A 72,089-nucleotide genomic window follows, 5' to 3' on the forward strand; every position below is an offset into this window, starting at 1 on the left:
AACCCCACCAAAAATCCAAACAGCAGTCACTGTAAAAGAGCTACTGCCTCTTCCTGACCCAAAGCAAAAGCCAGACTTTTCATCTTCACAATCTCTTTGGCCTGGCAGGTCATGATATTAACTGATGCTGAAACCAGTGTATCAGGGAAAGAACTGAAGGACATATTTTAAAGCCTGTCATTTCATAAACCAATCCATGTATTTCATATATTAATTTAAAGCTATAAAGCATTTGTTTTACAGTGCATTTTATTCTATTTATTAGACTATAATTCACTTCTGCGTATATCATGCCTACATTAATAACACCATTAGAGTTGCAGTGATTTTATAAATACCTTATTAAACTTGCTGAAGTCAGAAAAATCTAACCTCATAGCTGATCAGTCAAAACATCCATATCATCTAGTACAAACACATTCCAAACTGATGTGCCAAGGTATCATAGTGACCAGAACAAACAGAAATAGGAAGCAAAGACAAACCACTGCAATGCCATCATTCTACCCTACTGTGCTGCTACACCAGCTCCTAACCTGGATGCTGTGGCCACCCCACAGCCCTGTGTCAGGGCTCACAGCCTCCACTGCCATCTCTCTTGATGGTGGAAGGGAAGCCCATGTGCAAGCCAGAAGTCCTAGGTGCAATGCAGGCATAGCCTCTGGGATTCAATTCTTTTCTGCATGCACAGCTAAAAATCTTAATATAGTCAGCACAGTTTCCACTAGCTGATTGATCTAGTGCTTTCCAATACTCTACCTTTATTTTTAAGCTGTACCACTTGCAGATACAAGTTGGGGATTTTTTTCCAGCAAATTCTACTGTTTGACGTTGAAATGATGTTTGCTTCCTCCACTGTTATTTCATTAAACAGCAAATCACTCCAAGTTGTTCTCCCACCCTTGTCCTGAAGAAAACTCCTTTCCTTTTTTATTGCATTCTGTCCCCTATGGCCTTGTCGATCAAAGTTTCCCTGTAGAGAATTCTCTACACTAGTACACACAGGTTGCACCTAGGGAGATGCAGTCAGTTCAGGGAGTGAAGGAAGGTGAATGAGTCCATGAGAATTTTAAATTCAACTCAGCAGGGCTAACCAGTATCAGAGAAAGTGCAATTTAATATTGAAATCACTCAGAAAATACATTTCACACTGTTTCCTTATTGAATACTTTTCCCTGAGTTCTTGTTAACAAAATTGTGTGAAATTTCAGTATTTCAAGTTGGATCAGATTTGGGAAAAAAACTTATGTTGGAATACTGGAGTTTCCCACTGGAGGGAAATTCTAATTTTTGTCTCAATTATTTTGTTAAAAAAACAAAACAAAAAAGCCTCACCCCAAACCGCGATCAGTCTCAGGTTTCTCAAAACAACTAATTCTTGCTAAAGAAAAACATTTGGGAGCAATTAGTCAATACAACACAAACATTCAACCATATTGAATAAAGTTGCTATGTTTTCATATTTATCTGTGTGTTTGTTTTGTTTTTTTAGTAAATGAGTTCTAAGTTCAGTCCTAATTTGTATACATATAAGTTCCATTGGCTGAACATATGTTTCTTTTTGTGATAACTCAAAATTTTCAGAAACAAAGAATGCATTACTTTTTCGTTACTATGCAAAAAATCGCAGAAATTGAAAACCAGTAAATCAGATAAATGGTGAAGCACTGTTTTAATGAGAAGCTACCTGTAGTTAGGCATAAACTAACAGCTACAATTATTTTTTAATTACAACCTGTGTCTGCCACTGTAGATGTAAAGATCTTTGAATGCTGCTAATTCCCCTAGAGTATTTTAAATACAGGAAAACCTTTGCTGAATAACCTCAAGATTCAAAAAAACCCAACAAATCAGCAGCCCTGAGTCCTATCTTAGAAAGTGTTTTCAGAAATCTAAGATTCTAGAAATGATTTTGGTTTCTTGCCGCATAGTTTTTTCTTCCAAATTAAAAGTCTCAAGCTTGTTACAGTATCCTGGTCAGTGTTCTGGAGTAGATGTGCACAGTGAATTGTATTGAATTTATGGTCAGATTTACCATTCTAACGTTGGCAGAGAACTGACTTGAGGTGTTTATGAAAGAGAGAGACATCCTACCATCACCCAAATTTACTACCTGTAGGCACCTATAGTTATGCAACTTAAGCATCCTCCTACCTGCCCATGGGTAATAGAGTTTGTTAGTAAGAGAGAATTCACACAGGTTTCTGTTCAGATTTAAAAAAACAACCAAGCAACCAACCAACCAACCAAACAAACAAAAAAATGAAACCCCAAAACCCCCACAAACAAAAAAACACCAAACAAAAAACCACAACGCCACCACCACAACAGAAAGAAAAGATATTTCAGCACAGAAGGGCCCAACATTACAAGGGGTAAGTCAGGCTCTGCTGGGTCTGGTGGCAGGGGTGGCTGTTACATTCTGTGGCACTTTCTGAAAGAGAGACAGGTTTGAAGCAGGAAAAGAGGAGAATTTTAAGTCCTTTACTGGGAAACTTTGAGAGGCTGTTTTGGTCTGGTACCAGCCTCAGGGTCAGAGCAGATACCTGTAATGGGTCAAGCCCTGCAGCAGCACCTGAGACCACAGCAGCCACCAGGATCACATCCTGTATTGTAGTGGTTCGGGTGGGTACTGTGGCCAAGATCTACCAAAAAAGGTGCCCAATAATGTTGGAATACATGCTGGCCTTTAAAAGGAACTAAAGCCTAAAGCTCATTGTTTATATTAATTGCTCATAAAACATGCAGTTACTGGTGCTGCCTTATGATGCTTTCTAACATGCTGGCAGGTAGGGTCACACGTGTTGGGACTGCTCTGGCTAAGGGTGATGGGGCTGGTGAGGTAACAGCATCACTAAACTCTTTCCCTGACTTGAGGGGTACGTAGGATGTCCATGGTTCTAGCTGAGGGCATGAGGATTGCTCAAGAGAGACTGTAGTGTAAAGGGGAGGGAGGCAGGATGAGGGGGGAGGAGGAAGTGGAATGGAGAAATCACTTTCTTGAAAAACAGGACTGCAGCTGGACACAATAGATGTAAAACAAGAAGCTCATTAAAGATGGGACAATTGCTGCCAGCTTTACCCATTTGCTAGCAGGAGATATTGGTGCACTGCCTAGGCACACCGAATTGCACATAAAAGGCTTACTTGCAAATTCGAGGGCTACCCAAATATACCTGGGTGTTTAATTCCTTCAGGATAAATTTAAGCCTTAAATAGTCATTGTACAGGTGTACCTGAGGACTGCATTTTATGATTCAAATTATTCTGTCCTGTTCTTAACACGTGATAAGATGGTGTAAGGCTGACATCGCGCAGAAGTACAAAGCCTATACCATACAATGCATAGTTCCATGAACATTTCTCCCTAAGATGGAATTTGTTATGAAAATTAGCATTCTTTTTTCATCATTGTATACTTAAAAGCTTATTCACACTGAGTTATATATGAATGTGTACTAAGTATCTACAGTACACAAATAGCAACAGATAATGTGAGATATTCTGCAATTAAGAGATGCCCAGACAATGCTCGTTAAGTTACACTCTGCAAACAGCCCGCTTGTCCTCTGGCTGCGCATTACTGCCCATCTTCTTCCCTACGCTGCCCAAAGAGCTATCAAGGACAAATACCTGGAAATCAGCACTTCAATTTGCTATGCAGAGGAAGACCATGAGGATTTCATTTTGTAGTTGCCAGTATATACAGATTACAGCTGTATGTTTTACAGGTCTAATCTGACTGTCTCCACTGGATTCATTATAGCCATTGCACACTTCTATACACAGACAGCAATAAACAAATGCTTTTTTTTGTTGGTTTTTTTCAACTTATTTTCAGAATTTTGCTTTGTTTCTTTTCTATTTTGGTGGCATAAGATTGCACAGCATCTACTACTTCATACCTAACATTAGCTTTGGTAGTTTTCCTAATAAAAAACTCCCATAACCCTTCGCTGACCATATGGCATTACATATGTTTAGTGTGAACTACAAATGTAACACTCAGAGAATGCTGTCCTTTAGCTGATCTAGATGTTAATCCACAAATTGAACAAGTGGAGAACCTCTCAACCCATTATGCCTGTGAGCCACAGAATAAATGCTCTGTCATGTACGTCCTTATGAATGCTTGCCAGGATCCCAAAAAACAGTGTCTGAGTCAGACCCTTCTTTTAAAATCCAGATATTTATCTTGACATTAAAAAACCCGTAAGTTTTAGGCATGCACTAGAATTACTCTGGTCTCAAAAAATGGTTGAAAATCCTGGTACGAAAAATAAATTTAACACAAAGCAGTCCTCAATGCTTTTGAGCCACTACTTTTCTCAGCTGCAGGACAGTGTTTTTGGTCAGTGAGACAGTCACTGCACAATGAAAGCCAATCCAGCCTGGGCAATAGCCTTCCCAGCAAAGCATTTACCAAGAATCAGGAGACACCTGTTCATACCCTTACACTCATTCTGCAATTCTTCCCACTTACAGGAAGTTATGACTAGTTTTAGTTTTTCTACATGACATAACAGTATGTTAATTTGAAAAAAGGTCGAGATGGTTTTATCTGAATCTTAAGCATTCTGACCATTACCCCACCCACCCACCCCCAACCAGTTTTCTACTGTAGCTCAGAGGGGGAAGGGGGGAATTAAGGTGCATTTTTTTTTTCGTTACTACAAAAGTTAGATGATAAATATTTCAGCCATTACTCTACTTGTAGCTATTAATTCTGGGTCAGGTGTTTACCTAGTACAAATAAATATTCTAGAGAAATCAATATAACTAAACCAGTTTAAATAAGTTAAACTGGCTTTGTTAATAATCCCTGGCAAAGATGCTATTGTAACTTGCTTTTCTTTAATCGCTCGATTGGTCATCTAAACTACAGAGTTTTGTCTTTTTTCTCCACCTCAACTGGTGACTTCAAAATGGTTTTGAAACAGCAGAGTAACTATTTTTAATTAAACTATTTTCCTTACATTAACACTTAAAGCACTGATACCCTGAATATATTTTTTGAGAATAAGAAGTTCTTATTCATGAATAAAAGGTAAATTTAACAAAGACTGTAAGTGCTAAAAATACACTATTTTGTGAGTGTTTGGGTGTGGGTTTTGTAATTATTCATAAATCTCCATGTTATTTCATACTTACACAAATGATCATACAAGTGTAAAAATTAAGAGAGATGGTGCAAGTGTATTGCATTGTATATCACTCAAAAAAAACCCCAACAAAAACACAGACTCGAGATTAAATTAATTATTATCACTGCATCCAGGTGTGCAGATTGAAGCTTCAGCAACCACAGACAAATACAGCCAGTCCAGCAAAGGGCGTACAACTGCAGTTCAGGCACCACAGAACTGCCATGCTATGCTCCTGCACACAGCTTCCCCTGTCACAATATCCTGTAATATCAACTACAGTGATACAGTGTGCCACTGCAATTATTCTTCCCATAAAATTCACACAAAAGTCTCCTTTTATTTTAAATCGTTGTTGGAATACTTGGTCCAATTATGTGTTTGAATTACAGGGCCAAAGAAAACCAAGAAAATTCAAATTATTTGAAAAAGTACAACCACATCTCTAGTTTTAAGGCAAATTCACATAACATACAGTGTACTAAATTTTAAAACCTAACCAGAGATGGTTCAAGTCACAGTGGATGCCAGGAAGGCTCTGCAGAGCGATCTAGACAGGCTGGACCCATGGGGTGATGCCAACCATATGAGGTTCAACAAGGAGAAGCAACGGGCCCTGCACTTGGGTCACAGCAACCCCAGGCAACACTACAGGCTTGGGGAAGAGCAGCTGGAAAGCTGCCTGGTGGGAAAGGACATGGGGTGCTGGCTGACGGCCAGCTGAACATGAGCCAGCAGTGGGCCCAGGTGGCCAAGGAGGCCAACAGCATCCTGACCTGTATCTGAAACAGCACGGCCAGCAGGAGAAGGGCAGTGATCATCCCCCTGTACTCGGCACTGGTGAGGTTGCACCTCAAATACCGTGTTCAGTTTTGGGCCCCTCACTTCAGGAGGTACGTTGAGGTGCTGGAGAGTGTCCAGGGACAGGCAACGAGGCTGGCGAAGGGTCTGGAGAACAAGTCTTGTGAGGAGCGGCTGAGGGAACTGGGGGTGTTTAGTCTGGAGAGGAGGTGGCTTGGGTGGGACCTTATTGCTCTCTACAACTGCCTGAAAGGGTGTTGTAGACAGGTGGGGGTAGGTCTCTCCTCCCAGGCAACAAGCAACAGGACAAGAGAAAAGAGCATCATGTTGTGCCCGGGGAGGTTTAGATTGGATATTAGGGCAAATTTCTGCCACAAAAGGGTGGCGAAGCATTGGAACAGGCTCCCAGGGAGGTGGTGAAGTCGCCATCCCTAGAAGTGTTCTAAAACCGTGTAGATGTGGTGTTTAGGGACATCGTTCAATGGTGGACTTGGCAGTCCTGGGTTAACAGTTGGACTTGATCTCAAAGGTCTTTTCCAACCTAAATCATCCTATTATTCTAAGTGTCTACACCGATAACTATTTCATTGTAGCAGAGACATAGTGCAAATGCATTAATACCACAGCTGCATAACCACATCTAGAAGTGCCAATTCCTCTCATGTTTGAATCCTAAATATTTACCTTTTTTTCCTGCAATGCTAGAACAATAAAACAGAAACCTTCACAAAGGCTGTCCCCTGCTGTAGGCAAGGTCTGAGGTTAAAACACGTAATAGAGGTATACCTGCCTCCCAAGCAACCCTCCTGTGTTTATCAAATGGAATGGACAATGACTGCTGTCCCCACTCTCCCATGTATGGCTATAGCTATGGCTCTCACAATAATTTTAGCAGGAATTTAGTAATGGAACACATTTATTAAATTAAGTGTTTAAAACAACTACAACAGCCACACTGCAGGGATTAATTCCACACAATCTCATCATTATCTTCCTTTCCACCAAAAACTGCATCTTGGCAATGTTAGAAAAACCTTTATTCATCACCAGAAATATCTTCCATTGTTGTGTCTTTACCCATTTTTCACAGGTTTTTTTCCATATACCTTTAAAGTAGACCTTTGAGAATTCATATTGTGGTTTTGATATATTTGGCTTAGTGTTCTAAGTTATATTGAATTTAATCATGGGGTCACTTGAACCAAGTAGCTCTGCTGTTTCTAATCTACTAACTGCACATTTTTGCTGAGATTGTAGGGGACAAGTCCTATTAGGATTCTGACACCCCAGGTCAATAACTCTTTATTTCTTCTATAATTTTATTTTTCATTGTGCCATGTTTTTCAGTTTCCCCAGTTCATACTGGGAAATTGAAATCACCCATCACTAGAGCCTGATTATTTTCCTCATGTTGTGCTGAGGGCTGTTACTCTCTTCCCTCTACTGCCTGCTTGTTCCAGGAGCAACCACCATCTTTACCTTACCGACTCTACTGCTAGGATGCATGTACACCTAACGCAAAGAGTTGCTTCAGATGAAAATACAGCTTTGCAGGTAGAAAAGTAATTCAGAAGATTTCTCACACATTTCCATTCTAATTTACATTTAATTAAGTTTAACCTCCCCTGCAAACTCTTCAAGGACATAAACCAGGAACAGTTTAAGGACAGCATCTGCATGCTGTGACTGAATTTTTTCCGTCACAAACATCTACTTAAACTTTAGAAACCAGATTCTTAATACCATCACTCAATATTATAATAAGCCATTAGGGCTGAGCTGATGCGATCCAAACCTCTCACCAAAGAAAGAATGAAAGGCCTCTCCTGTGCTTTGAAAGCTGCAGTCCCAAGATGGTTTTAAGCAAGCACATTGCACCGCCACTAGAAGAGTAAGTTTTGTCATTTGGTTGAACCCTCACGGCCACCCCGTCACCATTTGTGCAGCCCCATGGGGAGCCAGACCATGAAACACAGCACGGGGAAAAGAGGAGAGGTGATCACAGGCTGCAGGGAGAGACATGCAGACTATACCCTATGTATGCACTGCATCACAGAGAGGCGATGGCTATGGTCTCTGTCCTTGTTTTACGCGGTCATACAGACTTGCAAGTCCACACTCATATTTATGTGCACACACACCTACTTCAGGTACATACAAACAAAAAAAAAAAAAACCTCTTGATTTTGTAAAGAGATGATTATGTTAACTGTTACAACTTAAATGTACACAATGTAAGCAAAACAGTCAAAAAGCCCCACTGCATTTGACTTCCTTCAACAACAGAAAGAGAAATCAAGAGCAGAGGGAGAAGCTGAACTTGATCAGACCTTCTTTTGTCCTTCACTTGTTTTGCTGTGTCTGTGGATATTGCAAGTTCACTTACAGCCTCACATACAGTTTTGCTGCTACTCTGATTAAATGTTGTATAGCAGCCGGTCTTCGTAGCTAGATGTCCATAAGGCTCTATACTCGCTTTCTGAGAATTACAACTCTTGATAACACAGAGAGAGAGAAAAAGCTTTTTTCTATATAAACCAATATTAAGTAAATAAGAGGATATCACTATTAGCAGTAAAGCTGCAATACCATCTTTTTCTTATCAGTGCACCCATCAGTCTAACGAAACATTTACCTTCTTACAGTAGCAATGGTTTCTCACAGAGATGACTAAATAATAAAACCTTTGTCTATAGGTTCATTGGAAAAAAAAAAAAAAAAAACCAAACCAAACCATAAAAATGCACAATCTATACTCCGCAATGAGATTTCTTGTTGTTAGTTTCTTCCTTTGTACGGCCTGTTTCTGTACGGCATACTCATATCCCGCCGCTTATGTTCAGAGTCACTTACCCCCCTATTTCACAAGAAATTAATGATCATTTAAGCCCTACCTCCTTAGATTTTTGTCTTTATGGTTCCTGTACTGTTATACTCTAACAACAATACCAGAAGTGATGAGTCTTATTTTGGAGGGGTGAGAGAACTCTAATAAGTCTTCCAGGGAAGCGAGCAAATGAGAAGTTGGCTACTGTTAGCTGAAAGAATGATAAGAAAAATAATTTTTAAGAAAATCTATCCTTTACATCTTTTCGCCTTTTCAGACCACACCTCTAATAATTGCCAGGGTCTGAAAACTGAGAATGTCTGCCAAAAAAACATTACTGTTCCTTTCTTTCCTAGTCACAGGGAGCAGACTATCCTCACTTCTCCCATATCACAGAGGCAAAGTTTACAGTAACATGGCCTTGAAATTTAAAACAAAACACGCTTTACCTTCTGGCATAACACACAAGTAATAACACATGAGTTACCCAAATGGAGAAAGTATCAATGCATATCGTATGATGATCCGAGTCAGAACATCTAGCTGATCTCGTTTGGTTTACTCTTTAAGTTTGCTAGAACAGATTGGTACATATTAGTAGAAAGTTTGAAGTGTTACCAAATACACAACAGCCAAAAGAAAGAAATCCACAGTTCACATTGACATTTGTTTTTCTTTGCTCCCCCTAGTCAATATGCATATTTTAGATATCTTACTGGATTTTAGCATTATAGTTGATGTTTATATAAATATTTCTAAATATACACATATACAATTTATATACCACTTTTCCTATATATATATTTATAAAGGGGGAAAGTAAGTTATCTTGGGTTTATATAAGTGCCTTGATTTAAAAAGGGAAAAGAGAGAATAAAATTAGCTTGCCATGACAGTATGAGATTAGACACTAAAATTATCCACCCACAGTCATATTTAGTACTCTAAACAGCTTTAACTAATTTGCTTAGGCACACTACTTTCTGGTGAAACTAATGAAAAAAACATGCAACCTCTGTATTCATTTGTGGTGAATATTCAAACCTCTAAATGTAACAACGCCTTTTTAAAAAAAAAAAAATCAGTTATCTCTATAACACTCTCTTTGCCTGCTCAAGCTACCATTTTAGGCAACAGCTTATACTAGAAGTGTACACATTCCCTAAATGTAGTCATTTAAGTAACTTAAATGATAGTGTGTGAGTGGTATTGTCACGAAAAACACACCAAAACAAACAGAAAAAAACAAACCAGAAATTTCAAACCTAAACATGACTATTTATAGCCACCCATAGAATTAAAAAAAATTGCCAATATCGATTAACATTCCCCTCCAAGAAAAAACAGGTAGGATTTCTTCATGTGAATTTGACCACAGAAAGAAAAAGCAATAGCCAGACACACCATTTATCACAGGAGAGCTTTTTTCAGCTTTGTTTTTACTCTGTTCCAGGCATTAAACAAGTTAGAGAGGCTATTAGTATTGATTTGAACATGAACCTTACCTTATGCTACATGCTTCCAAAAATTCAGTTAGGGACTAGCTCTAGGCAAACTGAAAACATCCTACCTCGCATTGCTACTAACAAAAAGCATGCCTTCTGTTTGGTTGGTTTTGTTTTCCCTCTATCGAGTATTTTACCACATGCGAATCGGTGCAAACCTGCTATTATTCAGTCAAAGAAAAACTTACGATTTCTGATAGCTTTTACTTGTGTTTCCTTTTTTTTGTGTCTCTTCCTATCAGCTTCCATGTCTCATGCAGATCAGCCAGTAGTCCAGCAGAAAGGGCCTGTAAGAATTAGGTGGGCTTGGCTTTCAGGTAGCCCAGGTGTTTTATCCTCTTTTTATCCGGTTTTTCATCCTCTATTTCCTAAAGACTCCTCCACAGGGTTTGCAACTATTGACTTTTCCCTATGGTTATTGCTTGGTAGAGGTCCAACCCAAACCCATCATGAACAGCTGAAGAAATTTTAGCTAAGCAGAAGACTGCTAGATGCCTTAGGTTTTTAGGTTTAAATAGACAGGCAAGTACAGCAATCAACTCCTCAAAACAGTTAGTGTATTGGAAGTTTGTGTATAACACACTCACTCAGTAAGAATACAATTTTCTCTTTTCTGATGGAACTAGTCTTCCAATGTGGTTACTACACAGTAAATCCTAGGTACTTGTTATCTGTCACCGGACAGATTGATTCCTGCTGCTTTTGTTTACCACAATTTTGTTAACAGTGATTTGCTTCTTCTTAATGTCAAATGGAAAACTACAGTGTACCTTGTGAAATGGGCTAGATGAGCAGCCTAGAGATGCCTAGCAGGTAAACCATTCAGGCAAATCAAGACTCTTTTGTCATTAACAATACAACTTTTTTGGTATTTCAGGGCCTCTTTTTTTAAGGTAATAACGTTTCTTCCATCCCTACTTATTCTATAATTGTTAGTCTGTGATGTACAAATGATAGGCCTAAATCGTAAGTAACGTAATCTTTGTTTCAATTAAATCAATGTTAGAAAAAAATTATTCCAAACATCTAACTGAAGGAAGTCGTTTTCCTTTTTTACTCTCTTATTGTAACTGTGTGTAAACTGAGTACAGAATGCTTACAGAGAATGATTAGCAACAGTGCTGCAATTATCTTTGTCAATCTTCTGGCAAGTTTAAATGTTTTATCTAAAAATTATGTGTGGAAAAAGCAAGTGCAGCCTGCGGAACATTTGTAGCACTCTGATGTATATTTTTGGTTTAGTTTCCAGTAGTCCAAAAGATTGTTCAAGGATTTCAAAAGTATAGTGTAATTTAGCATTGTAAAAGCTCTACACTATCCTCTACTGTCATTAGTAAAATCAATCCCAATTTAGGCAGCAAAATGTGTTTAAACAGGTGTAATTCCATTCTGAATGCAAAAATCTAGGCCAGATATTTCATGCTGTCGCTAAACATGGCTAGCACCTGAACACTAATAAGGTGCTAATTAAGAACTGCCATTTTAAGTCTATCATGCTTTTGCATGTGAACTCACCATATGCTCTAGATCAGATGTCCTACTGTGGAAAAATTGAGATGGCTCAAGCTGATGATGTGCAATAAAGCATTGCCTTTCAGTATCCTCTCCTCTAAAAATGCCTTTCCCCCTGTAACTGTAAGCACAGGCATTTGACAAGATCAACATATGCTTCTGCATCTTTTTTTGGTTTATATCTGCTCAAGAAACCTGCTTTGGAAAATTATGGTATAGTGCTAGAGAACCATCCATGATTAATACCATGAGCCGGGGACCTGTCAGCTTGCTGGAGCACAATTATTTATGTTCTTCCTAGTAATCCCTAGTAATGACACAGATCAAGCCAGACAGTATTGTAGAAAAAAAAAATGTTGATCCCAGGCAAAACCTGAAGTAAATAACAGAAGTCGCCCTCCTCCATAGGCACTGCCCCTTATCTAGATGCTGCTGTTTGATACACCAGTGCAGTCAGTGACTGTGAAAAAGATACATTTATTTCTAATGTTTAAGATGCACATGGGTGTTAAATGCTCAGCTAAAACACCAGTCAAAAATCATGCCTGTTTCTGATGCTTGTTTTTTAAATATCCTCCTGAAGCAAAGGACATGAAAGTCATATCTTATTTGATATACTGTTATAGACTGAAAATTATAAGGGTGTTCTTTCTTATATTCCTTATTGATAAGGAGCTATCAATCAAGCTGGACACATATCTGAATGAAACATAACTGTAGAAATAATATGTAATGCAAACCAAATTAAATCTCATTTCAGGAAGAAGGAATGAAATTTTATTCAGTGGTTGTTCCTCAAAACAAGCGAAACTTTGATTTGTATCAGTGGCCTTTCATATACATATAAGTACTTTCATCATTAGCTTTCTAATTCTTTCTATAAATAAAAGTTCAACTACATGACACATCAGCTTTGCATTTACTTTTTGAGACTCATATATTACATTGTGACAGATGTTCCAGCAGTTGCAAGGGAAAAACAGCACTTCTACCTTGTTTCCAAGAGCTGCCCGTGTGACTACATTCTTGAAACATTTAAAAGGGTCAAAATTAAAGGCTTAAAATTAAACAAATTTAATCACATAAACAATGTTGTTGTCTGTTGCAACATATTTAGATCATTTAAAAATTATACTTCAGTGCCACTTTCTTTTTATGTCCAGACATGAAGAGTAGAAGCAACACCTTATATTGCAGGTAATCTGTCCCGACCTGTGTGGCTTGTGCTTGTGGCTTTTTAGTCCTACATTTAATCACGGTATATAGGAGCAGTCTTTTTCATGTTGCAGTACACAGTTTTCAAACTATGTATTTCTCAGAGCACAGGTATTGTATGCAGAGCTGAAAATGAGAAGACAGTTTTAGTCTGTAAACAAAACAAAACCCACAAAGTTCAATTTCACAGTCAATTCCATGACAGTCAATGTTTCAGCTTGCTGCTACAAAACTAAGCCATTATACCATACCAAAGCCCAAAGTTGTTGAAAACTGTATTCCTTTTAGATGTTTGCAAGGCAATAAAATGCATGTTCTGAATAACATCAACACGAGTGCATCTTGTGCGGGTAATTGAGATCTGACTTTACTTAGATTTGTTGATTTACTGTGAAAATTCAATGCTCAATATCCATCAGGATTTTCCATTTCTTATATGTGTTGATGTGGCCTACTGGCAACATTACATTGTGTCACAAAAAATACAGTCTTGGTCCTGCAACTCTCAGTCATGTGCATTGGCCCCAGGCATAGTTCCACATGGGTCCGTTACAAGGAAAAAAACCCAAAAATATTTACACGGGTAAAGAACACAAGGTCAGACCCCTAGGGAGCATTTAAGATCTTCTAAGACTATCTGAAATTCAGCCTGCCTTTCGTACTTGTCAACAGCTTCATGTTTAGTATCTAGACAAGATTTTCGTCTGCCGCGTTTGGAACGAACAGACTAGATCTGCATATTTGTGATACAGAGGGGGAAATCCAGATTTACACCTTGTAGGAGGTACTAGGTATTTGACATCTGCATCACAGCCATTTGAGACAGGTAGCGTTAGCCACAGGGGCTCACAGGCTCCACTTCGGCAGAGGTGAAGCTGATACAGCACTACAGGACAGACAAGATACAGGACAAACTTAACTGTTTATGCAACACTGTCATCCTTAGCTGATCACTCCTCTAGCTGAGGGCGGGAGTGTCAGTTTTCTATCAAGCCCGTAGGTGGAAAAGCATGTAATTGCATTGCCCCCAAAGCAACCTGGCTGAGAGATAGTGACTTAAAAACCCATAATATCCCTCGCGGACTCTCCATTGTGCTGGACAGAAATGAAGTGACAAGCACCTGGGGTGATATATGAGCCAAGAAACATCAATGTCATTATGCCATCAGGTATGCTGGTGAATTATGCTTCTGCTCATTCTTCATCTTCATCCATCCTTACCACTTCCCTGCACAAAATGGGTTCCTATTCGTCCCCCAGAGCTCACTCATCCCTGTGTACAGAAAGCTATAATAACTTCTAAGCTTAAAAGAAGAAAGGAGTGACTGACTCCTCCCCACACTTTTAAAGTGGAATGCAGAAAAGGTCTTTATTTTGCACATAGCAAGGCACAGTCATTTGTTAATGAAGAGCAATGCACATTTCTCTCCTACCCCTTCCTCAAAAGTAGCTTATGTATTTTTCCATGTACGGAACCAAGAAATAATTGCCACACAATAAAATGTTGAGAAATAATAGTCTCAGAAGAGAAGCTTTCACAAAAATTGATCTACAAGATGTAGAAAGTTTAAGTAGATATCATTATACACTCTGTCTTAAAATCTTATAATTTCTATACAACATGGTGAAAGTTGTGAAAATTAATATTAAGTTCCTTCTATATAAACTAACAGAAGAAAATATAGTATGGAACTTAAAGATTAACGGGGTGCTAATTTCTGAATCAATATGACAAATCATGATAGCAGAGCCAGCTCCTTTCTCAAAAAAAAAAAAAAATAAAAAATCAGCAAACTAATATCACCATTAGATGCAATAAAGGATGCCCTAGATTTGTCTGGCTGGTTTACTGAGATCTCTTCTTGTTTGCCAGGAGACACGCAAGTTCACCACAGGGTGAAACACCATCAACTTTAAGAGAAAAAACTGAAATATGAAACAGATATTACTAATGGAGACCTAAGAAGATGTTCAAACCAATAGTACTTTAAATAATGTTTGAAAGTTAAAGAGCACAATAACAGCACATGGCATAGAAGAAAAGTGGAAGACAATCCTAAGAACATTCATTAAGTGTCTATAGGCCCCTGAAAAGGCATAGACACTCTGCCTGGAGAAGTGAGCGTAGTATAAAAACTCAAAAATTCAGGGTAGTTCCACTGATCTTTTAATCTCTTCACCCCTCTATAAAAACAAAACTAAACCAGAAAATAAAATACTGATCTTTGACCTGCTGTGCTTCCCTCCGGGCTGCGCTGCCAGCATCTGCTGACCAGCAGCCCAAAATCCAGACCTGGGAGAGGAGCCCAGGTGAGGGGGGAGGTCACCCATCTCTAGGAGCCCCCCAAGCGGGAAGCCCACTGGTCTGCGCCGGTGTCGCTTCAGCCCAGAAAAGCATCCTCCCCTCAGCTCACAGAAATATCTCTCAGCAGCTGACAAATTTGTGCTAGCAGACCAAAATAACTCTGCAGAGGAAGTTTACAAGCACTTGCTGGTCTGTATAAATAAAAGTTGCTCTTTCCAAATTTACCCAGGGTATGCACCTTTCACATACCCTTGGGCCCACCCATAACTGCAGTTCTCCAAAACACCGCAGTGTAAAGATTAAATTTAACTGTGTTAGAAAAATGCCTGGAGTTGGCATAAGAAGAGAGTGGTGATTTCATGCACAAGGCATGGGAAAAGGTCTGGGAAGGGCAAGATCTGGTGCAGCAGCAGACAGTTTTTGTGACCTTGTGCAAAGCGTTTGCATCTCAAGTCCTCGCCTTTGTAAGACAGTTCTGTCAGGTTTGCCTGTCTCTCTGTCTTGCTGTTCAGATTGCAGCTTCCTCAGACCAATTTCTTGCACGCTGTATGCAAAAAGACTCAATCTGCAGTTAATATACATTATCTGATGGAACTAGACATTTATTGTAGTGAGTCAAAATGAGACTGTGATTTTCTTCTGTGTAAGCAGGATTGCAAGAGTAGCTCCTGATTTGGGCCTACTTATTTAATTCCTGTGAACCAGACTCATTTTAAACCATCTGTGTCATGAACATTCCTGTTTGTATGAACTTTATTTGAAGGATCCTAAATCATCATTTCACTTCTTCAAGAATATAACCTAATTTGAGGTCTTACACAGTGTACTGGCCACGGAAACAAAACATCAGGAAATTAGTATTTTGGATGATGGAAAAACTCTCAGAGAGAATTTAATATGATAGGGGAATGAGAAAAGCAGAAAAACTATCAAACATATCACACTGGAGATGCAATTCAGGTATCATATTGAGGGAAGTGAGAGCAAAAAGAGAGATATTAGAAATGTTACACTTTGAAAGCCTCATAGGCTGAAACAAAAAGCACTTGGCTTTCATTTGGAGTTAAAATTCACACAGCGTCTAAAGCAAACACAGGCAGAAGTTGCCTTCGTTCCCACCCACCTAAGTATTTTGTACCACAGAACAATTCCTGAGCAACTCTGCAGGGGCGAAGCAGGGAGGCAGGGCTGGAAAGGGGAACGCACAGGAGCAGCCAGGTCTGACCTTTCATTCATTCTGCCTGAGAACCCCAGTAGTTCTTTCCTCTCTTATTACCACCACACATTTCTGATGCTGCCACGAGGAGCAGCATTGTTGTTCTCTGCAGTTAGTCAGTTATTTATGGACCACAACTTTTTTCCTGATTTACAGCAGTTTCTCACAGAGTACCTGGCTGGCAAACTGCTCATTCTCGCTCATATTTTATTTTTTACAGTCTCTTTCACTAAACATAAACAGAAAAACTCTATAACTTTTTATACCAATTTACAGATTGAATTCCAAGAAAAGTAAAAGACAAGGAGTGACAACTTGGTGTTACTGAACTCAGGAGCAAACGTTCTTTTTCTTGAAGTTCATACAACTTAGGTCAGAAGAGATCAGCTACTATACAGGCACACGTGGCTCACAGGACATTTAGTGTAGCTCACGAAAGCAGAGTGAAAATGACTCTACATAAGTATCTCCAAGTGTTAACCCAGCCCCGCCTTGTATCCTCCAGGCCCTTTCCATCCTCCCGAAGCAAGCACAGTAAATGTGGGTTTAGTAGTAATAGCATCTCTGCAAGACACAAAAGGTCTGAGTGTGAGAAGAGGTTTTACCCTTTGCACCAAGGTTTTTTTGTTAGACGGGGTGGTATTTCAGCACAGGCCTGGCTGTAGAGCTCTCGCAGCCATCGGTAAACACTTTCCAGAGTAGTTCCATTCATTTCTGTAGGGCAATTTATAAAAGAAATTACTATGCATACAAGGTAATAAGGTAGCATTAATGACAACTGCTCCCTGCAGATAAATAGTGCCTGAAGGCTAAGAAAACTGGCGGAAGCATTGCTCACTTGAATAAAGAACGAAGTTTGTATTTAAAGTGTGAACATTTTATTTCTTCATTCAAGTAGTATTTAATCCAACCATGACAACAAAACATTTTTATTCTATTTTTCCGCCACTCCAGAGCCATGGTTTGCAAAACGAAAAATGACTTATTGCTTTAGCAGTCATCTCCACTTCCCTTGTGATGTCTGGTTAGCATCCATGGATCACTGGTGAGTGAAACTTATAAGAGGTGTAAGTGAATTATCCTTCATTAGTTATCAGTTTCTAGGAAAACAGTGTCTTTACCTGTTGCTTTTTTTTAAACAGTCAACAAAATTTTCATGGAGTCTTGGAGAATAATGAGTAAGCACTAGCTAAGCATGTTCTATGTTACAATACAATAAGCCATTCATATCACTGCTTCAAATCCAGATTTTAAAAAGAATCGTAACTTTGCATGCCACAGAATCAATGAGAAAATGGTGTTTAGTCATTAAAAAATCATTTGGTATTCATTGTAACAGCGTTAATCATAATGTGTTCATTTGGCATTCATGTGGCTGTCACATGTAAGAGTTCAATTATAATGCACACTAGCTAATGAGCATATAAAGTGTTACTGAATCAACATTACTCTGCAACATTTTCTTATTTGCATTATTCGTATGCTTCAGGTTTAAAAATCTATCACCAACAAGCTGTTAAAAAGCAGCAATGCATTATAAAAGACACATTTTGGAGGCCTTGCTTTAGAAATCTGTTCAACTCCCTGTCTAAGCAGGCGCGTTATGTAGCCTCTGTCACTGTAGTATCTGAGCACCTGGAGAGCTGCCCATGGTTTTCACACATGCCTAAAACCATACTGTTAAAATGCGGTCCTATTATTTTCAACATGGACAGCACGGCACAACATATGAGTCCAGATGGATTAAGGCAATTAACTTCCCATCATTTCAGTGGGAACATCTAAACACTTTTGAGGAGCTGAGCGCTGGTCTTCAGAGGACAGAGTGCCTCCTTGTGATCAACACACTGGGCATCACAGAGTCTTAATGAGACTGTTGCAAAGGTAAAGCAGCCACAACGGGTAAGGACCCTGTCAAGATGTGAAGTATACTGCTAACTTCCACTTTTAGAAAAAAGTTTAGCAAATTCTTGGACCCCAAGGAATAAATGAGAGGAAAAGGCCAAGAAAGGAATAAGAAATCCCTCTGCAAAACTGTTGTCTTGGGGAACTCATGTCTTCCCACCCAGCTCAAGCTGGGGTTGTATCGCACCCCCTCCCATCACTACAGGCAAGAAACAGACCTCCCCCCAAAAAAAGAAAAAAATAATTGTTCTTCTGAAATCACAGAGTAAACAGGGAATCAAGATCATTTAAAAAGACTGAAGAAACTTGGCAGGGAAAGATCGTCAATTTACCCGAGGCTGATTTTCACATGATGGAACATGGACCTGCATATGCTCATGCTCGGAAACAGCATTTGTGTCCATGCAGTGATGGGAGCTCAAGTACCTGACTCAAACTTTAAGTGAGGTAGAGACTTTAATTTATAAATACAAATTATTTCAAGATCTTTTTCTAGTTTGGGAGAAGCCTAGGCTGCACAGAAATCACTGTACTTTTGGAGATCTGCAAATACAAACCAGATAATGAATAGAAAAGCATCTTTGAAAGGAAAACAAAAATAAAGTGTACTATCATTAAAAATAACACCGTTTTCTAGGCACCTGCTACTTTCCACCCACTTTCTGTGTACTGCTTTATAGAAAATCTCCAACTCATAATTTTTTACTTTTTTTTTGGATACATTGAATTACCCTCATTCTTTTTACTTGTATCCTATATAACTTTTTCCTCCAGTGTTCTTGTGTCGCTTTTAATTCTTGTATTTTGAAAAGAAGAAAACTGGATTCAATTCACACTCATCTTTGCTTGGGTGAGAAGGGGAGCACCCTTAATTTACAGAATAAATTATGTTTCAGGTAACTTTCCAACTCTGTTGTTCACAGTGAGCTTTAAATTTGGACCCACTGAAAGTCCCATTTCAGAATCAATGTAGAAATTCTGAAAAGTCAGCAAATTCTCAACAATATCAGGTATTTCAAAGCATGCTGTGCATTTTATTAAATACTTTCAATACATCCACACTTTCCACTAAACTCCGCAGCAAGTTCTGCTAACTTCAGAACAAGATTTTGCTCCAGGTGTTTAGACAGCCTAAAACAATAATCTGGAATTAAGTCTACATAAGCAACTACTATAAGTAATTTCATGGTTTTCTTGTTGTCTGAGCTGAAAACTGTTAAAACAATGTAAAATTAATAAAAGCTTTTTATGACCACATATGCCATTTTGTAACTGGCTTAAATGTGGTAACAAGATGGATGCAAGAAATGTGACTTAATTTACATCAGAGTTGTTTTTTCTCCATCACAATTACCATGCTCCCAACTGTGTTTGCTTAAGCACTGAAACTTATTTGGGCCTAGTAGCTAACTAAATGACAGTAATTCTTGTTTGTTAGACTTTAGAAGAAGCCTAATGTGAAGGGGAAATCTTTATCAGACAGAATTATCGAAGCGTTGCCTTCTTCGAGGTAACACAAATATTTGCATGTGATTGAAGAGAATGAAAACAGAGAAGAGAATGCAAACACAGATTAAAAAAATGAGACTGTAAATAAGATACAGTAGTAAGAGAGATAAAGAAAGTTGAGGGCTAAGACATCTTGTTATCAAAATGAGAGTCCCACATCAAGGGCGAGTCAAAACTGCATCTATGATATCTCTTTTCAATCTCTAGTATATAAAGCACATGTATTGCAATTTTAAAATAAGGATTGAATATAAAAAATGCCAATATAAGAGACTGCTTTGGGTGTATTTTAAAGTAATTTGAGGCTAGCTTTTTTATCACTCAACCTGCCCTGCAAAATTATCAGTATACAAAACCTAGGAGATCTCTGAATTCCTGCTGTCTGGCAGGGTGATAAGACTAGAGAGAGCTGGAACTGTCGAAGCAGAAGTACTGTTGTTTGGGTTTTTTTTCTCGAGGACCCCAAAGCTGTTTCCATACAGCAGCTGAAATATTGATCACAAATTAGATATACTAGATGAATATCACCCGTAACGTGCAAATATGTGGTGGGCTTTAAATGAAAGAATCCTTACTGTGTCTACTAAATCTCTTCCCTTTTTCTAAATACATTGCTTTCTTGGAAAACATTTCCCTTTTCACATCAGTGATTCTGTTGCCAGGTTCTATCTGCTAATCATCCATAATTCAATTTGGGGGAAAATGCTCAGCTTCTTAAATCCTCTGCTCAGCTGACATGCATTTGATTTTGTTTTTTTCTGAAAATTAGAAGTGTGTCTTAAGGTACTGAACAAGAATGCAAATACAGCTGTTAGCATTTTACAATGTTTCCCTCTGATCACATAACTGCAAGAGCATCCATATAACCAAAAGCTGCTCCCAAGTCAGCAGTCACACCTGTGATCTGTGTGACTATTCTATTACTTTCAGATTGCTATTTGCTCTAAATGCGGCTCTGTTTTATTATGATGTTATCAATTACCGCTTTTTGTTCTTTGTAGTATAGGATAAATGATTCATTAGGTAAGTGTTAAATACAGGAAGGTAAAGCTGGGTCATAATATCGTATTCTGCTGTTTCATTATAGAAAAGCATATGCAGCACGTGACATTAGCTTCAGCACAGCAGGGGCTTAAGCTTTATTGACAAGCCTGAAAACATTAGCTCATAAATTCTTTGCACAGAATTCCCTAGTAATCAAGGAGTTTGAGCATCTTATGTATTTTTTTAAAATGAAATATGCATATTACCAATTGAAAATAATGAATGTTATGATTGGGAGAAATGTATCACTTATATGTACTTCAAGCCTTCAGCCAAACCCTTTCATTAAAGAAGATTCATTTCAAGGCTATATAAAAGAAGTCGGAGTCTCTTTTAGGTAGAATTCTCCATTTCATGCTTTCTGATAGCAATAAAAACTGCATTGCCATTTGCTTGAATATAAAACATGCTTAAACAGAACATAAATGCACAGCAAAGTCCACTTGAGATGACAGCAATTCTATTTAAGGAGATACAACAGAAGCAGAGCTTTAAAGTATTATGTCCACCATTTGCTTATACGATTTTACAGAGTCCAAGTTTGCAAAAAGTCAAAGGCATAGCATCTGGCTCAGCTCTCATCTGACTCCCCAGTGGATCCAAGGCAAGGTGACACACCAATGCTCTTAGAATAGCCCTGGCTAACCTCCCTTGGGTCTCCTGAAATCCCATAGTACGTGCAATAGCAGACCTTTTTAAGAACAAATGCCTTTTCTGTGTCTGCCCATTGCTGACGTCACTACAAGATCCTCCAGCATAAAGCCAGTCAGAGCCTGAGCATGGACAGCTACACCCAGGACCTGTCCACCCACCTTGCAGACGACTGTAGTCTGAGACCTTCGCTAAGTGGCAGCAGAAACTCAACTTTTCTTCTTTTCCATATTTCTGAGCTCTACCAAAACTGGTGATTGATCTTGGGTCTGTGTTCAATTAGGTTGGATTATAGGAGATAATTTCATCTGCCAAGTATCGACCTGTGCAATATAGGCATGTACATTGAAACTGGTTGGCTGGATGCCCTTTACAGTCAATGGAAATAAGTAAGCTTAATTCATCTTACAATACATTAGGACACCTGAATCACTGCTGCCAAATCACCAACAGCTCAGAGGACAGTGAGGCAAAGGACATATTTCATTTTCTAATAAGCTTTGCTATTTACCTGTTCTTTACATAAATTGCTATGACTTTTTCTTTGTAACATTATTCTTTGTTCACTAATACATAATCCCCCTATGGCTTTATTCTCTGCCCATTATATGAATCTTTCAATAACAATGAGATTCTTTGGATGATATTAGTAAAGAATGAACACTGCCAATGTCCACTCTCATTTTCATGAAATGATATATACCTTTTTATAGAACCTATTCTTCATACATCCTTTGTGTAATGGTGAGCAACAGGTTTCTTAATTTCTCAGGCAATACAGCTTTCATTTATATTTTATTCATTTAAATTTTCCTCGTCTATAGGGAACATGCTACATCCATATAATACATTTCAAGGGTCTATTGTTTCTGCATAGAAAATCAGGATAAAGGACTGGAAGCGATAGTTATAATCAGGGTAAATGGTGAGAAAAGATAGTTATACTTTAAGGACTTACTGTAGGCATTTAGACAGTTCTTTGAGAGTCTGTTTGCCTCCATATACTGGGCTCACTCATATGAGAGAGCTGGGTTCATCTGTCAGCTAAGTACGTTTGATTCCCTGTAAAACTGGGATAATTGTACTGCCTTCCTTCTTTAGGTGAGGACAATACCGTTTTACTCAAAATGTGCTCTAGCATCCTGAAGTCTAAAACTCCAACCCTCTGGTTCCAAGGAGAGGGTGAAATTGCACTTCAAAAGGCAATTATATTGCAAATCCCGAAACATTTGAAAGGTCTGTGAAGAAGGTAAAAACGCAAGTCAAATTCTGCTGTGCTGTCTTTGTCCTGAGGAAAACAGATCTAATTCGCCAAGATTAAATGATGTAGAATAATTCTCTAATGATGAAATCATCCAAGATTGCCAGGAAGAACCTCCAAGCAGGTGCTGCTGAGCATGAACTCACTACAAAAACAGGTGAGACAAAAACTCTGTCAGGCTGCAACTCTAAGGGACATAATGCCTGAAGCCATTTTATTCAACCCATTATTCACGGCTCTCTAGTATGAAATGAACTAATCAGGACTGGGTACGGCCAGTACCGTGCAGTGGCAGAAATCTTGCATTCAGCTAAAACAGCCTTTCGGATCTTTTCTGCATGTCTGTGTTTTGTGGCACAGTCTTCAAGTTCTTCTGTACTGAAAACACCTGCTTCTGCTTGCTTTGTCTACTGGAGTAACACGTGATGACTCATATAATTCTGAATAATATCATAGATGTCAGTGGTTAAAATCTGAGCAAATATTAATATTTAAAATGCAATCTAAGAAATATCAATTTTAATTAGTAAATTTGACATATTAAAAATCAATACTTAAGTAGTGAAAGATTCTGCTGTTTAGGCTGCACTCCACATGGATGATCTTTTCTAAATTAAGAGATGCAAATTTAATCAATAGATTTAAAACTTTACATCACTTGAGGCACTTGAATTGCTTCTAATCAGCCTAGTAAAGTGAAAGCATCATTTAATTGTTGTTTCTTCCCCCTCCCTGAAAGACAAAACCACCTTCAGGCTAGATCTTGCTCAGAATAAGCTATATTATCTGCAACTTTTGCTCTTTGTTATTCTTAGCAATTAAAGGTGTATTTAAAATGTCAAGGAAACAAACAGTTTAAAATCCCAGAGATCATTTCATTATTTAAGAAACTTTAGCAGAATCAACTTCTTAACTTGGATTTTAAAAAATAAATATGGTGAAATGTAAATTTCACCTTGTAATACTTTTAACGAAACAGAAGTATTTTGTTGCTGATGTGAAATCAGCCTTTATGTAGTTTACTGCACTTACTTTACAGAATTATTTAAAAAATTGTTCATTTTGTGAAACAGGCTGTATGAAATTCTCATGGTTTTGTAACCGATACTGTGAACCACAAACTATTGAAAATTTAAATTTCCTCTTTTTTTCTCCATTTTTAATTTTACAATCTACATATTGACAACGCTGTAACAGCCATCTGTCAAAATAACTCCAAAATGCCTCAAAATACAGTTCATAATAAATTTTAGCCTTGAAATACATTTTAGTTTTTCAGAATGTTCATCAACAACTCATTTAATTTTCTTCCGCAAAAAAAGGCCAAGAAAGGCTGAAAATCTAGTTTTACCTTTTTACATGAAAAGTCACGCTGACATTGACACATCTGGAATTAGTAGGAATTTTTCGATTGTATTTTCTAGGATTATATCTGTATGGTAATTATAACATACAGAATCGAAAGTATCTTGAAAGCATTTCAGATTAATATATCCTGAAGATTTTAAGGTTAAATCTTTTCTTAGCATGCATGAAGCCTATGTTTTCTTTAAAATGGACAGGTGCAAATTATAATGGAGAGGAATACGACTTTTTTTTTTTAAGCTATCTGTGGAAAAACTACATGTGAAAGCACCACACTTTCAAATGGAGCAGAGTAGCTTCTTTATAAAATCTGGTCTGTTACTACCCAGTGATTTGACATTGCAACTACATAAAGAAATTGATCGACAACATGCTTAAATTGTTAATCATCCAGTTTTTCCCATAAGTCACAAGAATCACATAAATTATTATAAGCTGCAGTTACTAGTAGTGTGACTTCAGTAAAAAGTGTGCTTCTGAATCATAGGCAACAGGATATTTAGACATTTGCATGATCTGAACTGGGTCAGCAATCTTTTCTTTCCACAAATTTCAAGGACAAAATCGTATGACTTAAAAAAAACCACCTGGGCACAACAGCCCAACCACTCTTGTATTCTATGATACACATGTGTCACCCCAGCAGGAGTTTCTGGGGCAAAATATTTTTGGACACAGGAGGGAAGCAGAGATGATATTTCATCTCTGAACTGTATGCAGACTGTGCACTGCAGCTGCATGGCTTCAGCATTGTGAGCACTGTGGCTTCCTACAAGATCTGAGCTAAAAACAGCCACAGATTTCTGACACTGAAGTCTTCAAGAATCAAACCCTATTAGTTACTTTGCGGTGTTGTCAGCATATTCAGTAACATATTCAGTATTACCAGTGTCTCAGTGTAAAATAAGCTGTGAGCATAAACTCACAGGTCAGTGTGAAGGCAGTGTCCTTTCTGTTAGGACACTGGATGTTACGACATTCCTAACTGGAAACCCAGTTAGGATTTGGACTGAAAAAATTGGGTTCTGTCCTATTTGCCTATTCAATACAACATGATAAGGACAGTTAGCATTTAAGGAATCAGAAACTATATTTTTCATTAAATGTTCTATCCAGTTGAGTGCCTACAAGTCCCACTAGGCTACAGAAATCTTGGCTGAACAACTCATAGGTGTACTGGAATCTGGCAAATTTATTCTCTCAAACCCAGAACTCTTGGCTGTCAGATATGGGGGTGAGGGGTGGGGGGGGATAGGAAGGAAATCCACATGTTTCAGCTTTACCATGCAAGAATCTGCATCCCCAAACCCTCATTTGATGAATGTTGCTAGCATTACCAGAGATCTAGCAAGCAGATTTTGAAGGAAAGGCTGGGGCTGCAACTAAAAAGTGTGGAGCAGCTATTTTCATATGCAACAGTCAGAGACCTTTTCTTCGGCTGCTACCAAATGGGAACTACCTTTTAACATCCTTTGACAAGGGTGACAAAACCCCACCCAAGTGCTGGTGGGAAACCCACCCCTTTCTCTTCTCCTCTACTCACAGACATCAGTGCTTGCACGTGCAGGTCTTGTCACCCATGTTCAGAGAGAGATCCGGGAGAAAATCCAAAGAAAACTGAAAAGGAAAAGACAGAAAGGTCTGAACTTCCAATCTGATTCAGCTTGACTTTCTGTCAAGATACTGTTCTTCACCGATGACTGTCAACTGTTTTTGGAAACCCTAAGTCACAGCCCAGCTCTTGCAAGTAGGGTATGACTTGCAACACCTTTAGGTTTTTCCATACTGTCCAGAATACTGAAGAGATTACTTTTAACATAATGGCTTTTAATTGTTTTTAAGGTCTGAAATGGCCGTTGGCTTGCATGTGTTTTCTTTCATTATCAGTATCACTAGAGTGCTTCCCCGTGAAGCTCTTTTTTGCCTGTTTCATAGGTATTCTGTATGAACTAGGAAAATTCCAAATTGTCATGTAATTCAAAAGGATCATAATTTTTTTCCAGAAAGTTAATGTATTACTGTATGAAAAAAAAAAAAAAAACAAAAAACATACTGCTTTTGTTTTCTTATAACTTCCAACTTGTATGTAATAGTTAAAATCAGGTAGCATCCAATATCTTATTTGTTAATAAAAATACCATTCAATACTATCTCTAAAGTCTTAACCGCTGTGTTCAGGGATATATTGTTCAGCACAGGCAACCTATGTGCTTTTCACTGATTTTGTAGTGACTAAAATATCAATTATTTGTTTATTTGACTGGATAATGTATGAGCAATCAGTTATCCTCCGACCTCAGATCCCCTGAGCATGTTCCATCTGTCAGACATTTCTATAACTACACATGTTCTTTCTCTACATTGGTCTAATGCACTAGACTTGTATACATCCCTTACAACCAAAAAGCTGCAATAAAAACCAGAAAGGTGTCACATCCAAAAAACTCACTTGTTTCCCTTGTTCCTCTCTAAAACCCCAAGGAGTCATTGTTTTGACTCTCTGAGCTTCATAATATTATATGTATTTGTGAGACCTTCATATGTTCTTTCTTCAGTGCGAGTGAAACTTAAACTCTGTTCACTAAGGCAAAAACATCTTTACAATGAGGCAGGACCTCAAGTTCTCTCTTGTGACTCTCTGTGCCAGACACATCACAAACATGAGCCCTAAGGGTTGTTTATTTTCCTCTCCTTAATTCTTTGAGTAGGTAACTTTAATGAAATACAGAGTAATTGGACCTCTTTAAAAGGGTAAATGGGGACCTTCCTGGAAATGTTTTCCTTGTGTATTTACACAGGATCATCTAAAGAATAAATATAGTCCCCGGATAGTTGGCTTACATTGTAATGAATTTAATACAGTGGTTCAGATTCACGGTTGACATAAATGTTTTGCAAATATACTGTCATTAAAGTCAATGACATTAAGTCAGTTTACACCAGTTAAGGGTATGACAGTTTAGACTGAAGATTTTGTTTGCTGGCATAATCATCCTGGCTTTTACAACTCCATGGGGTGAGGGAGCTTTTAATATGATAGTGGGCCCTCCCATAAGATGAATGTCTTCTCAGATACAGAAGAAACGTATGGGAGAAAGGAGAGGAACTCATTAAAAAGTCCAGTTATAGTAACAGCAGTGTTGAAAACCTCTGCTTTATAATAACTCATAGGTGGATGCCTCCACTTTCTAGGTACATGGTTGGCTGACTTGGACTGCTTCAGCTGTTAGAGATGCACAGTGGTAGTCTCGATACGTTTTGTATTTCTATTTTGCCACAACTCACAGCCATTAAAATAATTGTGCATCTCAGTCAAGCACATAGACTTTTTAAAAAGTTCTCTCCCACATGTTGCAAAGCAATAACACAGCACCCTGGTAAGAAATCACAATCATAGCTACCTGAGTGTGGGCTATAAAGGAAGGAAATTCGGCTCTCATATGCAAGTGTGGCTTTGACTCACCCATACCCAAGAAAAACCTCTAGGAATTATGTCTTTTTTTTTTTTTTTTTTTTTTGGTTCATTGTTTTCTTCCAGATCACTTGCCTTTCATTCTTGTGATTCGTTGGTGAGGATGAAACACCCAAGGTGTGGGCCTGAAAGTAGACATGACATTTTCCCTTTGCTGGCCAGGTAAAAACAGAAGTTTACTGATCATTTGTGCAATAAATCCTTCCAGTTTGGAAAGCATTTCTCTGTAAGCAGAGAGCATTAACAGGCAAGTAAAATAGCCCTTTTCCAATTATTCTAAACAGTTTAAAGTCATCTTTATTATTATTTGTTTTCACTACTGAACTCCTTCCTCTAATCACCATCTATGCAGAACGTATGCCCTAATAGCAAGGGCCTGACATCCAACAGACACTTCTTAAATATATAGTTTATATAGTATACAGCCTCTTTTTTTCTGATTTATTTCCTCACGATGCTCACTTTCTAGTCTGGTTGTTGCGGCCTATACCTATTACATAGATTCCGGATGACTTTTCAGAGTAGAAAATAGCAAAAGTAACCTGACGGATTTCTTCCCGCCTTATTTTTAATATAAAAATATTGAAATAATACAACTGAAAAATAAAAGTTGGCTGCCTATTAAAACTTGTACCCCATTACCAAAAGAAACTCTTATGTTATTCATGAAAGGATTTCCTGATACCAGAATTAGAAAATTAGAAAAGAATGTTTTGGGAAGTTAAGGTTGCTTTGTTTTCTCATTTATTACAAAAGAAAAAGGTCTAGAAACTATATGTGGTTGTAAACCTATTTGCTCAAGTTGTGCTGGGAGAGGTGGTGGCACAGATTTGGTGAGAATGATAGCAGTAAGGACTCATCCTTCAGAATGACTTGTGTATCTTTTCTGAATTTTACAGGAGCCTAATAAGACTTCATAGAGGCATTTACGTTTTCCTGTTGGGAGAACAGGAAATATTTTTAGTGTTGAACACAAAGGGAAGGAAAGCAAAAACCTACTTGCATCACTGATTAAAAGAGAGAATCCTCTAAGATTCATTCATTTTCCTTAGAAGATGCACATTAGAAATGATTTTTTAAAAGTGTTACAAATAGACTTTGAAAGTATTGGGGTTTTGACTTTAAGAAAATAATCACACATAACACCCTTATCTAACACAAGGAAGAGATGCAAACCAAATCAGAGGGAGGACTGTAACGAGTGAAAAACACCAGAAAAGGACTTCTGATGTTATATTGTGAGAAATAATGGATCTTCTTGCAGACAAAATATTTCACTTAATACACACACTTTTTAAGTTTACCAGTGAGAAAGTTGTGTAATGCTACAAGGCACATGCACCGTTTTCAGTATGCATTTTTCAACATGCCATTTAAAGCACAGATTGGTACATACCTCCTCAGTTTTTACTCATTGCTCCAGGATGCTACTACATTTCCCTTGATATATTTGGGTAATAAAACAGTTGGTGGTAATTATCTTAATGATTTCAGCATGAAGATTAGTAACCCTTGTAATTTTTATCCTTGCTAGTACAAATTAGTTTACAAGGGCTCAAAGTACCTGTTAAGCTGCCAAAGCAATGTACACATTTTCAATATCAAATTAACCTCTGACTTCAGAACAGGAATACTTTTGTATAAAAAGTGAAGCCTCTTTACTTTTTGAGTAGGAGGCATTAGTAATTGAAATACTACTTGGGAACAGATTGTGGATTTAATGTCCTTGTTCCAGAAGAGCAGAAGGAATCAGGAAAGAATTCTGCCCTTCAAAATGAAATTCAGATACAAATTACCTGGGGAATAAAAAAATCAGTTTCCTTTGTTTTTAAAGAATGTTCATACTTTGGCATTATCATGATTACTATAGTATTAAATTATGTGTATTTTACATATACTACATATATAACACAATAATATTATGAATATTATATGTAATGATTTATTAGAGTCAGTGAAGACCCTTAATTTAGCATAGTTCAAAGGCACACACTTAACCTGAAATGCATGTTGCAGCCCCTCTTTATTCTGTGAATCAGTTAAATAAATTCTGCTGCAGTGCGAGGTTAAGTAACCCTGTAAACCAAACACACAAACACGTTCTGCAGTGACACCACAAGTCACTTATGTAGTCCTAATCTGTTCATAAAAAATTCCATTAAGGAATTAGTCTCACATGTATGAGCACTGAAATACAATATATACACATTTGCACAGATGAAGACTGCAAAACATTCAAACACTGTTTTAAAAAGACTTGTAGATACATACTTTTCCATTAGTTCATTTTTCTATTTCAGCTGTGTGCTTTCCAACTACATAGCCATTAATTAGTCCAGGTCTCTTATCTAGAAACTCTTTTAAACACAAAAAGACAGTTCCAATCTATGATTACTTGACTGTTTATGGGTAAGGATCATGCAAAGTGGCAACAAAGTAGATATCCTGGTGGGTATCTGTAATACAGACTACCCAACTGGGATGAAGAGGCAGATGGAACATTCTGCAAACAGCTGGGAGAAGTTTCATCATGAATAGCCCGTTGTTCTCCGTGGGGACTTCAATTTACCAGGTGTCTGCTGGAAATACAGCACAGTGGAGAGGGAACAGTCTGGGAGGTGCCTGGAGTGTGTGGAAGATACTGGCACAGCTGGTCAGGGAGCCAGCACGGGGAGATGCCCCACTGGGCCGAATGGTTACAGACAGGGAAGGGCTGGGGGGCGATGTGGTGGGCACAGGACAACTTGGGCACAGCCACCATGAGACGCTAGAACTTTCTGTTCTCAGAGAAGTGAGGAGGGGGGTCAGCAGAACCGCTGCCTTGGGCTGCCGGAGGGGCTGAGGTTGGCCTGTTTAGGAGACCGGCCGGCGGCGTCCCTTGGGAGCCAGTCCCGAGGGGCCGAGGGCTCCCGGCAGGCTGCACCTTCTTCAGGAAGGAAACGTGGAAGGTGCGGGAGCAGCCCGTCCCCGTGTGCCCACAGACCAGCCGGCGGGGGAGACCGGCCTGGCTGAGCAGAGAGCTGGGCTGGGGCTGGGGGAGGGAAGGAGAGGTCACCGCCTCTGGAGGAAGGGCAGGCAGCTCTGGAGGGCTGTGAGGGTGTCGCGGGGCTGTGCAGGGGTTAGAGAGGCGAAAGCCCAGCTGGAGCTCAGGCTGGGCACTGCTGTAAAAGATAACGAAACCTGGTTTTACAAGTACGTGAGAAACAAGAGGAGGGCCAGGGAGAATCTGCGCCCTTTACTGGGTGCGGCAGGGAACACTGACACAAAGGGTGAGGGGAAGGCTGAGGTACTCGATGCCTCCTTTGCCTCCAGCTTCAACAGCAAGACCAGCTCCCTCAGGGCACTCAGCCCCCCGAGCTGGAAGAGAGGGACGAGGAGCAGAACAGAGTCCCCACAGCCCAGGAGGACACGGCCAGTGACTGCTGCTCCGCTTAGACACGCACAAGTCTGTGGGGCCGGCTGGGATCCACCCGAGGGCACTGAGGGAGCTGGCGCAGGAGCTCGCTGAGCCGCTCTCCATCATTTACCAACAGTCCCGCCAAACCAGGGAGGCCCCAGCAGGCTGGAGGTCAGCCGGTGCGATGCCCATCTACAGGGAGGGCGGGAAGGAGGATCCGGGGAACTGCAGGCCTGTCAGCCTGACCTCGGTGCCGGGGAAGGTTACGGAGCAGATCATCCTGAGCACCATCACGCGGCACGTGCAGGGCAACCGGGGATCAGGCCCAGCCAGCACGGGGTTATGAGAGGCAGGTCCTGCTTCACTAACCTGGTCTCCTACAAGACAACCTGCCTAGTGGAGGAGGGAAAGGCTGTGGATGGTGTCTACCTGGGCCTTAGTAAAGCCTTTGACACCATCTCCCACAGCATTCTCCTGGAGAAACTGGCTGCTCATGGCTTGGACGGGTGCACTCTACGCTGGGTTAAAACCTGGCTGGACCCACCCAAAGAGTGTTGGTGAATGGAGTTGCATCCAGCTGGTGGCCGGTCACACATGGCGTTCCCCAGGGCTCAGTGTTGGGGCCAGTCCTGTTTAATGTCTTTACTGATGATCTGGATGAGGGCATTGAGTGCACCCTCAGTAAGTTTGCAGGTGACCCCCAGCTGGGGGAGTGTTGATCTGCTGGAGGGCAGGAAGGCTCTGCAGAGGGGTCTAGACAGGCTGGACCCATGGGGTGATGCCAACCATATGAGGTTCAACAAGGAGAAGCAACGGGCCCTGCACTTGGGTCACAGCAACCCCAGGCAACACTACAGGCTTGGGGAAGAGCAGCTGGAAAGCTGCCTGGTGGGAAAGGACATGGGGTGCTGGCTGACGGCCAGCTGAACATGAGCCAGCAGTGGGCCCAGGTGGCCAAGGAGGCCAACAGCATCCTGACCTGTATCTGAAACAGCACGGCCAGCAGGAGAAGGGCAGTGATCATCCCCCTGTACTCGGCACTGGTGAGGTTGCACCTCAAATACCGTGTTCAGTTTTGGGCCCCTCACTTCAGGAGGTACGTTGAGGTGCTGGAGAGTGTCCAGGGACAGGCAACGAGGCTGGCGAAGGGTCTGGAGAACAAGTCTTGTGAGGAGCGGCTGAGGGAACTGGGGGTGTTTAGTCTGGAGAGGAGGTGGCTTGGGTGGGACCTTATTGCTCTCTACAACTGCCTGAAAGGGTGTTGTAGACAGGTGGGGGTAGGTCTCTCCTCCCAGGCAACAAGCAACAGGACAAGAGAAAAGAGCATCATGTTGTGCCCGGGGAGGTTTAGATTGGATATTAGGGCAAATTTCTGCCACAAAAGGGTGGCGAAGCATTGGAACAGGCTCCCAGGGAGGTGGTGAAGTCGCCATCCCTAGAAGTGTTCTAAAACCGTGTAGATGTGGTGTTTAGGGACATCGTTCAATGGTGGACTTGGCAGTCCTGGGTTAACAGTTGGACTTGATAATCATAAAGGTCTTTTTCAACTTAAATGCTTGTATGATTTTCCAGCAAAAATCAAGAATCAGCATGTAGACTGTCTAACATAGTCTCTAATTAGAAAGAAAAGTTTGTGTTAATGTTTAGATTTTCATACAGATTTAAAACTGAAAGCAGTTTTCTCTGTCCTACAAGTCTGCTTAGCTTGTCCTTCTTTCCAAGAGACAGTTGATTTGTCAGTAACCAAAGAACAGTCTGAAAGACATTATTTAATTCTTTTTAAAATTAATTTTCCTTATAATCTCTCAAAGATGAGATTATCAATGCATAAATAAATTTTTTTTCATTGTTTTTATTGTTCTCAGTTCTATCAACATTGACTAGTAAAGGTCACATTTTTTTCTGTAAAATACTTTTCAGCAACTTTGCCTTTTTTCTTTTTCATTTTCTGCTTTACTTAGGTTTTACTAGTTCTCATTTGTCTATAATGTATCTTTTATTCACTATTCATGATATAAAAACAAAATGGGAGTAACTTTTTTATTTCTTTCTATATTCTCAGTTTCTCTGTACAGTTTTTGACAACCATCTGCTTAGATTAGACTTCACCTCCTTCTCCCATTCATCCCTGTCATAATAAAATATTGACAGAAACAATTTCTTCCAGGAAAATAGAAAGTTAATAGATAAGTGAAAGCTCTACTTGGTTTTTCATTAAAATCCTGATGTACTCTCACAGCCTGTGTTGTATTTATTTATATCATCATCTGAAGTTGTAAAAAATTAAAAGGTAGAGCTCAGCCCAAACACTGGATTTCACAATGGGATTCAGACAATATCTAATATTCACAAATTACTGTAGAGCTTTTGCAAATAGAAAGTAGCATGTCATATGAAAATCTCTAGTGTAATAAATGTAGTGTGACAGGAGGCTCTTTAGCAGCAATTAAAAGGGACAAACGACAGCACTGCCCACACCCAAGTTTACATAAATGAGAAAAAAGTGGTAAGGCAGCCAGCACTTACATAACTTCAGTATTTCTAAAATAGTGATATTTTTTCCTGTTAGGGCTGCAGGCAGATGAGCAGGCCAGTGACTATCCCTGGCCTGAGGTTTAATGAACAGGACAGACATGGAAAACTGCAGGATGTGACGTGAGAAATCACTCCACAGGAGAGAAGCAGAACAGGTATAGGGACAGCACCGTGAGGGATGAGGGATTTTGCAGGTGGTTAAGGAGGAGGTACAGCAGGAATGACCACACTTCACAGGCACTCGGAGGGGAACGCTGGGGTTTCCTGGGGAGTCAAGTTTTGCAAAGCCAATGGCACTGGGTCAGCAATACCAAACATTGCCAAGATTACCTAGGTACCTATTAGAACACCAAACTCAGGCACAGATGTAGCAAGCTAGGACCAGTGGGGAAAAGAGAGATCATGGCATGTAAATCCTGTGGCAGGTGCAGTGCATGGTCCCTGACTGCCACAGCCAAAGTTGGGCAACACCCCAGCCCCTTGTCCCCCACAGACCACAGCAGCCACAGCTGCCCCATGGCAAGGACAACTGGGTGTGTGTGTGTGTGTGTGTGTGCTGTGCCCTTTCCCTAGCCCTGGGATCCCCTGCCAGCACCTGTCCCAGTCTGGACAGCATCAGCAACTACCCCCCGCCGATAACATTTTCCCTTCTCCCTCAACACTCAAGGAAGTAACACATAGCTGGAGAGACCTTGTTCTGTAGATGCCTGCCTCTGCACAGCCGGTTAGAAATTCCAAGGGATCTGATTTGGCTGTTTGCTTTGCTGGGTGGATTTGGCAGCTGCATGCCATGATCCAACTTTTGATGTTCTAATGATTTTGGCTGGAAAGGTCCTCAACATTTTGTAGTAGATATGTCAGCCCTTAGTTGATATTCCTTACTCAAGGATCACGCATCTTCCCATAGCTATAACACAACTGGCAACTTGCACGCTATTGACTATCATTATGGCCATGACCCCAGGACCCTCTCTGACTGGTGTATTTCCAAGATATCCTCTCACACGTTGCAAGCATGTCCTACATTCTTTGTCTTCAACTTTGCAATCTTGCATTTGGCCATTTTTAAAAATGAGTATTTTTTTCCAAAGAAACACCTTAGAAAGAAAATTAGACTATATATATATGAGCTATCTTTGTAATTATTTACTGTTCAATGAACTTAACTGTCATTTGTAAATTTTCTCAGTAATAAGTCCATATATTTTCATCCAGATTTTTTGCTGATGTGTCTAACAGCACTGGAACAAGCTGGTAACTATTCTCATTAGAAACATCCATGGCAGATGATGATACCTACTACTTTAGCAGTGTGACTGAGCACCTTAGTCTTTTTAAGGTTGTTTCTATTAACCCTGTGTCCAGCTTCTAAGAGGTGCTGAATCTAAGAGAAAAAACTCAGATGTAAGAATCTATCTAATAATTAGGATATTTAAATGGCTAATAGAAAACCTAGGAGACTTTGCTAATTATTTTTATACTTGAAAGCTGATGTTAATAAGAGGAACTTAGTGGGAAAAAAATTAAATTGATTAGCAAGAATCAGATGGGATGATGCTAACGGCATTAACTTGTAAGGAACATAGCTTCATACCAGTTTCAGAAAATCAGAGACAGAATTAAATTGGCTTCTCTTGTAGCCCTTGCTCCTAAGAAAGAGGAGAAGAGGTGGCAAAGACATAAAGGAAGAATCAAGAAAGGCAGACAAATTCGCTGTAGCTATTTTACAATATTTTATAAGAAAGCTGGATCAACTTTCAATTTCCCCTGAGTCCTTTGCCCTTCTTGTTTAAGAAGGTACCACTGAATACCAAGCCTAAAGCACTGAGATGGCCTAATTTGTAATTAATGGCTATTGGTGGCATAAAATAAATAGATACTTCAGTTTTACTGGACATTCTGGGGTAGAAATGTAACTAAATATGGGTGCTACTAATTGATTAACTAAAATCTTAATTTCTGGAGTTATGTGTAGTGCTGATGAGTATGATTTTTAATTGGATGCTAGTTACTTTAAAACCCCTTCAGTTATGCTGCACCAATAAGTTCACAATATAAATAGATGTTAAGGCCAAACATTATTATTAAATCACATCCTCAAATATGAGCACACAGGAAAACTGTCCTACTGTTATTCTAGGAAAATAAAACTCCAGTATAGTGTTTATAGAAACACCAAGGTTTTAAAATTTTCCCATGCAATGTAAGTGATGCATCTTCAAGGGAAGCGCAGTAACAATTCTTGGTCTGTTCCAAAGATTAACTCACAAGCTCTGAAACAGTAGTGTTCAAGAGCATAGATAAAAGCATATAATAAAATGCTTAATCACTGTTTTGAGTGCAAACCTGAAGGCAACTTTTATTGTGGAAATCCTCTTGCCTTTCCATTAAATTTTCCCTCATCTGAGCAGATGAGAGAAGGGAGGAGGAATGATTATTACTGATTTAATTAAGCTACAAAGATTACTCGTCCAGTCCACTGGGAAATGACAACTTTGAGACTGTGAATTGGATGTAATCATCTCACCTCATTACTATTTTTGTCACGAAAATAAATTAATTTTGTATATTTTCTGTTCTCATTACTATACTTGTCATAAGAGGGAACTATCAAAATTCTAATATTACCTGATGTACTTTGGTAATTACGGTACTATGCTCCACAACTTTGACATTTTCAACCCCGTGCTTGATTTGCTGGTTATTCCACTCCTCCCTGTCAGGTTAATAAAGGCTGTAAATATGGAATCAGCTAGATAATTTTCTACAAAATGCAATTGTCCCACTTTATCCCTTTCCAGTTTTCAATTATAGTTGGGGGTGGGAAGGGGAGAAACAAAATTAAGCTGAACTGCACTGATTTTAGTGCACTTTAAGGTATAAGAATTTTTGTTGTGCACTGAAGTAACTTATATAATAAATGTGATATAATATCTCGATATCAAGTTTACATTAAAATCCAAAGATTAAGCTCTTTTTCTGGAAGTAAGCAGGTTCTGCTAATGAAATCTAACCACAACTGCATGGGTTACAATCAAACAAATGTTTTCATGTGTTTACACATAGAAACATTGTTTCAGTAGATTAGACAGAACATCTTGGATAGCAAAATTTCCATCAAAAAACAAAACAGAAAATCAGAAGCCTCAAAACAGAAAGTTATATACTGCTCTTACATTACGCTCCAGTCTCCTGTTCCTGGACAAAATTAGTAAAAAGTGGGAACACCAATTTTTTAAAAAGCACTCCAAAGGTCTTGGAGTACAACCCAAACCAAAGAACTGCAGCAATTTAGGTACACTTAGAAGAAAAACCTTGTCTCTATGGACAAGAGAAACCCACCTTCCTTACTCCTAGCCCGACATGTCTGCTGCCTCTGCGTTGCCAATGTGGTGTGGCTGGTACGTCTGCTCTCTGGCCAGCTGCCTGTATGCTTCCTCTTCTTCCTCGTCCTTGTAGATGGAAGCCAGTTGCTGCCAGTGCAAGGGCGACAACAGGACCAGTCATGCCTGTCTCCTGCAGAGTCATAGCAAACTGCCAGTGCTCACATGTACGCGGCAGGAGCACAGGAACCACTGACATGCACTTGGTATCACTTTCCCTAAACGTCTTCTTCCTTTCTGAAGGATTTTGTTCCATGGGTCCCATAATTCACCTTCTTCTTTGTGGACCTGTGGGAGAGAAAAGGACATGAGACAGACTGGTTTAGCTGTCAGCAGTGTTCCAATAACATGCTAATATATACCACTCATATTCAGATGAGGCAATCATTAAACATTCTTGAAATCAGAAGACCACTTAGCTGCATATGAAGGAAAGAACAACTAACACAGAACTGAGAAAGGACCAAAATGATGCTAGGAAGAAGAAATTATTCAAAAAGATAGCCACCTTTTCCTCCAGCAACGGCAAAATCTGCCACTTACTAAAGTGATGCAAAGTTATACTTTGAATTGTAAAGTTTTCCAAAAAAATCTTTCATCATCTATACCTTTTTAGAAATGTGTTTCTCCTGGATGAAGGCATAGCTACACTGATGCATGCATTTCTATGCTCTATCTTTGTAATTCATAGGTAAATCTGAAAGTCAAAATTACTTACAGCCCCTGATGGTGCCTGTGTGTCTGCCCTCCTTCTTCCAGGGCTCTGGGTTTAGTAGGAACATGAAGCTTATGCTGAAACCTTCCACTGGCATCTGGTCATGTTCTTACACCAGCTGAAAGCCTTGATTCGAATTTTCAAAGCGGTTAAGGGATCAAGCTCCAGCTACATCAGAGAATGCATTTTGATCTATAAATCACAGAAACAGTGATATTTTTCAGGGAACACAGAAAGTAAAGATCACAAAAGCTAGAACAAAGCATGCAAGAGCTAGGGAGAATGCATTTTCTCTCTAAAGAGACGCAGCTCTGAAGGGATCCTCTGTCTTTCATAGGACACCAGATAAAGCAGGTCTGATTGCCTTTCAGAAGCATCATATGGCCCCATTTTAAGTGACAGAATACATTTTTGATCTCTAGCTCGATAATCCTCCCAGAAGACCTCACCAACTGCACTCACAAACTAAAATTAAAAACCCTAGTCCTCATAAAGTTTTAGAATTAAAAAGGCAAAGGCATCAAGCCTTTATTAGTTTTATAAGTTATTATAAAGTTATGAGGTTACATGAAGCTAGGTGCTACTTCTTTACCACATCTTCTTGATCAACACCAATGAGAAGAAGCTTCTTCCTAGAGCCTCACAACAAAATGGGCAGTCTTGGAGATCAAAAATAGTTATTTGGTAAAAATAACACGAGTGACCAGAAGAATTGGACAATAGTCATTACTCATAGAAAGACCCAGGCGCTGAGATGCTATTTCTAAAAACTATTGGGCACATAAACAAAAGTATTATTACAGAATGTGACATCACATTGCAAGCAACTTTCAGAAGTGGCCCATATGAAGTTGCATAACCATTAGTACACATCTCACCATAGCACTGGGATTTAAAATTATGTGACACTTTGATGCTCGTATGTTCTTTCTTCTTAAAGGACTGAATCTCTCCCATATGCCCAAATGAATGTAGCTGTCCCAGAAGTCTAGAACTTTCTAGCACATATCCTTTAAATTATAAAATTTACAGCTTTGAGCAAATGCCTGTAATGAAAGAGCAAATTCCTGTGGAGAAGGTAAGAGTTCTAGAAACAACATCAGATAAAAATGATGAACATGATTACTTGCAACCACTGAAACAATTTCTATGGAAAGGACTCCAAGTGGCTAGAAAATCTGATAGTGCAAAGGAAAAATATGGCAAATTATTTTTAGTAGATATATTAATCATTTAGAGCTTTGAAATCAATGAAACAAGTCTGCAGAGAAAAAACCTAGTTCCACTGAAATTTAAAGCAATATTGCCACTGACTTTAATAAAGTCAGTGGGTGTCTAACATGATTCTGCTGTGTTGGGTTTATTATTTTGTCTAGACAAAAGGCAAGATCGTATCTGTAAGTCACATAACAGTTTTGTATCTGTTAGGGAACAATAGTGCTAAGCAAAAAGATTAGAGATAGATTGCAGCAGAGATTTGGTTTCTTTTGAAGGTACATAACTATGCAAGAAAGATACACATCTATCACCTTGGAGGAGGCTTCCTGTGACTCCATGAACAGAAATATTTCTCATGAGTTACACTTTAGCTGGCTTTAATGAACAACAAAGTTTCATTTTAAGCAGTTGGGAAATTCAGAATTTGCACATTGGATTGCGCTGCCTTTTTAAGCGTTCTAAGCAATCAGAAATTCATTAGCAACTTTCTTTTTCTCTGGGACCCAAAAGTTCTGAGGCAGGTATTAAATATTCCCATTTTCAAGCATTCAAGACAAATTCACAATGTGTTCCATATTTACTAATTCACCAAAGTTTGGTGGTCACTGGAAAGCAGACGTTTACATTACCAGGAAAGCCCTAACATCTGTGTTAGCTATGAATAAGTAGAGCTCTTCTAATACAAAAATCATTACGAAGGAATGAATAAAAAAAGACTTCAAAGAACTTAATAAAAATTAACCTGTTCTAAGTAAAGTATTTATACAGAGGTCATCTGAATGCTAATTCTTTCCATGAGATCTAAGGAAGCCTAAGGCTATATTTCCAGACAGTATATACCAGAAGAAAAATAACAGTTACATAAATTGTGTAGATTATTAGTGGTTGCCAAATAGACTCATTTGATATTTTTATGATCCAACTGTTTTCCATTTAGCCAGCAGACACTGATATTTTCATTCTGAAAAAAAAAAACCAACAACCCCAAAAAAACCAAACCCATAACAGACCAAATAAAATATTTTATACAGTAAAGCTGTTCTGCCCTTAAGGTACAGAGCTTTTCCATATTGTTTCCATTTGAAAGTTAATTCAGATTATGAACCCCCTGCTGACACTGATACCTCTAGTCTCTCTCTCCCTTCCCAATGCTTAAGTCAAATAGTTGGGTCACTACTTGTACTTTTACTTTGATTATGTGAAGTCCTTGTGGAAAGATACAGTACATTCTAAAACATCTTTATTTTACGGTCTGCTGTGAGCTTACACATTTGAATGCTTAATTTACAGACATGCTCAGGGAAGTGTTGATGCAAAGAAACCAGCTATTCATACATAACCCAGATCAAAGCGGCACTTCTCAGTAACACGTGCTCTATAGCATCAGTTAAACTGAGAAAAAATCTTCCCCAAAACATCTGTAAGCAATTTAAATTAAATTTTAAAAGTCATGGCTGACTTTTGCATTACTTTGCCTTTCTGCCTCCTGTTTAGTTTGATTTTTGTTACCAAATGACCCCATGCCCTACCCACCGTGCTGACTACCTGAGCGATGGCGCTGATGTACTCAATGCTGCAAGCGGAGGCCAGCAAGCACAGTCTTAGACCTGGGCAGATGCAGCGAAGTCCTGGACATACTTTCAACTGACCAGAAGCCACATATGGTGCCAAATTCAGGCCTCTGTGCCTTGCCTCTCAGCTGTGCTCATTAACATGAGCTTGCCATGCTGTTGGCTGTGCCCACACATCATCAATCAGCTTTTAGCAAAGGCAAAGCAGCTTGCACCTGCCTGCAATACACTGCACAAAGTCTATCCCATTACTGACATGTCCATAACAGAAAATAAATGTGGAGACTCAAGTTAGATGCCTTTATGCAGATGTGATTCACCAGCTGAAATGCCTTTTTGGACCTGGGGGTCAACACAGTTGCAAAGAGGCATCAGCCTCCTCTTTGCGGGAGGAAGAACAAGGGTGCTGGAGCTCAGTGTGAGCAGACAGAGGCACAAGGCTGCAGAAACAGACATCTCATTTCTATTTACGGTATCTGGGCATTAAGATGTTACGCTGCACAGTTCTTGCTCCAGCATGTGAGAAACAACCACCTCTGTGGGCAGCCCTGAACCAGAGCAGAGAATGGATCCAGTATCAAATAACACACTCACCATTTTTTAATTAAAGAGGGGAATATTTTAGCTGGATCCCAGTTCGGTACAATTCACAGTATTGCTCTGGGCAAGAACAAACAGTGGGGATGAAATATTTTAACCTAATATTTCTGCCAAACACTTTTTAATGTTGAAAGACACCCTGAGATATGGTTTTGATTAAGTTAATATTCATATATTGTTAAAAGATGTGCTCAGCACTTTAGAGCTGCTCAGCACGCCAGATTAAGAAATTACTAGCAAAACCAAAGATTTTAGTGAGGCCACTGTTTACCAAGCCAACAGTAAACTCAATAATGATATTTTAGAGTAGTGAGCAACCTAACTCTCTGTGAATCAGGACTGTGCATCATTACAGGACACAGCACAGTCTGCTTAACATGAGCAAGGGCTAGGTAGCAAATCACAACAAATACAATAGAATTTACGAACAAATTTTGAAATGTCAAGACATTCTTTCACTAGCTCTTTGATGGACTGATAAAATGGTTGAAATTTGCTGTGGTTCTAAATGTTCTAGTAACTGCAGTACGTCAGGTGGATTTTCACATTTGCCTTGAAGTAGACTTTGGTTATATGACTGTCCTCAAAATAAGGGAGAGTAAAGTAAAAGCAAAGAAATACAGTTGACACACAGTGATGGAAGCAGAGTTTATGTGAAGCTAATATTGATTTAAGTAGTCTAGCTTCCAGATACTCTATTTCACTGTAGTTTTAAAAAGAGAATAAATCCGAATTGTCTTGAATATATATATTTAACCCATACTTTTAATTCTATGTCTCAAATTTTGATCGAAGCTGAAAAGTAGAAATGCAAGAGACCATACAAAGTATGAAACCATCTTGCAAGCTCCCTTCCTCACGAACTGCCACTGACTTCAGTGAAATTATTATTGCTATTGATTGCTAGAAATTACTATTGCCATCTTCTGGTGCAATTGAAAATTGGAAGTTATTCTGATTAGAACATGTGTTGAGATTGCTGATGCTATCTAATGCTGTGAATGGTACTGTTCCTTTTGTAATCGAACATGAAGCGTATAATAGGTGTGGTTTTACTATAAATAAATAGTTGTGTTTCTCCCTGAAGTTTTTTGTAAACTTGGTATGCGTAGAACTCAAGATGGGTCTTGGAAAACAGAAAGAGAGAAACAGTGATGGCAGATCAAGCTCGCTAAACTTCCACACTTTTAATACAATCCTTTGGGGATAATTAAATGGTTTGGTATACTGTGTTTGGCTGAATTTCTAAGAATAATAGACGTTTCTGTATACTATTATTGAGAAAAATTACCATCATCCTCACCTAGATTTTCAAGGATTTGAACTCTGTACCAAAACAAAACCAAACTAGCTTACACCTTAGATGGGCAACAATCAAATGTCTGATGCTGAGAGCAAACATTCATCGTTCTAGGTTGAAAAGTAGAGATCTTCAGGCACGTTCAAAATACCCCTATGTAATTTTTACCCTCAGTGTGAAAAAAATAGGCCTGGCCACTAAAGAACAATCTGCTTGTCAAAATGACTGATAAAGATAATAAAACTCACCAATTCAGGAGTTAAATCTTTCCATATAAAAGGCTGCCAGAAGTGTAATACATATTATAGGGTAAAGGATATTGACACATTGTTAAGTATTTTATAAATATTGCAACACTTCATGGCTGCAAAGTGAAATGAACAAGTTTCAGCCTTGAAATAGGTCAATGAATATCTAGTCAGCAAGGACCAAATCACCAGAGAATTTGACATTATTTGGTGGCTTTATATCACCATGTATACACTTCCACATAAGTACAACTTTCACGCACCAATAACTTCGTGAAATTTTATGGCCTCCGTTATATACCCAAGGTGTTTTCAGGTTTTCAAATCTGCACATCTGTAAACTAATTACACAGAAGGGAATGAAAAGCACTCACTTACCTGCTTAAGGTTCAGTAGACTGATTTCAGAGTTTTCAGAGACTTAATTTCTGGACAAAAAATAAACACAGAACTTTTTCAAGAACCCACTGGGAGCTTTTCCACTGACTGCAGTAGCACTAAATGCATTATATATGCTCCTTTGATAATAGGTGCTGCTACTTAAAGTCAATTCTTAAATTACTGGAAATGATTCAGCAATAAAAGGGGTTTCTATTGGCTCTAAGATTAAACACATAATACCCTCAAAGAACACTGGGGGGTGGGGGGGAGGAATGAAAGAGGAAATGAAGAAAAAAAAATCACATAGAAATGAAGAAAAAAATTATAAACCGATCCCTTTTTTTCTTTCCATGTCTAATACCGGACTAGAAGATAATACAAAAAAGAGAGTCAATAAAATAGAGTCAATGGAGTCATTATTATGCTTGCCTGTCCACAGTACATAATACCTTAATGTTGCAGATCCTCTACTGACCCAGAACAAAAATGCAATCTTTGTGAATTGTAGGCAGGGATTTATCCAAAACAGCTTCTCAGTAGGAGGAAATCATGAGATAGGCAACGAGGTATCCAACACCGGCTCGTTTGAGTGAGACCCACTCAGCCCAGGTACTTCAGTTCTCCTTGGGACATCACCATGAGCTTTGAATGGGAATTGGCTTCCCTTTGTCCCACTGGCAAACCTAAAGAAGTAGCCAAAGGAGTTGGCTGAGCCAGTCTAAAATCCTTCCAGGTCCCCCAAAGGGCAGCTTTCTAACACTTCATTCTTTTTTCTTCAGCTGAGGATATTGTATTACTAAAAGACAGTGGGTGAAGCTAGGACATTAGGTTGTGCTCCAAAAAAACTGTCTTAGGTAGTCCTGACCCCATCATTCTCCATCCCTTCTCCTTCTCCTTCCTTGGTGTACTCCCACATGGTTGAAACATGTGCCTCGGGGAACTCCAGCCTTTCTTTGAGCAAGAAAGGAAGCAGTAAATTTCTAGAGAAGAAAGCCGAAGTGTGTCTATGCAGAATTACTGGTTGTAAGGCAAGAGCCTTGCAGCTTGAATTCGATTAACTACGACAGATAGATCCTTTACCTTCCATAAATTATGCATTATCAGGCAGCCACTTAACTGATACTCTTGAGTTTTAACCAAACTCCATTAGAACTGAAGAACAGAGCAAAGTTTTTCTGGCCTTCCTTTCTTGAACACTTTCACTCTAAGGCTGCTTCCAAATTTTATCTGCTAGCTGGCTGTGTATACTGCACACTTGCTGTTTAGGTCAAGTCAAAGTAACGGTTAACTCTGATTTTGTCTTGCTTATACTTCATAATTGTAACTTAAAGAAAATATAGACAATAAATTTTATTTTATAAGGTTATTTTAACCTATTCTGTATTTATTTTCAGTTTCAGGAATCAATTTCATTGCCTGAAGTGACAAAAAAACCGCAATTTTTATGTTGCTGATGTAATACTATTTATCTTGTCTTTCTTAATCCACATACATTTGTTATGGCAGGTGCTGCACTGGTCCTTTGTACCATGGATAGAGGAGTTCCCATATGTCATCCCTCACTTCTCAGACACCCTTCCTGTTCTACCTTAAACCTCTAATCAGACTACCTTCTGTATTGACACCCCCATCACACAATTGTTTGGGGAGCATTCATACAGCAGGAAACAGGTGTACTTAAGAATTTTTTTAAAAGGCATTCATTTTTTATTATTATTGAAGCAAATCAATTACTCTAATTTTAAAGTTTTGCTGGATTGGAGTCAACAATTACTATTGCCTATCATCTGCCAAAGACACATCAAAGAAAAATTTAAAACTCTCATGGATGCCAAATATTTTGGCAGCCACCCACCAGTCTCTAAAAAACTTACTTAGTTTTTCATAGCAGTCAGAGTTTTCTGAATTTAATCTATTAAATACACAATTACTTTCAAATAACAGTAAGCCAGTGACTTGAACCCTTCAAAGCAGCACAACTGAAGTTGAAGACAGTGTTGCTGGAAGAGGTCTCCATTGCAGCAAGGGCTCCTGTGAGTGGAGCAAGACACCAGTGAGCTGGATGCTTAACACATTCAGAACGAAAGGGAGGTTCCTGTACAGACCTTGAAAAAGTATTTGATTTTCTGTATTGTGAACACTTCATTTTCTATGAAAGACTGATAAAAATTGGCTACTTTCCAATACCATTTCAACATGATTTTTTAATAGAAATATATGTTTCTGAGATGACCTGGTTTGAGTGTCTTCTTGATTCCAATACTGACAATGCAGGTAATTTTAGAAGAGTATTGTTACTTCCCTGCTCCTCAGGTTGCCCATATATAGAAAGGAAAAAATAATGTCTATTTTAAATACCTTGAATTTCTATGGCTGGGAAGTGTTCCTGGTAAGCAGTTATAATTTAGAAACAACAACAGAAAAGTTTAAAAACAAACAAAAAAATAAAAAACACCAAAACTTCAGCACTTCTCAGGAGGATTTTTTTGTTACTATTCACTCACATGCATAACAAGGTATGACAGCAGCAATGGGGAGGTTTGTTTGGGATTTTTCTTCCCGCATTGGTACACTTACCATTGGTTTTTAATTGGTGAGTAATTACATTACCCACTTTCTTCTACATTTTCTACTTAATTTCTAAGAGATTTGTTCTCCTTATATTTTATTTATCATTTTTATTTCTTCCATTTTAATGACCTTTCCCTTGCCATTAACCTTTTCACTGATGTAAAAGAGCATAGACTAAAGTTCTGCATAAAATAAAATTAAACAAAAACTTAGTACATAAAATTGTCTTTGTTACTAACATACAGCATTCTCTAACTAAATTTGTCAGAATCCTACTCCTTTGCCAAGCTCTGGCCTAAAAATCATTTTCCTCCACCCCTCACCAGCACCCTCTTTCACTAGAAAGCATAGGCAGAAACACGGATTTCAAAGATACACCCCTAAGGTCTGTGAAGAAGATGCACATCTTCCTCACGCCCCTTAGAAACCCCAGCTTTCGCATCCATTCACAAAATCAGTGATTTAAAGGAAGGAGAGGGAATTACCAAGGCTTTAGACATTTGGAGGGTCTAGGCAGGACTTGGCATTTCATTTTACTTCACTCATCTCTTGCACTGAACAGACAAAGGCAGCTAAGGTGAGCAGAGGAAGAAGAGCAAAGAAGTTAACCCTGTGCTGTTTTCCTGTTAAGAAAGGGCCTATGTAGCATTTTGATAGCCTTATGAAGAAAGGTATTTAGGATGCTCAGGGCATGAGGCTGAAAAGAGACAGCAGACTGATGGGGATTTAGGAGAAATTTGCTAGCACACGTACACTGCCTCCTCAACATCTTCCCAAATCTCCCCTGGTGGCCAAATGTAGTTTTCTCCTGGCTTTTCTATTCAGAATAGCTGCTTGAGGACACAACAAATGGAGGACAAAAAAATCATGGTATCATTTGTACTCAAAGGCAAGTGGAATTCCATGTGGGAAAAGGGGAAAAATGCAGGTGTTTGGGACCTGAAAGACAAGAAATAATTTACATACTTGCTGCTGCATGTTGCTGCGCGTTCCTCCCTTCTCTGACTGTTGAAGTGGCTTCTCACACCAATACCTCTTAAACTGTCTATTTAAAGCCTTTTCCTATTAGTGAAAAATAAGTTTTGAGGAAGCATTAAAGTATTTTGCTACTTAGCTCGTTCCAGATTTTTCAAATTGATTGGAGAATATTTCACCATTCTTATCAAGGCAAGCACTACTTTGTGCATGACAATAATAAATGAAAACAAATCCTCTGAAATAAGTTACATTTTTAAATGTTACATAAATATAGCCTGTGTGGTCTTTTTTTTATAAAGAAGATTCACCACAGCTAATTTAAAAGGTGATTTGTTTGTAAAACATCTGGAGGAGTGTGGATTTTTGCTATGCATTCAACGGTTGTTCCTATCACTGTAAAAATAACTTTTTTTCACAAGCTTTTCTGGCTTTATTTTCCTGAAAGTCGTATAATCTTTGTCAAAAGTAATGTTACATTCAAACAAATCCTTAGCAAAAGTGATAAATATTTTCTGTATTATTATATTGCTAAAAAGAAGATACAATGTTCATCAAAGAAAACATGGCACATAGGAAGTCAGCTGCATTTTCAGTAACACCAGTTGCTGTTCTGCACATAGAAGCCTTGTGAGTTTGGTGAGTTGAAGGGGCTGGGTGTGGGGGTAGGTGCAGGTTTTGTTTCTATGAAGAAATGTATGGATTCATGAGAAGTCTCATATTAAATTCTGTGAAAGGAGGGTTGCTTTCCTTTGGGGTATGGTGGTACAGTTGTACTTAGAATGTTACTAACTTGTGGGACTGTAAAATGATATTATTATGTAGAGTAGGCTTATCAAGAGACATGAATCCTTTCTACAGGTAGACTTTGCACAATAGAAAAAATAATGGGTTTGGTGCAGGGAAAAAAGAAAAAAAGGAACATTTCCTAGCCATATTGTCACTGTTGATGCTATCTCCCATAAAGAAATATATTTTTATCAGGCACTATTTTTTCAGTAAGGCAAACCTTGTAAATAAAATACATTGATAGTTTCAATTTAGAAATAAATATTGACAGCTAATAAGTGCCTGGCATCATGGGAAGCAGAACTGAAGCAGCAATAATCACATGAAATTGCAGTTAGAAAAAATAAACCACAAGAGAAGACAATGAACACACAGAGTTAATATTCACTATAATAATTAACAAACACATTGCAAAAATGAGAGAGAAAAAGACCTTGTTTCAATATAAAACAAGCACAGATGTTTCAGGACTGACAATATTAAGTGCATCTTCAGTGGCAGTAAGATTTATGTGTGCTTCCTGGTAAATTTCTCATCACTTTCAGTCCAAATTGTTCTCTTGTGGGCCTATTTCCACAACCATAAGATTATTAAGAGTTTGAGTATTTCTCATTAAAAAAAAAAAAAAAAAGATTTCTTGTGATGTGACATAATTCCCGAATCAAAGGAATTCTGTGTTTATGCTATGCCTTTCCACCACAGCTTCAGAAAGAGGGACAACCTGTTTGCTGGCTAGGGAGGAAAAGGAAAAAAAAAATCAAAAAACAACACTAGAAACCAAGAAAAAACTCCAAACTTTTTGTTCTTGTAACAGTTTCCTCATCCCCGATTTCACAGATTTGGATTCTCCTTGGCTGGTTGCCCAAACAGCCAGTAATGCCACGAGCTCTTTGATGTTCTCCGCAGAAAGTATTTTGCATCCTCTGCAAATAATGCAAGCTCTGTTTTACACATCCCTCCTCCTTTCCTCTATCTTTATTTGGGATGCTGTCATGTGCATTGCATTAACCAATTATGGGGATGAGGATGGAAATTTTGGCTGAGATTTATTTTTTATTATTGACTGTTCAGAAAAGTTGGCTGGTTTGGGAATGGTTTTGCCTCCTCCTCACCAAGAATCCAAAAGATCAACTTGGCCAAAAATTTTCTGCTGCAGTGTGGGACCACTGCAGACACCAATTATGTGGCGAGCCCAGGTCCTTCATGTGCTTAGACTGAGAGTCAGAAAGAGAAGTCTTTCGCTTTCCAGTCTTACACGCAAAAGAAGAGCAGTAATAAGAAACAGTGTAAGTGAAACCTAAAGGCAGAAGATCAGGAGTTGCCCTCTGTCAAGGCATTAATATCGCCCAAGTTATCTGCTTGTTGTTAGATGTAGCATTAAATAAAGCTCTAGGTTTTTTGGTTTGTTTGTTGCTTTTTTAAAATTTTTTTTTCCCTCATCTGCCATAAATAAGACCATATTGCAGATAAAACCACTCATGCGCCTTTTTTACATACATATATATACACATATATAAACCAGTATTTGTTTTCCCTTGCATTACTCCCATCAAACAAACACCTTTGCATTGACTAAACCAGTTTCTTCCCCTTCTTATGCATAATATTTTCTGAGTTGCATGCAAATCTCCACTAACTCTGATTACTATCAGCAAAGGATAAATCCACAACCATCAGATCCAGGGCTTTGTAGCCTACCATCGCCTTCTACTTCTATGGTTTTAAAACCTACCACCCCTAAAGCACAATTGGAAGTCTAGTTTAATTAATCCTTTACAAAAAGAAGCCATTGGTTTGCTCCAACTTGTTTCATAGAGTACAAAGAATAAAGCCGAGGCCATAATCTCCTGGTTACCACAACATGATAGCGTGCACTTACACCGGGCCATGTGGCTATCATCTAATTGTACCTTGTAAGCATGAATCTAAATGAAATGTTTCTGTTTGTGGACAGCACGCACTGAACAATGAAAGTACCAGATGATCATTCAGCAAACTGATATTACATTAAAACTTTATAATAACAAGCAAACTCATGCTGACAAGCAGTCTAATAACATTCCATCATTCATCATAATTAGGAGCTTGTGATAAATTTGATGTTCTTCTCTTTGTATATATATCCCTTTTAAATGTACTTGCTTTCCTTTTAAGATTTAGCTTTCTTTAGAGATCATTAGTCATTGTGTTCAGACGAGGAAAATAGAGAACATAAACAGCAAAACTTGTTAACTCTTCCATGCAGCTTGCAAATGCAAAGACAACATGTAACAATTAAAGGTAGGCATTTCCCAGAGGAAAAGGAAGATTTCTAAATCCTTTAAAGTTATAAAGGATTGATGTTCTTTTCTTGGTATAGAAGCTAAATAATTTGATAAATCATTCAAATAATTTTCAGAAATATTTGTTGACTATAACAGAGATTCCACCCCATGAGGAGACATCAGACATTTTGATCTACATTCTTTTATACCAAGCCACCTGGGACCCATTCCTTGGAACCAACAGTATTACTTATTTATCAGTTTATTGGGTGCTATGCAGCCTAACCCAGAAACTGTATCATCAGCAGGTCTTAGGATGACTTTTAGGAAGTATAAATTTGTGGTAAGAATAAAGTTGCGGAAAGTATTTTGAGAAGATATTCTCAAGTATCTAATGTAAAAGAAAAAAAAAAAAAGGAGGGAAAGTAAAGGAAAGAAAGAAAAGGAAAGAAAGAAAAGAAACTATAAAAATGTTATATATACACCCAATCTACAAAAGCTGAGGAATCTGGCTTGTGGGGGAGACACAAATCCCTAGTCTGTTGGGATCCAATCTTTGTAGAATCAATTTTCATGCTGGATTAACTCCTGATGATGACTTCAAAAGGACCAGGTTTTCACCTCAAGTGTTCAAAGTGAAACTGAAAAGAAAAAAAGCCCACACAAGACTCCCCAACCTGTTTTTGATGTGGAATGTGCTGCACAGGATGACTGGGACTCACTGAGCAGCCCTGATCCTCTAATCTACATTGTTCAAGGAAAGGACTTTGAAATGCATTTTGTGGTGCAGATGATTATGTAATCTGATATAACCTTTTTTATTATTTAACATATAATCGTCAGATTCTGTACGAGGGAAATATAGCCAAAACGTGTGGGGTAATGTCTTATTTACAGCATCACACAGATTTGCAACGATAGGTCTGATGTGTACTCTATGTGTTATTCAAGTGTGCTCCGTTTTAGGGATAACTTACATACGTTATACTAATATATATTTTTATTCTTAAATACCTCATTCCACAGCTTTTTGTGTACTTCAAGCTTTCTGCATTTTATTTTTCTTGTCATGTTTAAAGCAATATATCAAGCTGAGCTTCATATTTAAGTCCAAATATGGAACAGGTGCATCTTTATGTTTTGACTAGGAAACATCAGGCTCTCTATCAAAAGCTGATGAAAATCTTTTCAAAATGGAGTGCTTGTTACAGGGGAGCAAATTACAACAACAAAGCATCACATTTCCTATCCTTTAGCAAAGCAGAGGCAGTAATGATCCTTCTTATGGTAAGATAATACTTGTCATGTGATGTTGCAATAACTTTGCTTGGAGGTGCTTTTTGTTTTCATTTTTTATCACCTCTTCTGAAAGGCTACACAATGTATAAATTAGGTATTATATAATAGTTTCAGTGAGTGGAGTGCAAACAGTGCTCGAACTCAACGCTGAGTCAGGCAAAAGAGAGTTCATTTCATGTCAGGAGAACATCACCAAAGAGTCCAACCAGAAGTCAAATGGATACCTAAGGATGAAAGGTGATGATAATCTCGAAGACTAAATGAAGAAATGTTTCAGACCACAATTCTAATGAAATGACAAAGTTGTTTCCACTTTGGAAAGTATTTTTGACAAGGCTCTGCATTTGAGGTTAATGTCTGTGTCTAAAGGGCAAGCATGGAATAAGAGAAAAGTTGGTTCAGAAAATTACAGACCAAATGAGAAAAAACAAATGAGTATTAAATGGGTCTGCAGAACAGTAAATAATAATGAATCACAAAAACAAATATTTTTTTCATTTAAATGCTAATATCACCTTTGTCTTCTAGAAATAAAGAAAATTAATAGGAGCAACATTAATGTACTTAGATCAAGCTCAGCAACTTGTAGCTACCAGCAGGATATTTACCACTTTGTAACCAGACGGGACATTTCATAGCTATGTAATTGCACAGCTCTTTGTGCTGAACTAAACAACATCCCACAGTTGTTTCTGTTGCTGGTTTGCTCTACTCCATTACCCCAGGGTGAAGCTGAAACATCCAGGAGTATAAACAGGGAAACAACAGCATTCCTCCTTGCGGGGGTACTTCAGCTCAAACAGCATGTGATTTGGTACAGAGTCAAACACGAAGAGCTCCAAGCCCAGCTGTGTGTCCTCTCTCACCCAACAGGCTCTGCTGTGGATGTTCAGGTGCATCTTCACCAAAACGATGGTGTGGATGGGAAATACATCTCTGTTCAGAACAGATGCGATAAAATAACCTGTTCTGAGCTGACACTCATCATGCTAACGTTTCTGAAATTTCTCCCAGATCTTTGTACCCAAGTTGTTTGGCATCTGCAGTCAACTTAAATGCTGGTAGCTACAGGCAGAGAAATACACCCCCCATCCTCCTTGACTCTGGTCAACACATGCAGATATGCCGCTAAAAGCTGCCTTTTAAATAGCTTCTGTTTAGGTGTGTGAGAGAGGAAGAGTTTGGGGGCTGGGGTAGCTGTAGGAAAGGGAAAAGCAGAACATAAGAAATGGGGTTTCAGGTATCACCATATTGCTAACAAAATGAACTAAAATATGTGTAAAGTTATTGCTGTGATAAATTAGTTTTCACATATTTATCACTAAGTCTCTTTTCAAGCCAGTATAAAGTTTACCAGGCATATGCACTATAAATGAAGCAATTTTCCTGTTTTAGGATTTACAGGAACATACTCTTTACCCACAGGCCCTGACAGAACTAAGTAGACAGACTCATGGCTCCCTTGTGATGCAGGTTATCCCTCAGCAAATGAACTGCAGCAACATTTGATTTCTCACTTACAGGGTCTGGGCTCATCCACAGATACACAGAAGCAAAGGCAGGGACCCTCGGTGCAACCCAGCACTCCCCACCTCCCCTGCTTGCACAGGTGGCTGGGCACCAGTGGGGCCACTCCCAGGCACAGCAAGGAGGTGGCACCGAGAGAGGGGACCTTCCTCATCTGGAAGCTGCTTAGGAAGGGCACAGTCATGTCACACTGCTTGGCGTGAGAGGCTGCCTGACGGGTGAAGATAGGGAATGGCAACGGAGATAAAAAGTGTTCCCCACGTGAAAGCAAAACCCAACACTTCCCCATCTCTGTCAATGTAGGAATACAAAGGTGTGCTATGGAGCTGTGCTTAAAGGAAAAGTGTTTTCAACCAATGCACGCCTGCAAAAGCCCACTGCTACAAGGGCTTGCAGGGATTTAGATGACCAAGGGGTACAGGAGAGGATGAGATAACATCCATATGGACAGGCTCAGTGGTGGCTGTTGCAGGGGTTAGCTCAGGTATAACTTCTGCCAAGGGAGGTCCCTGAACTGCTCTTTGCCAGCACATGGCAGGTGAGAGGCAAGAGACTAGAAAGAAACAGAAAAGGGCGGTTCAAGGGGAAAAAGATCACTTTTTACATGCCCTCTGGTTTTGGGTTGTTTGCTGGTTGTTTTTTTTCTTAATTGCTTGAGCCTATCAACTGATAAACATGAAAATTAGGTTACTTAGGTCTTTCTTCTGACCTGGTACGGGAGCTCTTTATGTATTTCATTACAAAAGTATGATGCTATACCACAAAAAACTCTGTTGTCAGGAAGAGATTAAACTGCAAACCAAAAGCACACACACACTAAAGTTTGAATGTTCTCATACAGTACTTTTCATTAAAAGAATTTTAAGGTAACCATTTATGCAAGAAAACCTATCTATAAACTCAACTAGCATTCAAAGCTTGTTGATAAAAATGTACCAATAGGAAATTAAAACTACAGCCAAAAAATTTTTTAACAGTGGTCCCAAATTCATTGTACACATCTGTGAATCTTACATGTGGACATAGGAGCACGCAGAGTAACAGCATCACATTTCCAGCACATAAGGGATCGAGTCCCAAATTCTTGCTGTGTCTTCTCACTGTGGTGCCTTGGTGTACAGTGTGCATGAGAAAGAGCTCATTATGCCCCCCATGATCCCAAATGCCCAGCACAGATAACAGTCTAAATCATTTGTTCTCTTTAAAATAATTTATTCATAGGTAGGAATATGAAGATGTGCCCTTTATAAAGTTTATCTGTATCTATAGCAAACACAAATTAATTCTTCATCTTCAGGACTGGGAAAGTTTGACTAAGGCATTTGGGATTTTTTATTAACCTCCATTAATTCAGTAGTCTTACCACTTTGATAACAAATAAAAATGGATGGCTAAGAAGTTTCTTCTTATTAAAAGGTGTGAGTGAGTGCAATTAAACATGCCCTACATATCTCAAGATATATTACATATTCTAATATAACTCCAGGGTTAATAAGGAAGTGTGTGAAGTTTATTAGTCTGTTGACTAGCGATCACATACAGCAGGTTATTTCTGTGGTAGGTAGGAGTAACACACAATGACTCTTCTTAATTTCCCTCCCAGTTTTGATTTTATTTTTGGCATTTCCACAGGATCCTGAGATATCCCACTGCAATTTAATTGTAATTAGATCAGTAAATAGGATGATTAAAGTATTTCTCTTTTTTTATGGTATTCAATGAATTGCCTAAAGGTCTACAAATATTACATACTACTATATGAAAAAACATTGAAATCTGTATGTTTTACAAACATCTGCAAAACCCTTGTACTTCTGCTCATTTTCAATTCAGAGAAACCTATTTTTCCTTTAATAGAACTATTTTTAAGCCAGTGTCTCAACTGCTTAGTATCAGTCCTCACTAATCTGAATTAAAACAAAAATTCTCATCCAAATTTTAGTAGTTTTAAGTTCACCTGCTTTCAGGACCCATCAATCCTTAGCACATGAGAAATAAAATAGTCTAGAATCTGAGCGTATAAACCTTTAAAAGTGAGAAAAAATGCATAAAAGAACTGGGGACAAAATGCCAGGCCACACTATTTATCATAACACTATGAAGTAGGGAGAGGGGATACCCCCCCAACCACCCCATGAGACTACATCAGATGATGTAAAGAAAATGGATACAGTATGCTGCTAATATTATGACATTGAAGAAAGCATGCACACAATGTTATGCCATTTAAAAGCTAAGTCAAGATAAGCCTGCTTTATGTGTCATTTAGAATGAATAGACTATATTAATATACTGTCCATATTTTAAAACTACCTCTAAAATAAAATGAATAATGCTTTTGCTCCCTGCACAAACCAAACTCCTTTATCTGCACAGTAAAACCGGAGTACTGAGTCAGTTAAAAAATAAAGCTCCTTAGCTTAGATAAAAATTCAATGAAGAAAAATCATCTCTCATGATGAAATACTGAAAATGAATTATTTTAGTTGCTTTTGCTCCTTGCTAGAATGCTAATTATAAAAGTGTTATTTAATTTTTGGAAAATATTTGTTAAATTTCAAAACTTAATGTGAGTTCATCAAACATGAAGACTCCCAAATGTTTGGTGCTAAATTTAAAGCTCAACCCCTTCTTCTGAACCAGTTTTCTGCAGACATCCAATATATGATAGCTTCTTACCTCACACATATATATGTTTCTGCATATGTTTTAATAAGCCATTGGGGGGGGGGGGTGTGTATTTTTATAATGAAATATGCAACATCACAACAATAATTAAACAGAAGTTAGCTGAATTTGAATGCAATGACCAGGTAATCTGCACTTTCTTACCACCTGCTGTCATTCTCTAAGTGAGCTACCCCAGGTTCGCTGCTCCTGTTACCTATTCAAATGAGACAGATGGACCAAGGACCCTGGTGTTTGCTGGTGGGCATTGCCTTCCTGGTTGTGGATGTTTGCTTTTGTCTGCAAGTCCAAAGTTCTTGGCCAAAGCTAGCAATGACTCAAAGACCTATGACAGAAATAAATAAGCCCATTACTTTGTAACAATCAAAAAGACTGTCATAAATTGCTGCAATAACCCATTCATTCAAATTATCCATGGTCATATTGCAGCTTAGGACTGCTCAAAAAGGTCTACGGACGTATTCATCCCCTCTAAAGCGCAAGCAAGCGAGGAACACCATTGCTTTTACAATAACATTCAACTTACTCTATTTTTTCTAGACAATCTGAACTTATTACCCTTCATGTTCCAAACTGAATATACAAACAGTTCTCAAAAGAAAAATACCACATTTTAAGGTAATTGATGTGGGTTTTCCTCTAGGTTCCCCCCCCCCCCCCCCCCTTGGAAGCCTTTTTCTGCCCTTTTCTTTTTGACATCAGAAAAACAAATGAAAAGAAAATACCTCAAACCCAAATTAGTTAAGACTGCATTTTCTTTAAAAAGTTAATCATATTGTACCTCCAAATCTCTCTCTCAAAAAAGAATAAGAAAGCTCTCATTTAAGCAACTGTAATCAATACTAGTAATAAAAATCATACATTGTTTAAGTATTATTTCCACAAGCAAGTTTTTTCCCTAAATATGTAAAATAAAATGCTACCTATGAAGTAATATAGTAATTTCTAGTATTGATAAGAGTATCTGTCAATAGAGCTATGAGATTACCTTTGATTTACTGAGAGACATTAAGATACTAAGATGATCAGAGAACCGATACTAATGGGCCAGCAGAAAAAACTACAGCTAACAGTAGGTGTGGCACAGCTGGTATTCATGGTCCACCAGAAAAGTGAAAACATCCAAATTACATATTTATATTTACATCTATACATTATTCCACCAGAAGGCTTCATGGGAAGTGCTGGACTTTAATTGAGAGTAATTCGTTGGACCCTACATGTTCTCATTACCTCCTGGCCATCAAAGGACTGCTGTTGTAAACTTTGACTGTTTATATATTCCTCTTATTTTGTGATGACTAGATGGTCTAAAATTTCATTTGAAATCATTACATTTTGGACCCTCAAATTAATCTCATTGCTACACCAATCAATTTTTAATTACATACTTCCATCCTTTCAAGATGGAAAGCATTTTTAAGCAGCTCATTAGACCTGTTTTGTTACATGGCAAAGAATTCAAATACATTCATTAGTGAATCAGTTACATCTCAGATGCACTATAATAAAACCTTTGCTTTCTGATTTTTCTTGACGCTATGACGAACAGCTTGAAACTAAAGATTGTGAAAAAAAATTGCCTTTTATTTTTGTTTTTGATGGAACAAGTGACAGCCCTGATCCATTGCATTTGACAGTTTATATCCCCATAGCCTGAGCTGAAAATCTGGTTAGGATTGAACAGATTTATCTGGATTCCCCAGACTCATCTTTACCTTGGCGATATCAGTCTGTGACAGTAAGTTGAGTTCCTCTTTTGAAACAAAGAACAACCCTGGCGGACACCTTTCCCTTCACTGCTCCTGGGACAAAAGCTCTTTGTTTGATAGCATAAAGCCACCTCCACCAGTAGATGAGGCAAATACATGCCAAGAATCAAAATGGTGCCTCTCCTCAAGGCAGTTGTTGCCCATTCAAGACACCAGCGGTCCTGGGCAGCAGAGGGGCAGCTCAAAAAGTTCTGCCCAAGTTCACAGGGTCATCCCAAACACAACAAGAATATTTCTGCATCAAGTCCCTACACCCTTGCAGCACCACACACCATCATTTTGGACCTCTGCTCCACTGCTGTTACAGTCAAAGGACAGTGATGTATGTCACTATGGCCATTACTATAGGTATTACTAAATCTTCCCTGGTAGGCTCTTCCAGGAGGGACGGAATCAGTGGTGGGCAGGAGGCAACACCGCGTCCTGAGAGTTTTACAAACTATTGACACTCTCAACCCCTTCAGTGAAATCTTGCCATCAGGTGTGTGTGTGCATGTACTTACAGGCACATTTAATTTCCAGTTTACAAAACATCTGGGTAACGGTATTTTATATTATTAATTTTGCCCCCTTAAGATGAAATAGTAAGGTGTAATGCTGGAATAGAAATAAATAAATAATGAAAAGACAGCTATCTGGACACTAAGTCACCCTGGTTGCCATCTGACCTGAGGGAATACGAAAGGGTTTGTGCACTCAAAGTATTTGGAATCTATTTAGTTGTGTAATTCAGAAGAAACAGAGTATATAGAGAATCAAGTGATCAATAGTCCCTAGAGATGAGCAAGTATAGATATCCAAATTCAGATCTAAAAAAAAAGTAGATCAAGTCCCAGAATTGTGGTTTGGGTTGTTTCAGAAAATACAGGCAGTGGCATTTACTAATTTTTCCCCTTAACTTTTGCCATAGCATTTGTGGATAAATGTGCCTGCCTGAGTATGGCATAACTTCTAATAAATATTTCAAATTACGTACGTCTAATGTGTACTATTTTACCTTGAACTTCCATAGTTGTGTGCACTCAACTGTTGCATATTTCTAGATTAGTGAAAATAAAAAAAAAAATTTAAGGCCACCTTAAAGACCTCTGAAAATAAAACAGAAGATAGCTAAGCACTCAAACCTCTTGGACAACTTCGAAAATTGAACCTGAGCGCTTCTAATCCCCCACTCTTCCTTATTGTCAGTGCAAGCATAGAGCTGTTGGGGAAAAAAAAAAAAAAAAACCACAGAGGAAAATAAAAAAGCAACATACTGTTATAATAAACATCACAGCACATTATTTTGAGAGAACCGTGAAATGCAAAGTAGCAAAATGTTATTACTCAGTTTAGGACTTTATTTTGTCATTTTAATGACTGCTATTCTTGTTTAAAGATCCATGGAATCTTAAATAACGCTGAACTGCCAGAACCTCAACTTTCAGTCCCATTCTACGAGATTTCCAGCACCGCAGTGCTCCCTAGAGTTACACTGCTGAACTAGTTCAGCTCTGGCCTGAAGTTTGACCATCACTCCAAGGGGAGTCCCAGGACAACCTTCAAACCAGTCAGCTTTGCTGACTGCTCAGACATCCAGTGCAAAGAGGAGTGTCCAAGGTCCTCCTCCATGGCTTAGATTCCGTGTGGGTGGCTCACTCGTTTAATATTTGCATGTTTCTAGTATCTTGCCCGCTGTGAATACACTGGAGAACTTCCTACCCAGCCCATTCTCCATTTACGTCTTTCTGGCTCTTTGAGGTCTATCACCTTCTGTTTAGAAATAAAGATATTGACGTTTTCCTGCCTTTTCTGAAGCTATGCCAGTTTCCAGCCTATTTCCAGAGATAAACTCTATCAAGTGATTCTTTTGCTGCACACATGGAATATGCATGACTGATGGTAGAGGTTACTATTAAACTTCCCAATTTATGGTAGCAGACCTTTCTTTTTACACCTTTTTGCCAATTTTGTACATGTTAATACAAAATTGTGAAACCACAATTTTTGTTTTATTTTAGCATTTACATCATTTTTATGTAAAAATAACGGGAGAAATACACTCTTTTAAGTATAAATTATTTGTTATATCTATACCTAATATGCAAGTAATCTTTTATGCTGATTTATTCAAACTATTAGAAAACACATCTATCTCTCCATTCGTATTGTTATAAAACTAAAGAACAAATAGTCATTAACATTAATATTAACAAATTGATAAAGTGTCTAACAAATATAGGGCAGCACCAGCTAAAGCACAACTTTAGCAAGTCAATTTATTATGAAACCTCACAGTTAATAAGGATCTTCTCTAACAACAATCATTTTCTTCAAGTTGCAGCATAGCCTTTTTTGCACATCAATGTAAGAGGAAGGAGTTTCATGGTTTTCAAAGAGGCCTAAGGATATCCCACCTGGAACAAAAATCCAAATCAGGCCTAAACCTCTTAACTATCTTTTAAAATCTCACCTTTAATGTGGAATAGTTCTGGAGACTTTGCGTTTTGAATTTCTAAACCCATTTAATGATATTTTTCCATTTAAAAATGTTTTTTTTTTTTTCCTTTGAAAGAGAAGTTCTTTTAACAACAGTTATTTGAAACAGCAACAAAAAATTTATGAGTGATTTTCTGTTGAATCAGCTCTTGTCCCAGATAGACTTTACTGGAAGAAGCAGCCCTGTCTAAACAATCGATAGGGAAATTCACATTATCCTTTTGACAGTAGCTATGTATTCTGACATTCCACTCCTCAGAGTTTTCTACCCTTTTCTCTGCACCAGCCCTCCTAAAATTATTATTGCAAATGCCTTCAGTGTCTACCTTCCTGACTAAAACTGAGCTCCCTTGATAATGGACTCTGATAAGACATTTGAGGTATCAGTTCCTGACTATACATCACCAAACTCTTCAGATGGGTTCTCAGCCCTCTTTGTTCATATTATTTGTTAAGTCTTCCCTTTCTGCACTTTAGACATGCTAGGCAAAGACCAAAAGTGTCACATTCATTCTTTAAAGTGTTGATTTTTGTCTCCAAAGCTTTCTTTTAATAGCATTCATTATCTCTCGCAGCAGACCTTGAAAGTGAGCAGGCAGCAGACTGACTACAAGTATCTGAGACTGGGTACGGCGACTGTTTTTTAAGACTCAGTTCAAAGTGCTTAATCACACATTTAAATCCTATTAAAGTCAAGTGTTTACTTCAGTTTAAGCAGGACCTGAGCAAAGCAGTTTGTTCTGAGGAAAAATAAGGGCACGTTTTGTGTGAGCAGGACACACCTTGATGGGCATCTCCTCCCCACAGTTTACGACAGACCCAAGCCATGAGATTCATATTCACAGCCAGAGCAAAAGAGATTTATATTGTTCTTTCTTCCAGGTTAACATTGATGGTTTTATCTGTAGGAATACTTTGGGCTACTAAGGCCAATAAAGCTGGCATTTGAAAAGCACAGCAGGATTCATTAGCCAAGTCAACTAGAGGATGGAAGAAATACCAACAAGCACAGGACTTTGTTACTGAAGCAGAAACTTTCATTTGCAGTGTTGAACCTGGCAGTCAAATTAAGAAAAATACTGCAACTTCTTTGTCATACACCTTGCATTTGAGGCATAAATTTCAGAAATACAGATAGGGCACCAGACTGACACCACAATTCTCAGAGGATCGATGGTAAAATTATAATAATAAATGCCAAATACACTTAAGTTGTATTATTACCTCAGTTATACTATTTGAATATAAAAACTACCATTGACAAATATTCCATGGCTCGCTTTGTAACTTTGAAAGACTTCAGCGAACTCTGCCTTGTTGAATGCACGCTTTTTTTGCAATTTTGGCAATAGCTGTTCAAATGTTCCAGCAAGTGGAATGCAAGCAGGCAAAATGCTGCTTAATGTGGTTGGCTATGTATATCACAGGATATTTTTTGCCCTCAGTGCCATCCACCATAAAGACATTTCAAGTAAGCCTAATTAATTAGTGGTTTACAAAAGACAATTAGATATAACAAACCACCTCACTTGCTCCAAGATTTAAACAAATTAAACTTAAAAAGGGCACTAGGGCAGTAAGAACTAACTCAAGCAAAAAATAAAAATAAATTATTGCAGATAATTTTTTAATACTTGTCAATACCTTGGGGTTTGTGGCGGCTTTTTTTCCTCTGAATGCATATTCCGTTAATAAATATTTCCTCTTCATTTATACAACATGTATTGTCCATGTTAACAACTATTACAATTATTTATTAATTTCTTTCAAGGGTTCAAAGCGCTTTACAGTGCTCAAGTAAAACAAATTATAGGTTTGCATGCTGTGGAAGATAAGTAGATACACTGTCAAACAGAAAAAACTACATTTTCCTTTACTCTGAAAATTATTCAACCTCCTTCCCTTCCTTTCACGTATTCTGAGTAGCCATCTTTACACTGTCTTATTTTGGTAAATAACTGTTCGGAACAGTGCGATCTTAGTCAAAATGTTCTAGTCAAAATATATCCATGGACAGGGCCTTCGTGTTAGGGTCCTTAGGATATATCAGTTTCTCCTACTCTTTCTTTTAACTTAATCCCCAATCTTTGCTTTACATCCTCTCTTTAGTAAAAATTATGCTGCTGCCATTCATTGGGAGTTTGCTTAATTTTTATACTTCCCTACAACACCAAACGTTGCATAATAGTTAATTTTTCCCTATGATACATTGATTGGATATTCTCACTAGTCCCCTGTATAAAAACAGAATCAATATCCCTTTCTGAGTGTTCCTTAACACATTCATAAATGAAGAGTTATGCCTTCCTCTGACACACATGTACTTAATTTATAGCAGCTTAAGCGTCTGGGAAAAATCATATACTATTACCTAGGCAAGTACAGGGGGGTTGTGCAGAGTTTCTACAGAAGATGGGGGAAAAATCCCATTTGTTAGTTCTCCCTGTAGTAGAATAGTTGCATGGTGAATGCAGCACAGTTGCAGAGATTTGGTAGCCTCCGTAAGACCTTCAGGCTAATAACGTGTGCAGAGAGCTTTATGGCAAGTGCTGGAGGCCACAATGCCTGTGAATCTCTCTACACATGGGATTCAAAGGAAAAAAAAAACCCAAACCACACAGATCCAAATAACCAGCGATGCGCTCCCAGGCCTCTTCTGCATTACTGTCAAAAGCAACTGAGATGAACACAGGGCAATGAAGGATAGGCCTGAGTGGATTCTTCAAATTCTGCTCTGTTACCTGAAAAGTCTGTCTCGCTCACTCTTTCCCCCACCCCATGAAGCCACACGTACTGCTTATGAACACCCCACACCAAGCGTGGTAACAGACCAAGGGCATCTCCACAAGACAAAATCACCCGACTTTCCAGTTCAGTCAACTGTGTCATGCAATAAGCAGAATAATTTGCATGAGTACTCTAACAAAACATTTCAAATAAATATTTCACACATATATAATAGTCACCCCTTCCATCCAGAGGGTGTTTTGTTTCTCTGTAGAGCTGGAAGAACTGCACACACACACCCCACCCAAAACAGGACCGTGCATCAACATAAGAATGAACAATTGCTTTTCAAGAAGCAGTTGTAAAAGTAGTAATGTACAAGAATATGAAGGCTGGGAAGTATTTACTACGGAATATAAATCCTCCTTAAGCAACTCCATTGACAGATTGCCTTTGCCATTAGGTTTTTGAATTACACTGTTTCTGCATAATACTGGAGAATAAGCATTAAGTAAATGAACGCGGCTTAAAATTCACTTCCACAGAAGAGCTGAACTAGAAAAATTACTCTGTAAAGTGCTGATTTTGTCCTGATTCTGGATTTCAGGCAGCATCTTGAAACGTGGTTGTTTTTTTTTAATATTTAGAAATTATATGGATTTTTTTGAATATGTTTGTTCCTCCTTTTTCCCTGCTCTTCACCAAACAAATCATCACACCTCATTTCTGAAGCTGAGACTTCCACCAAAAAGCATCAGTGAGTCATACAGAGTACACTTTACTGGTGATGTGATGGTATCATTATTACTGTCTCACTGTCACTCTTGTAAGGCCATTGCATTTGAATGTCTAGGGATGATCTCATTGGTGGTATTTTTTAAAAAGTTGGAGCATTTAAAAATACTTAAAATATAGCTGTTCACAGTAAAATACTTTATTCAAATGTAGTTAACTAAAATCCCAATATAACTTCCTCAAGAAGTCATTTTGGCAATATTTAAAATTTTAATTAAGAACATTATATCAAATATTGGTACAGGATTTTACAGTTTCAAAAACTTGTGTTTATGTGTATGCATAAGGTTTTTATTTTCCTGTACCTCTGTGTCTGAGAACACCAGAAAGCTTTTTATTATCAGTATTAATGGAGGTGATTAACATAATAATATTTAAAGAAAATGACCATGACATTTAAACCAAAATGATCTATAGGTTGTCAAGAATGTATTTTTTATTATATTTTTGCATTGGACAATGTTAAGCCCTAACTACTTAAAGTAAATATAAATGTCATTCATATAAATAAAAATAAGTAGATTGTTTTTCAAACTTGAATAAATATTAGGAAAGGAGATGCAGGCCAAGAGGTTTCAGCTTAATTTATGGTAGAATATTATACAGCAGCTACAAAATGCAGCTCTTTTACAAAGACTAGCTGAATGTAGTTGATTAGCCTATCTGAAGAGCACTTTTAAAAAAGTTCTTAGCCTGTTGTCCCATATTAACAATATGCAACAGACCCCATTAATCCAGTCAAGAATGAACTGAAGCACAGTTAGATACTAAAAAAAAAAATGACTCTCTCTATATGACATAATGAATAAGGTCACAGTACAAATAAAAAGTGTTTGACTACTAACAAAACAATGTAAACCTCAAATATTGTGTTTAAAAAAAATTGGAAAGTCTGGTAAAAACCACTTTCTTCCAGAAGCTGGCCACAGAGCAAAACTGAAAAGGCTCTATACATTTTGGGAACTTCGTTGATCTCTGCTGATAAAACATTATTTAACATTATTCTAAATCTCTATTAAATTAATAAAAGTTAGGGGTGGGGGGACCCTTTAATTCATTTTATGCCACATTAACCATGGGGTTGATGCTGTACAAGTCACAAAGGAATAGTACCGATGCACACAGCAATAGAGTTTGGGCACGAAACCAGGTCTCCAAGTTTGGAAATGCATCTCAACCAGCAGGTTTCTTAAAAATAACTCCCTGCTGCATCCATCAACTCCCCTTATGTAACTTGCACTTCCATACAGGTAATTTACAAAATATAAAGGGGGGGGCGTGTCTTTTCTTTTTCCTAAATCTTGTCGAAGCTGGCGAACACAAACGCTGATGCTGAAACTTTGGCAATCTCCTGACATTAAGTAAAACCATAAATAAGAACAAAGAAATGTAAATGGGCATGTTATTTTCACTTCATTTATTATAACATTTCAGAAGTGTTACAGAGGGGTTTTTTTAACCTGCTTTGAAGTTTCGGCTTTTGTTCTGAAGGTGGTTCCCACCCAGGGATTGTCCTCCCCTCTCCACTTCCCTTCAGACTGATCCACCCCTGCTGTGTCAGCAGCACATGAGCAGTGCACTTCTGAAGCTTCCTGTAATTAAGTTCACCTTGTTGTATTATAGGTAAACATGTTCAGACTTATTTTGTATACATTTGGGAAATAATAGCTTTTTAGAGTCAATGGTGAGAAGCAACTTGTGCTACTAAAATAAACTGTGGCTAGGACTGTATCTTGTAGTACTCTTACAAGCAGCAAATTCCCTTGCTGTTGTGGTATTTTTATCAGAAAATAACAAACATTAATTTCTGTTGTTTTGCATCAGGACTAACATAAGTTTACAATAATCTATGCATTTATACTGTATTGTTTGTGCATGCACATAAGATGGGATTCAGCTAACAAAAGCCAAGTACATCATTTCATTTCAGACATCCTTGGGCACCCTGCCTGGCCTCCATTCCGCTTCCGCAGGGGTTCTGACCCTGCCTCAGGTCCTCTGTCATATTTCCCATCCCCATGAAAACATTTCTGACATCCTAGGGCAACTTAGAGTTACACCAGGTACATATGTTTTGGCAACTGGTTCCTACTCACTCAGAATTATATAAACTATTACAGAGTAATATTCTGGCACAGTTTTATGCACAGAAAACCTGCGAGCCCAATATCCTTCAAGGAACAGAAACCTTGATGTTTCACACCATGACACCATAACTAATTGACTAAGGAAAAAACTATGCATGTGTTTCAACCTTTGGGGTTTTTTTCCACCCCTAATAAGATGCTAATACACGATTCATTGCCAGGTAATAACAAGACTTTGCCTCTTGCCAGCCAGGACACAGACCTCAGCTGCCAGATGTTTCGGTGTCAGAATTTCAGCCTCAACAAAGAGACGGTGAAATACCCATAACAAAACACCAAGCCACCCAACCCTGCAACTCAGTTATCCCATGGTTTGCACCAGGCTGGCACGCTCATGAAGCCCGGGCTGGGGTCCTGCAAGGTGGTCACGGCCAGCCCGCGAAGCAGCGCGGTGCTACATCCCACCCAGTCCCCCACGAGGCCAAGCAGGGATGCACCATCTCTATACACGCAGCTCTGGATCAGTCCCAGCTTCCCCAAAACACACCTTTTATCTTGCTCAGGCAGCAAACACCGCACCAAGGCCTGTCAGCCACACTGCCCCAACAGCAAATACAGCTGAAAGCCTGCCCCGTCCTCCTGCAGCCCCTCCGCTCTCCTCCCACCGCAATGGGAAACACAGATTTTTCAGAGAGTAGGAGAGATTCCGCAGCTCAGCTCAGCACAGCGTAAGCGCACATGTCAGATTGCTTCCCCTATGTCTTCACGCGATGCTAGTTTGAGCTCAGGGCCGATGCCAGTGACAGCAAGCTGCTGGCCATCTTCTGGCACCAAAACCAGTCCCGAAATCTGCTTTTGCCCCCCCTGCAGGGGTTTTGAAGGCATGATCTTTCTCTGCCTCAGGAAAGAGAAAAGAAATTAGCCACAACTGGAAGGAATCCATTGTATCCATCTTTCCTTTCCATGATGGTATGATTATATCAGGTTTTGCTAAATCAGACACTCTCAGAATACTGCTGTTTCACCTCCATTGGCCTGCCTTCTCATTTTGGCAATGTAAATTAGAACTAGTGTGGTTTGTCGCATCATCATATAGTCTCATAACATGTTGTCTTTCTGCTTTGTTAAAAGGACTATCCCACCGCAAGCTGAAAAGAGCCCGAACACATCTCTTTCTGGAAAACATTATTACCTCGGCTGTTTCAACCTATCATTAAGACCAGCTGAAACTATTACTGTAAATGGGCTTCCAACTACAAAGTTTCACAGGGAATGGCTGCATTTCTTGGAAAGGAACAAAAAGGAAAAAAAAAAAAAAAAAGCAGTTAAAGCCTTTCAGTTCATGGCTACTTTCTTGATTTTTTGAAATGTTAGAAGAAAGCTTTCATATTTCTGTGGAACTTTCTTTCAAAACCTCCGTGAAAGGAACATCTTCATCTTCATTAAAGCCGGCCTTGAAACAGCGACTAATGGGAATGCTCAATATTAAGATCCTCCTTTGAGGGACAGATTTACACTCCAAGGCAAACCACACAGGCATTTAAAAGATTTTCAAAACCAGGGCACAGAAAGCAGTAGAATCTTGGCATCTGTGAAAATCTGACTCCAATTTGTAATGCAGAGATCACTTAAACCCATGGTCTTTATTAAGGGAAGAAAAACAGATTCTGACTCTTTGGTGTTAAACTAGCATTAAAGGGATCTGGAAATCACACAACAGCACTGAAGAAGAGGAAGAAAAGAGATACAAAGGAAATATGTAAGAAGAGAGGAGGGTACTAGGTTTGAAGAAAAAAACCTGATAGGTTTAAACGTAAACACACCATGCAATGTAATTCCTGCTTGTTCTGTTACTTTGTCGGTCTTGTTCTGAGACGTTTTTCTGTAGAGAAGGAATGCATTGAACCTTTTCGATCTATTCAGTTTTAACAGTAAAAGTAATTTTCTCAGGTGGGCACTGAACAGTTGCAATTACAGTTTATTTTGCTGGAGAAATTATTTTAAGACACTAATGATAAGAGACATAAGGTAAGGAATAACAGCACAGCAAGTCTCTAAGCTTGATACCAGCAGCTTTGTGGAAGACCCAGAGACACCAAATAACATTTTTCTTTTGAAATCTCAGGGTGTTTTATTTCAAGTGCACGTTAGCTGAGGCTGATGAAAAATAATGAAAATACTCAAATTGTCATCATGCAGCTACAGTTATTCTCATTCACAAGATTCATTTATGATCTAGCACAGTTCTTTTTGGGCTAGCAAAAATATAAGAATCATCTTCTGTGAAAGACCAAAACTTTCACAATCTAGTTTTCGTTCCCATTCACTCCATGGCTACTTTAAAAAAAAAAAATTAAAAAAATTATAAAAAAAAAAACAACAAAGAAAAACCACCAAAAAACCCCCAACCCAATCAAAACACATCATACCTATTAATGAGGTTTTTTCTTGTGAAAGACCACTCTAGAGGTCCCTCTTTCTCTCGACACAAAGACTGTTTAAACATACATGACAGGTGAGTGCTACAGGCAAGAACTAGAAGCAAAAAAATGAACTTTTTTTTTAACAATTGTTTTATTTTAGTCTACTGATGGCAAATCACCTCTTCAGAAAGTTCTGGTGGGTTTGGTTTTTCGTGGGGTTTTTTTGTTTTGTTTTGTTTGTTGGTTTTGTTTTTTTTTTTTTGGGGGGGGGGGGGCGCTGGTTTTTATTATTATTATTATTTATCAACTTATTTTAAGAAGCAAAACAAATGTTCAAAACTCCTGGCAGATGTTTTTTCACTGCTGAAAAAGTTCTTCATAAGTTTCTATACTTATTTAGAAGTGGAGTTTGTATTTTTAATTTTACATTTCATTCCACACATCCACTGAAAGGATACTAGAAGCTAGCATCTCAGTATGATAAAATATGGTAAGTGAACTGCATGGAAGACAAGATAAAGTTGTTTGGTTTGGGGGTTGTTTGTCTGGGATTTTTTTAGTGAGCAGATATGAACAAAGGGAGAGTTTAATTCTTGCTATATATGCAGTTTATAGGATGTTATCTCTGTAATATAATTTGGCTTTGGTTTGGTTGAACTTTCCAAGCATCTTTATGATAAAGAAAATAATTTTGCCAGTACTAAAGGCTACTGACCTCACAGCTCAGGGTCTCAGGACTTGCCTGGGTTGTCTTCACTTGAGCTGATTTTAGCCCTAAAAAAAAATAAAAATTGTGATAGCAATTGTCTGGTGGCCAGGTAACTGTTGTCTAAATTTGTTTCAGATTTCCTTTGGTTTGAAGTGATAACGAGGAGTTATTCAGGGCAGATTGAGTTGTCTGTATTTCTAGAATAAAATGAGGCATGGAAGAGAGCATGTGCACAGGATGGTACCAGAAGTTCAGGGGTTCTGACAGAAACCACATCTGTAATTCACAGGTCACTATAGGAGTACAGCCTTTCACTGTACAGATAAAACCAGCTTTAGAACAAAAAGTGAATGGCAGACAAGGACAAGAGCAAGCACATAAGCTGTGTTAAGAAAACATAAAAATAGAGCCCAGGCAGATCCAAGACTGTGGAGGAAAGAATTATCAGCATCTATCTTCTCCCAGCAAAGGAAAAGAAGAAACTCCCTGCAACTGGACCACACGCCTCCCAGTGATGACCTCAGGATGCTGACAGCTCATCCTGAGCCCTGCTCCCTTTCTCTTTCAGGAAGGCTGAAGCTACCAGTCTTTGGACCCGGGGGGGCTGAACACACCACCAGAGAAAAAGGGGTTTCCAGGAAGGATTTTTTTATTTCCCTTGAAAAGCAATTTAACTCGTCTATTGAAGTTTTTCTATCTTGACTTGAATTAGAATGTATATTATTATAACTAATAAATGAGACTATTAAAATGTTGAATCATGAACTGGAGTAACAATAATTTTTTAGTTCCACTTCTGACTGGGGTCCTCTTTGCCCGTACAAGGTTTTGAGTATAGTAAGAATGACAACTCTATACACACAAAAAAAGTAAATAGAACCACGTACTTAAAAGATGTGGCATCACCCTAATTGACAAGAAATATTAGAAAATTATAAGAAATGTGTGATCACCTACAGTTCTTAAACCACAAGGGTATTTACCCAGTCAAAACTTTGCAGAAATATTTTTGCTCATTTCAGTTGTACGGTGGAGGGTATTTTATCCATAAACAAAACACAAAAACAAACAAAAAAACCCCCCAAACACTAGCAATATCATAAAGTCACTACAATATGTCCTAGAAGTACTGAATGTAGTTTCACGATCAAATCTTTTCAACCAGAAAGTGATTTGTTTTGTACAAAGTATTTAACTGAATACAGTGAAACTGTGATGAATTTTCAATGATATGAAATACTGATTTATAGAAGTACATTTCAATAGCTGATTTTGTGTGAACACATATAATCCATCTATGCTTCAGGGAAAGGGAAGCTTTGAAAGGACTTTTTGTTTCCTTTCTTATTAGACTTACTGAGTGATAGTTATGCAAAAAGACTATACAGACACGCTTTTGGGGCATACGAGTCCTCCTTTAGATCTAAAATAAAAACAGTAAACTCAAGGTTGAGACTAATTATGCTAATTATTTAGCCAATTTGAAAGAAAATTATGGTTGTTACCAGCAGAGCAGAGGGTAATGTTAGCAAGTGAAGCAGTAATAAGTTCAGTAGGTCTGGTGAGACAGAGAGGTCAGGCAGAGGTGCCACCTGGAGAAAAAGACTAGATACTAGGAAGTCAGTACCTCAATGATTTTTAATGTCAAGTACCGCTGTGAAAGTTATGAATATACTTTTTTTTTTTTTAGTTATTCCTTAAGGAGCAAGGCTGAAAGATCAGAAATGCAGTCTTCCTTCCTGAGATACTGTTCTTTTGCTAGTAAGTGGACACATTTTACCTTTATAAATTATTTATAGAAGTTCATGCTAGTGGCTATCTGATTTTGTCCACAGTCTCCACAGGGGCTTTTGGTGCAGGATAGGAAACTGATTTTCTGATAGCTCCGTTATGAGCCACATCTAATGCTTGGAAATGTATGCTAGAAGTTTTGCATATTTTTGGCTAGCTCAGACCAGTATCACTTGGTGCACGTTCGCCCCTGAAGGTGAGCTTAAACAAGGTTAGTAAGTCACTATAAGGCCAGAAGAAGGGCTCCTGGGAATAACTGAGATGTGATCTGTCATAAAACTTACAATAGTTTCATGGTTTTCTGCAAAGGTTCCAGCACAGTGAGACAAATGGAGTTTTCGTGGTGTAGAGCTATCTTGTCAAACCAAGTGGTGTATTTGCCAATAGGAGGATCCCTGTGCAGAGGGTAGGGTGGATGTCACAAGTACTTTCAGGGGAAAGAAGAACTAAAATAAAAATAAAGCACCTTTTAATCACCATTTGGCTCCATACCAAGGATTCTTGGTACACTTCAGATAACTGCCAGTTCTGTTAAGGTAAATATAGTGGTCTTACATAAAGTAGATTATGTTCTTTCTGCTTTATGAAACACACCAATACCAGTTTGGAAACTTTCCAGAGACAGATGAATCTGTCAGGTTGTACAGTTACTGAATAGATGCGCTTCAGATAATTCCTCTAAAATTAAAATCACAAATCTATTTCAGAGTCTTATGATTTGGTAAATAATTTTAAAAGGAAATAGGTCCAAAAAACCCACCCCACCCCCCTTCCTAATGTCATGTTAAAGATATTCAAAATAAAAAGCATTCTGAACATAAGATACTTTCCCTTTGAATATTGTTTTAAAAGTCCTATGCGGACAGTGGGTTTATTTATTAAAGCAGAAGACTCAAATCTTACATGTTTTTCATTAGCATTTCCAGCAAAAGCTTTGTCAGAAATTCTCCTAAAAACCCTATCAGTAACATATATGCAATCATCTTCACACTGTAATTAATTGGGACAGGTGCAAGAGTCATAGCTGTTTCCATGAGAGTTTCAAGCTAAATTACATTTTTGATTGAGTTACTTCAGCAGCAAATCTCCTTATTCAGTTAGATATTACATGTTGTGTTATCACTTTCAGAAAAGAAAAAACTGCATTCAGTATTATTATGGCTCTCTATCAAACAGGGGGTTGTATGAATCCACTATGTAGTTTCTATTTGAATATTCCCCCCCCCAAAAAAAAAAAAAAAAAAAAAAAAAGGCACCCCACACCACAACTCAGTAGTGCCCACTATGTAAAATATTATGGTAACTGTTACTCCTTTTAATAATAGTTTGCTCAACTATACTCCTCTAAGTACTGCACAAATAAATATATTCTTTTTTTTTTTTTAATCCTTACAACAGGACTATCTATCTATGTTAGTTTAGAAGTAAGAATTCTGCTGAAATGAGAAGAAAGAAGATTGGGTTACAAGTCCTGTTCCAAAAGAGCCAAATGTGTATATATGGAAAATGTGTTAAAAAGCTAAACTTTATATTAAAGTAAGCAGTATCAGTACATTTACCATAAAAATATACTCCTAAATCCATTCTTGGTGAATGGTTACAGACTGAAAAAGATCCATATCAAGTTAATGAACTCCACTCTGCTGACTTACAGAAAAGAATATAAAATAGAAGAATCTACATATATTATTTCCAACTGCTTATTAGATAGACTTATCTATAATATATATATTAGCCACAAATTACATTAAAATAACATTTACAGAATTGCAAAGGAAAAGTTTCACAACTTAGAAAACAGGGCAGAATCATCAAGGTTGCCTGCGTAACCTCAACTCACCCCTTCTGCTTCGACCCTATTGTGTGATCTTCAGTTCAATCATCTCATGACAGCAGCTGTGGGAAGCCAATGCAGAGTAGCAGTGCTAGGAAGCTGGGAGAAACGGAGCCAGGGCAGACTGCTGACATTCACCCGCAAGCAGGTACAAGCACGATGCCATAGCACAGTCCTGAAACAAGCAGAAAATACTGCTGCTTCATTAAATCCCAGACCCAACAATCCACAAGAGGAATTTGCGGTTTGTAATTCCCAAAGTACAATATAATTACGTTCAA

Source organism: Falco cherrug, chromosome 1 (genome assembly GCF_023634085.1).
Source record: "Falco cherrug isolate bFalChe1 chromosome 1, bFalChe1.pri, whole genome shotgun sequence".
In the NCBI taxonomy this organism is placed as follows: Eukaryota; Metazoa; Chordata; class Aves; order Falconiformes; family Falconidae; genus Falco; species Falco cherrug.